The sequence below is a fragment of the Ranitomeya imitator genome, chromosome 1 (genome assembly GCF_032444005.1).
Source record: "Ranitomeya imitator isolate aRanImi1 chromosome 1, aRanImi1.pri, whole genome shotgun sequence".
NCBI lineage: Eukaryota > Metazoa > Chordata > Amphibia > Anura > Dendrobatidae > Ranitomeya > Ranitomeya imitator.
The window spans coordinates 266917298-266989386 of record NC_091282.1 but is presented as its reverse complement, the minus strand read 5'-3'; positions in this window follow the sequence as shown (position 1 = coordinate 266989386).

Below are 72089 nucleotides of genomic sequence, written 5' to 3'. Positions count from 1 at the left end.
CACAGTAAAAACACAGGCCATTCTGACATCTGAATTTCTGCCTTTCTGCTCTAGTCAAAATCCTATCACATTGCATAGGCTCAGGACTTTGCTCAGAGGACACTGCCATATGGTGCACCACCTTGCGCTCACGCAAGCGCCGATCAATCTGAATGGCTAGAGACATAGATTCGCTCAAACCGGTAGGCGTAGGAAAGCCCACCATAACATAGTAACATAGTAACATAGTAACATAGTAACATAGTTAGTAAGGCCGAAAAAAGACATTTGTCCATCCAGTTCAGCCTATATTCCATCATAATAATAAATACCCAGATCTACGTCCTTCTACAGAACCTAGTAATTGTATGATACAATATTGTTCTGCTCCAGGAAGACATCCAGGCCTCTCTTGAACCCCTCGACTGAGTTCGCCATCACCACCTCCTCAGGCAAGCAATTCCAGATTCTCACTGCCCTAACAGTAAAGAATCCTCTTCTATGTTGATGGAAAAACCATCTCTCCTCCAGACGCAAAGAATGCCCCCTTGTGCCCGTCACCTTCCTTGGTATAAACAGATCCTCAGCGAGATATTTGTATTGTCCCTTTATATACTTATACATGGTTATTAGATCGCCCCTCAGTCGTCTTTTTTCTAGACTAAATAATCCTAATTTCGCTAATCTATCTGGGTATTGTAGTTCTCCCATCCCCTTTATTAATTTTGTTGCCCTCCTTTGTACTCTCTCTAGTTCCATTATATCCTTCCTGAGCACCGGTGCCCAAAACTGGACACAGTACTCCATGTGCGGTCTAACTAGGGATTTGTACAGAGGCAGTATAATGCTCTCATCATGTGTATCCAGACCTCTTTTAATGCACCCCATGATCCTGTTTGCCTTGGCAGCTGCTGCCTGGCACTGGCTGCTCCAGGTAAGTTTATCATTAACTAGGATCCCCAAGTCCTTCTCCCTGTCAGATTTACCCAGTGGTTTCCCGTTCAGTGTGTAATGGTGATATTGATTCCCTCTTCCCATGTGTATAACCTTACATTTATCATTGTTAAACCTCATCTGCCACCTTTCAGCCCAAGTTTCCAACTTATCCAGATCCATCTGTAGCAGAATACTATCTTCTCTTGTATTAACTGCTTTACATAGTTTTGTATCATCTGCAAATATCGATATTTTACTGTGTAAACCTTCTACCAGATCATTAATGAATATGTTGAAGAGAATAGGTCCCAATACTGACCCCTGCGGTACCCCACTGGTCACAGCGACCCAGTTAGAGACTATACCATTTATAACCACCCTCTGCTTTCTATCACTAAGCCAGTTACTAACCCATTTACACACATTTTCCCCCAGACCAAGCATTCTCATTTTGTGTACCAACCTCTTGTGCGGCACGGTATCAAACGCTTTGGAAAAATCGAGATATACCACGTCCAATGACTCACCGTGGTCCAGCCTATAGCTTACCTCTTCATAAAAACTGATTAGATTGGTTTGACAGGAGCGATTTCTCATAAACCCATGCTGATATGGAGTTAAACAGTTATTCTCATTGAGATAATCCAGAATAACATCCCTCAGAAACCCTTCAAATATTTTACCAACAATAGAGGTTAAACTTACTGGCCTATAATTTCCAGGTTCACTTTTAGAGCCCTTTTTGAATATTGGCACCACATTTGCTATGCGCCAGTCCTGCGGAACAGACCCTGTCGCTATAGAGTCACTAAAAATAAGAAATAATGGTTTATCTATTACATTACTTAGTTCTCTTAGTACTCGTGGGTGTATGCCATCCGTGCCCGGAGATTTATCTATTTTAATCTTATTTAGCCGGTTTCGCACCTCTTCTTGGGTTAGATTGGTGACCCTTAATATAGGGTTTTCATTGTTTCTTGGGATTTCACCTAGCATTTCATTTTCCACCGTGAATACCGTGGAGAAGAAGGTGTTTAATATGTTAGCTTTTTCCTCGTCATCTACAACCATTCTTTCCTCACTATTTTTTAAGGGGCCTACATTTTCAGTTTTTATTCTTTTACTATTGATATAGTTGAAGAACAGTTTGGGATTAGTTTTACTCTCCTTAGCAATGTGCTTCTCTGTTTCCTTTTTGGCAGCTTTAATTAGTTTTTTAGATAAAGTATTTTTCTCCCTATAGTTTTTTAGAGCTTCAATGGTGCCATCCTGCTTTAGTAGTGCAAATGCTTTCTTTTTACTGTTAATTGCCTGTCTTACTTCTTTGTTTAGCCACATTGGGTTTTTCCTATTTCTAGTCCTTTTATTCCCACAAGGTATAAACCGCTTACACTGCCTATTTAGGATGTTCTTAAACATTTCCCATTTATTATCTGTATTCTTATTTCTGAGGATATTGTCCCAGTCTACCAGATTAAGGGCATCTCTAAGCTGTTCAAACTTTGCCTTCCTAAAGTTCAATGTTTTTGTGACTCCCTGACAAGTCCCCCTAGTGAAAGACAGGTGAAACTGCACAATATTGAGGTCGCTATTTCCTAAATGCCCGACCACCTGCAGATTTGTTATTCTGTCAGGTCTATTAGATAGTATTAGGTCTAAAAGTGCTGCTCCTCTGGTTGGATTCTGCACCAATTGTGAAAGATAATTTTTCTTGGTTATTAGCAGAAACCTGTTGCCTTTATGGGTTTCACAGGTTTCTGTTTCCCAGTTAATATCCGGGTAGTTAAAGTCCCCCATAACCAGGACCTCATTATGGGTTGCAGCTTCATCTATCTGCTTTAGAAGTAGACTTTCCATGCTTTCTGTTATATTTGGGGGTTTGTAACAGACCCCAATGAGAATTTTGTTACCATTTTTCCCTCCATGAATTTCAACCCATATGGACTCGACATCCTCATTCCCTTCGCTAATATCCTCCCTTAAAGTGGACTTTAGACAAGACTTTACATAGAGACAAACCCCTCCTCCTCTCCGATTTTTACGATCCTTTCTAAACAGACTGTAACCCTGTAAGTTAACTGCCCAGTCATAGCTTTCATCTAACCATGTCTCGGTTATTCCCACTATGTCAAAGTTACCTGTAGATATTTCTGCTTCTAGTTCTTCCATCTTGTTTGTCAAGCTTCTGGCGTTTGCGAGCATGCAGTTTAGAGGATTTTGTTTTGTTCCAATCTCCTCACTGTGGATTGTTTTAGAAATGTTCTTACCTCCCTTCAGAGTATGTTTTCCTGGGTCATCTTTGTTCGAGTCTAATGTTTTTATTCCCGTCCCCTCTTCTTCTAGTTTAACGCCCTCCTGATGAGTGTAGCGAGTCTTCTGGCGAATGTGTGTTTCCCAGGTTTGTTGAGGTGTAGTCCGTCTCTGGCGAGGAGTCCATCATACCAGTAATTCACACCGTGGTCCAGGAATCCAAATCCTTGTTGTCTGCACCATCGTCTTAGCCAGTTGTTTGCATCAAGGATCCTGTTCCATCTCCTGGTGCCATGCCCGTCTACTGGAAGGATAGAAGAAAAAACTACCTGTGCATCCAGTTCCTTTACTTTCTTCCCCAACTCTTCAAAGTCCTTGCAGATTGTCGGTAGGTCCTTCCTTGCCGTGTCATTGGTGCCAACATGTATCAGAAGAAATGGGTGGACGTCCTTGGAGCTGAAGAGCTTTGGTATCCTATCGGTCACATCCTTGATCATCGCACCTGGAAGGCAGCATACTTCTCTTGCAGTTATGTCCGGTCTGCAGATGGCTGCTTCTGTGCCTCTCAGTAGTGAGTCTCCCACCACCACCACTCTTCGTTGCTTCTTGGCTGTACTTTTTGCTGTCACTTGTTGCTGTGTGCCCTTTTCTTTTTTGCTTGCTGGTATTGCTTCATTCTTAGGTGTGCCATCTTCATCCTCTACAAAGATTTGATATCGGTTCTTCAGTTGTGTGGTTGGTGATTTCTCCATGGTCTTCTTGCTTCTTTTGGTCACATGCTTCCACTCATCTGCTTTTGGAGGTTCTCTGACACTTTTTTCACCTTCTGTGACCAGTAGAGATGCTTCTGTTCTGTCTAGAAAGTCTTCATTCTCTTTGATGAGTTTCAAATTTGCTATTCTTTCTTCCAGACCCCGCACCTTTTCTTCTAAAAGGGCCACTAGTCTACACTTCTGACAGGTGAAATTGGATTCTTCTTCTGGTCGATCTGTGAACATGTAGCACATGCTGCAGCTCACCATGTAGGTTGTCACATCTGCCATGTTGCTCCTAGATCCTGCTGACTTGCTGTGTGTTTTCCTTCTTGTGTAATCTACTCAGCCAAGCTCTCTTGCAATAATGTCCTACAGGCAAAAATTCGCGCGCCTTACGGCGCGCGGTTTGGTGATGCTTTCGAAGCAGCTGGTCCCGGCTGTACCCAACGATCTTCTAGCTTAGGGAGACTTCGCTTCTCCCAGAAGGCACCTGGAATATGCAAATTAGCCTCCTGAAGCTTGAATCCCTGGTTTGGTGATGCTTTCGAAGCAGCTGGTCCCGGCTGTACCCAACGATCTTCTAGCTTAGGGAGACTTCGCTTCTCCCAGAAGGCACCTGGAATATGCAAATTAGCCTCCTGAAGCTTGAATCCCTGGTTTGGTGATGCTTTCGAAGCAGCTGGTCCCGGCTGTACCCAACGATCTTCTAGCTTAGGGAGACTTCGCTTCTCCCAGAAGGCACCTGGAATATGCAAATTAGCCTCCTGAAGCTTGAATCCCTGGTTTGGTGATGCTTTCGAAGCAGCTGGTCCCGGCTGTACCCAACGATCTTCTAGCTTAGGGAGACTTCGCTTCTCCCAGAAGGCACCTGGAATATGCAAATTAGCCTCCTGAAGCTTGAATCCCTGGTTTGGTGATGCTTTCGAAGCAGCTGGTCCCGGCTGTACCCAACGATCTTCTAGCTTAGGGAGACTTCGCTTCTCCCAGAAGGCACCTGGAATATGCAAATTAGCCTCCTGAAGCTTGAATCCCTGGTTTGGTGATGCTTTCGAAGCAGCTGGTCCCGGCTGTACCCAACGATCTTCTAGCTTAGGGAGACTTCGCTTCTCCCAGAAGGCACCTGGAATATGCAAATTAGCCTCCTGAAGCTTGAATCCCTGGTTTGGTGATGCTTTCGAAGCAGCTGGTCCCGGCTGTACCCAACGATCTTCTAGCTTAGGGAGACTTCGCTTCTCCCAGAAGGCACCTGGAATATGCAAATTAGCCTCCTGAAGCTTGAATCCCTGGTTTGGTGATGCTTTCGAAGCAGCTGGTCCCGGCTGTACCCAACGATCTTCTAGCTTAGGGAGACTTCGCTTCTCCCAGAAGGCACCTGGAATATGCAAATTAGCCTCCTGAAGCTTGAATCCCTGGTTTGGTGATGCTTTCGAAGCAGCTGGTCCCGGCTGTACCCATCTTTAAGGGTTTCAGAAAGACCTTTTCTGAAAATAGTAGCCAGAGCCTCTTCATTCCATTTAGTGAGCACAGACCATTTTCTAAATTTCTGGCAGTATAACTCTGCCGCTTCTTGACCCTGACACAGGGCCAACAGTGTTTTCTCAGTATGCTCTACAGAGTTAGGTTCGTCATACAATAATCCGAGCGCTTGAAAAAATGCATCTACATTCAATAATGCCGGATCCCCTGTTTCAAGAGCAAAAGTCCAGTCTTGAGGATCACCACGCAGCAAGGATATGATGATTTTTACTTGTTGAATGGGATCACCAGAAGAACGGGGTTTCAAAGCAAAAAACAATTTGCAGCTATTTTTAAAGTTCAAAAACTTGGATCTGTCCCCAAAAAACAAATCAGGAGTAGGAATTCTAGGCTCTAGAGCCGGAGTCTGGACAATATAATCTTGGATACTCTGGACTCTTGCAGCAAGTTGATCCACACGAGAAAACAAACCCTGAACCTCGATGCCAGAGCATATATCCAGCACCACCCAGATATCAAGAGGAAAAAAAAGACAGAACAGAGCACAGAAAAAAAAATGGTTCAGAACTCTTTTTTTTTTCCTTCTTTTGAGATGCATTTAATTCATTTTCGGCCTGCTGTACTGTTATGACCTGGTGGTTAAGAGGCCACACTGATATGACCTGGTGGCTAAAACGCAACATGGGACGAGCTCTGAGAAGGTGGTATCTCTACTGACCGCAGTCCCTAATCCTAACAACAACACTAGAAATAGCCATGGGATGTTCCTGACTCTCCCTAGACACCTCTTCACAGCCTAAGAAATAACTACCCCTAAAGAAGGAAATAGAAAGCTATCTTGCCTCAGAGAAACCCCCAAAAGGAAAGACAGCCCCCCACAAATATTGGCTGTGAATGGAGAGGGAAATGACGGACACAGAAATGAAATAAGAATTCAGCAAAGGAGGCCAATACTAAACTTGATAGAGAGAAAAGGATACTGTGCGGTCAGTATTAAAAACTACAAAATCCACGCAGAGTTTACAAAAATGAACTCCACACCGACTCACGGTGTGGAGGGGCAAATCTGCTTTCCCAGAGCTTCCAGCTAGCCTGAATAAGACATAGTGACAAGCTGGACAAAAAGAGACAAATATGCAAAGCAATAGAGTCCAAACAAATGGACAAACAAAAACTGGCCATATGAGAAATCCAAGGAGAGAACCAAATCCAACCAAGAACATTGACAGCAGGCATGAACTAAAGCCCAGAGCAGGTTTAAATAACAAACCCAGGCAAGGCGATTAGTGAAGGCAGCTGCTACAGCTACCTAAAGGAGCAGCAGTTCCACTCGAAACCACCAGAGGGAGCCCAAGGGCAGAACTCACAAAAATACCATTAGCAACCACAGGAGGAAGCTCCAGAATGGAATTCACAACAGACCTCTTAGCTGGTAGACCTCACACCTCATGCATCACATCCATATTTCAAAAAAATTGTCACACAGCACAACAGTGGCATCAATTATTAAGTATTAAAGTAGAAATATTATAATAGGCCTTTGACACACCTTCCTCCATCCTCCTCTGACCCTTCCGCATCCTCCTCTGCTTCCAACTCTTCTTCTGGAATCATCACTTCCTCACGCAGACTATTCAAACTGTGCTCCAGCATGTAGAAGACTGGAATAGTGATGCTGATGCTGGCAACATCAGTGATATCCATCTTAGTAGCCATTTCAAAACTGTGCAGAAGGATGTAGAGGTACTTCACCTGTGCCCACTCAGCAAGTGTAATTTGCACCACGTCTGCTCTGCGTTGGAACAGGCTATGCAAAAAGACATACTTTACCAGGGCTCTTCGCTGCTGTCACCGCTGCTGCAACATGTGAAGAGTGGAATTCCACCATGTCAGAACATTGCTAACCGAAGGTTTAACCTGTAGACTGAAAGAGCTCTGTAGTGATGCAAATGGATGACCAGCGGGGTGCGATCGTGGGAAGTGAGCACACAACAACCGTGCTTTCTGCAGCAGCGCATCCAGGCCGGGATAGTGACAGAGAAATTGCTGTACCACCAGGTTGAGGATGTGAGGCATACAAGCCACGTGTGTGAGGTTGCCACGGCATCGGGCTGCCACCGGGTTTGCATCATTATCGCACACGGCCTTCCCTGGCTCCAGGTTTAGTGGAGACAGATATTCGTTTAACTCAGCCTGTATACTTGTCCAGAACTTTTGCTCTGTGTGACTGCGATCTCCAAGGCAGATTAATTTAAACAGTGCCTGATTGTGGTGAGCCATGGCTGCACAGTAAAGAGGTCAGGGAAATTCTGTCTGCACTGTTGGAATTCATGTCTGATTAAGGGAGAGGTTGAGGCCCTAGAGGAGGTTAAGGAGGCAGAAGCAGAGGAGGAACTGTTAGATACACAGGTTTGTCTCGCAAGCCTTGGGGATTCACAAATTTGTGGAGCAACCCCTTGACCGCCTGCCCCCACAGCTACCAAAGTCCCCCCAGTGCCCAGTCAGCAAGATGTAATGCTCCTGCCCATGTTTTCTAGTCCAGGTGTCAGTGGTGAAATGCACTCTGGCAGAAATAGATTTTTTCAGGGAGCAGGTGATGTTGTCGGCAACATGCTGGTGTAGTGCAGGCACAGCTTTCTTTGAAAAGTAATGGCGACTGGGCAACTGGTACTGGGGGACAGCGACGGCCATCAACTTTTGGAAACTGTCTGTATCCACCAGGTGTAAAGGTAACATTTCCTTGGCAAAATGTTTGGAGATAGTGGAGTTCAAGTTCTTAGCTTTGCCATGTGTTGGAGGAAACATTCTTTTACATGACCACAACTGCAGAAGCAAGAGCTGGCTGCTGTGCTGAGAGAGGTCAGAGTATGGAGAACAAGACAAACTGCTTGACTGTGAGATGCAGGATATTATGGTGGATTGAGAAAGATGTGTTCCATAACAGCTGACCGGCTGTCACTCACCCCGATTGTGGTGGGTAAACAATTGTAGTTTCTGCAGTCGGAGACTTGTGTGTGAACACTTGGAATGGTGATGGAAGAGGAAACAGCAAGAGATGGGGTTGATGAGATGGCCGGTGGTTGGCAAAGCCCATTAGTCCACATTTTCACGCAGTGAGATTCCCACATTAAGGCATGTTGATCGCTCATGTGCTGCTTCATGCATGTAGTTGTCAAATTATTGCAATTTTTGCCTCTACTATGTTTTTTTGGTAACTTTGACACATAACATGTGTTTGGTAATACTTTGCTGTCTCAAGAAATGCCCAGGCTAGGAAACCCTTGCCACTCCTGAGAACTGCACACTCACGACCAGTGCTGGCCACAGGCAGAGTTGTGGCTGAGGATGCACTGCTTGTCCAGGTTGCGTCACTTCATGTCTGTGTGGGAAGCTGCAATGTAACTTCCTCATCTTCCTCCTCCACTTCCTCTGCTGAGCTACTCAGCTGAGTACCTCTGGGTTCACACCAAGTGGGATCTACAACCTCATCATCATTCACTCTGTTCTCACACTTCTCACCCTGAGAATCACCCTCCTACTCTTCCTGCCCTGACACCACAGTACAGTCCACGTGCACCTCTGGTATCTAAGTCTTATCAGGATCACTGTTAAAATCTGTTTAGTTTGTGACTATCGCCATTTTCTTGTGGAGTTCTGGCTGCTGGTCTTTTTCCTCTGGTGCTGGGTTTGTCTTGATTCAGGTGTTTGTTTCACTCTTTAGTAACCAGCAGCTGCCTCCCAGTCCTTGCTGGACAACAGTGTTTATTTGCTTGAGCTCTAGCTTGGTGCTTTGCTTTGTCTTCTATGTGTATTATTTGTGCTGTGCTGGTACCTCTGGCTCTGCTAGCCTTAGTTTCTGTTTTCTATTAGTTTCTGCAGCCTTCTCTATGTGTTTTACATTAGAAGGTGACCCATTTTTGTACCCAGTCCTTAGTTCTTTTAAGGAACCCCTTCCTCTTATCTATTGGTCTTCGCTTGAGATTATCCTAGGATCGTCGGTGGGTCTATTCACAAGGAATGGGTCACCCACTCCATCGTAGGGTTTCAGCCTAGTTATTGTGCAGGGTAAGTTTTCCCTCTTCTACCTTAGTCCTGTGTTGCAGATCAGTAACAATCACCTCCAACCCCCCGTGATTAAAGTCTGCAGACAAGGGTGTTATGAACAGGTAATTCAGAACCACAATGGACCTTGAAGTTCAGAGCACACAAAGTGACCTGACAATTACCAAAAACATAGGACGAGCTCTGAGACGTGGGAACTCTGCTGACCGCAATCCCTAATCCTATCCAACCACACTAAAGGTAGCCGTGGAGCGCTCCTGACCAGTCCTATGCGCCTCGAGCACAGCCTGAGAAACTAGCTAGCCCTAAGAGAGAAAAATAAGCCTACCTTGCCTCAGAGAAATACCCCAAAGGAAAAGGAAGCCCCCCACATATAATGACTGTGAGTTGAGATGAAAATACAAACGCAGAGATGAAATAGATTTAGCAAAGTGAGGCCCAACTTACTGAACAGACCGAAGATAGGAAAGATTGCTTTGCGGTCAACACAAAACCCTACAAACAACCACGCAGAGGGGGCAAAAAGACCCTCCGCACCGACTAACGGTACGGAGGTGCTCCCTCTGCGTCCCAGAGCTTCCAGCAAGCAAGAAAAACCAATATAGCAAGCTGGACAGAAAAAATAGCAAACAAAAATAACACAAGCAAAACTTAGCTTATGCAGGATAGCCAGGCCACAGGAACGATCCGGGAGAAAGCAAGACCAATACTAGAACATTGACTGGAGGCCAGGATCAAAGCACTAGGTGGAGTTAAATAGAGCAGCACCTAACGACTTAACCTCATCACCTGAGGAAGGAAACTCAGAAGCCGCAGTACCACTCTCATCCACCAAAGGAAGCTCATAGACAGAACCAGCCGAAGTACCACTCACGACCACAGGAGGGAGCTTGGCCACAGAATTCACAACAGTACCCCTTCTTGAGGAGGGGTCACCGAACCCTCACCAGAGCCCCCAGGCCGACCAGGATGAGCCACATGAAAGGCACGAACCAGATCGGCAGCATGGACATCAGAGGCAAAGACCCAGGAATTATCTTCCTGAGCATAACCTTTCCACTTAACCAGATACTGGAGTTTAAGTCTCGAAACACGAGAATCCAAAATCTTCTCCACTATATGCTCCAACTCCCCTTCAACCAAAACCGGAGCAGGAGGATCAATAGATCGAACCACAGGTGCCACGTATCTCCGCAACTATGACCTATGGAACACGTTATGGATGGAAAAAGAAGCTGGAAGAGTCAAACGAAAAGACACAGGATTAAGAACCTCAGAAATCCTATATGGACCAATGAAACGAGGCTTAAACTTAGGAGAGGAAACCTTCATAGGAATATAGCGAGATGACAACCAAACCAAATCCCCAACACGAAGTCGGGGACCCACACAGCGCCTGCGGTTAGCGAAACGTTGAGCCTTCTCCTGGGACAAAGTCAAATTGTCCAATACACGAGTCCAAATCTGCTGCAACCTATCCACCACAGTATCCACACCAGGACAGTCCGAAGACTCAACCTGCCCTGAAGAGAAACGAGGGTGGAACCCAGAATTGCAGAAAAACGGCGAAACCAAAGTAGCCGAGCTGGCCCAATTATTAAGGGCGAACTCAGCCAAAGGCAAAAAGGACACCCAATCATCCTGATCAGCAGAAACAAAACATCTCAGATATGTTTCCAAGGTCTGATTGGTTCGTTCAGTCTGGCCATTTGTCTGAGGATGGAAAGCCGAGGAAAAAGACAAATCAATGCCCATCCTAGCACAAAAGGCTCGCCAAAACCTCGAAACAAACTGGGAACCTCTGTCAGAAACGATGTTCTCTGGAATGCCATGTAAACGAACCACATGCTGAAAAAACAATGGCACCAAATCAGAGGAGGAAGGCAATTTAGACAAGGGCACCAAATGGACCATCTTAGAGAAGCGATCACAAACCACCCAAATGACCGACATTCTTTGAGAGACGGGGAGATCCGAAATAAAATCCATAGAGATATGTGTCCAAGGCCTCTTCGGGACCAGCAAGGGCAAAAGCAACCCACTGGCACGAGAACAGCAGGGCTTAGCCCGAGCACAAATCCCACAGGACTGCACAAAAGAACGCACATCCCGCGACAGAGATGGCCACCAAAAGGATCTAGCCACCAAATCTCTGGTACCAAAGATTCCAGGATGACCAGCCAACACCGAACAATGAACCTCAGAGTTTCTCCTCTGGGCAACGGTCAGGTCTATTAACCTGAAATTTTTGCAGCACCCGCCGCAAATCAGGGGAGATGGCAGACAAAATTACCCCCTCATTGAGAATACCTGCCGGCTCAGGCAAACCCGGAGAATCGGGCACAAAACTCCTAGACAGGGCATCCGCCTTCACATTTTTAGAGCCCGGAAGGTACGAAACCACAAAGTCAAAATGGGAGAAAAACAGCGACCAACGAGCCTGTCTAGGATTCAACCGTTTGGCAGACTCGAGATAAGTCAAGTTCTTGTGATCAGTCAAGACCACCACACGATGCTTAGCTCCTTCAAGCCAATGACGCCACTCCTCGAAAGCCCACTTCATGGCTAGCAACTCTCGATTGCCAACATCATAATTTCGCTCAGCAGGCAAAAATTTCCTGGAAAAGAAGGCGCATGGTTTCATCACCGAGCAATCAGAACTTCTCTGCGACAAAACAGCCCCTGCTCCAATTTCAGAAGCATCAACCTCGACCTGGAACGGAAGCGAAACATCTGGTTGGCACAACACAGGGGCAGAAGAAAACTGATGCTTCAACTCCTGAAAAGCTTCCACAGCAGCAGAAGACCAATTGACCACATCAGCACCCTTCTTGGTTAAATCAGTCAACGGTTTAGCAATACTAGAAAAATTATTGATGAAGCGACGATAAAAATTAGCAAAGCCCAGGAACTTCTGCAGACTCTTCAGAGATGTTGGCTGAGTCCAATCATAAATGGCCTGAACTTTAACAGGGTCCATCTCGATAGTAGAAGGAGAAAAAATGAACCCCAAAAATGAAACCTTCTGAACACCAAAGAGACACTTTGACCCCTTCACAAACAAAGAATTAGCACGCAGGACCTGGAACACCATTCTGACCTGCTTCACATGAGACTCCCAATCATCCGAGAAGACCAAAATATCATCCAAGTATACAATCAGGAATTTATCCAGGTACTCTCGGAAGATGTCATGCATAAAGGACTGAAACACTGATGGAGCATTAGAAAGTCCGAATGGCATAACCAGGTACTCAAAATGGCCTTCGGGCGTATTAAATGCTGTTTTCCATTCATCGCCCCGTTTAATACGCACAAGATTATATGCACCACGAAGATCTATCTTGGTGAACCAACTAGCCCCCTTAATCCGAGCAAACAAATCAGACAGCAGCGGCAAGGAGTACTGAAATTTGACCGTAATTTTATTTAGAAGGCGGTAATCAATACAAGGTCTCAGCGAACCATCCTTCTTGGCCACAAAAAAGAACCCCGCTCCCAATGGCGACGATGACGGGCGAATATGACCCTTCTCCAAAGACTCCTTCACGTAACTCCGCATAGCGGCGTGCTCAGGTACAGATAAATTAAACAGTCGACCCTTAGGAAACTTACTACCAGGAATCAAATCGATAGCACAATCACAATCCCTATGCGGAGGTAGGGCATTGGACTTGGGCTCATCGAATACATCCAGGTAATCAGACAAGAACTCTGGGACCTCAGAAGGGGTGGATGATGAGATAGACAGAAATGGAACATCACCATGTACCCCCTGACAACCCCAGCTGGACACAGACATAGATTTCCAATCTAATACTGGGTTATGGACTTGTAGCCATGGCAACCCCAACACGACCACATCATGCAGATTATGCAACACCAAAAAGCGAATATCCTCCTGGTGCGCAGGAGCCATGCACATGGTCAGCTGGGTCCAATACTGAGGCTTATTCTTGGCCAAAGGCGTAGCATCAATTCCTCTCAATGGAATAGGACACTGCAAGGGCTCCAAGACAAACCCACAGCGCCTAGCAAACTCCAAGTCCATCAAATTCAGGGCAGCGCCTGAATCCACAAATGCCATGACAGAATAGGAAGACAAAGAGCAGATCAAAGTAACAGACAAAAGAAATTTCGACTGTACCGTACCAATGGTGGCAGACCTAGCGAACCGCTTAGTGCGCTTAGGACAATCGGAGATAGCATGAGTGGAATCACCACAGTAGAAACACAGCCCATTCTGACATCTGTGTTCTTGCCTTTCAGCTCTGGTCAAAGTCCTATCGCACTGCTTAGGCTCAGGTTTATGCTCAGATACTACCGCCAAATGGTGCACAGATTTACGCTCACGCAAGCGTCGACCGATCTGAATGGCCAAAGACATAGACTCATTCAAACCAGCAGGCATAGGAAATCCCACCATGACATCCTTAAGGGCTTCAGAGAGACCCTTTCTGAACATAGCTGCCAGCGCACATTCATTCCATTGAGTGAGCACGGACCACTTTCTAAACTTCTGACAATAAATCTCTATCTCATCCTGACCCTGACACAGAGCCAGCAAATTTTTCTCTGCCTGATCCACTGAATTAGGTTCATCGTACAGCAATCCGAGTGCCAGAAAAAATGCATCAATATTACATAATGCAGGATCTCCTGGCGCAAGGGAAAATGCCCAGTCTTGAGGGTCGCCACGTAATAAAGAAATAATGATCTTAACTTGTTGAACTGGGTCACCAGAGGAGCGGGGTTTCAGAGCCAGAAATAGTTTACAATTATTTTTAAAATTCAAAAACTTAGCTCTATCTCCAGAAAATAACTCAGGAATAGGAATTTTAGGTTCTAACATAGGATTCTGAACCACTAAATCTTGAATATTCTGTACATTTATAGCGAGATTATCCATCAAACAGAACAGACCCTGAATGTCCATGTCCACACCTGTGTTCTGAACCACCCTGATGTAAAGGGGAAAAGAAAGACAGAACACAGTGCAAAGAAAAAAAAATGGTCTCAGAACTTCTCTTTTCCCTCTATTGAGAAGCATTAGTACTTTGGGCCTCCAGTACTGTTATGAACAGGTAATTCAGAACCACAATGGACCTTGAAGTTCAGAGCACACAAAGTGACCTGACAATTACCAAAAACATAGGACGAGCTCTGAGACGTGGGAACTCTGCTGACCGCAATCCCTAATCCTATCCAACCACACTAAAGGTAGCCGTGGAGCGCTCCTGACCAGTCCTATGCGCCTCGAGCACAGCCTGAGAAACTAGCTAGCCCTAAGAAAGAAAAATAAGCCTACCTTGCCTCAGAGAAATACCCCAAAGGAAAAGGAAGCCCCCCACATATAATGACTGTGAGTTGAGATGAAAATACAAACGCAGAGATGAAATAGATTTAGCAAAGTGAGACCCAACTTACTGAACAGACCGAAGATAGGAAAGATTGCTTTGCGGTCAACACAAAACCCTACAAACAACCACGCAGAGGGGGCAAAATGACCCTCCGCACCGACTAACGGTACGGAGGTGCTCCCTCTGCGTCCCAGAGCTTCCAGCAAGCAAGAAAAACCAATATAGCAAGCTGGACAGACAAAATAGCAAACAATAATAACACAAGCAAAACTTAGCTTATGCAGGATAGCCAGGCCACAGGAACGATCCAGGAGAAAGCAAGACCAATACTAGAACATTGACTGGAGGCCAGGATCAAAGCACTAGGTGGAGTTAAATAGAGCAGCACCTAACGACTTAACCTCATCACCTGAGGAAGGAAACTCAGAAGCCGCAGTACCACTCTCATCCACCAAAGGAAGCTCATAGACAGAACCAGCCGAAGTACCACTCATGACCACAGGAGGGAGCTTGGCCACAGAATTCACAACACAAGGGTCTGGATTCTGCTCAGACCCTACTTCATCCGGCCCTTGATCCAACATGAAAACATGTTGGGCATCGGTGAAGATGCTTTCCTCCTCTGGATTCTGTGATTCTTCGGAGCAGATCTCTGAGGATTGTACTGTGTGTGATGTTAAGGTGGAAGAATAGGAGGAGAGGCCACTTGATGCAGTGCTTGCCATCGACTCGAGCACTTGCTCCTTCTGAGCCTCCCCTACAAGGCATACCTGTGTGCAACTTCCAAAGAAATGGAGTCGAGTAAGCCGGCCAGTAACAGATGTTGTCAGTGGTCTTTGGATAGGATGATGGGTGTTTTGTTCAGTTGAGCTTTCTTTCTCATTAATACCTAACCCATGTAGACATCAAACACCAAGCATATTCCCCTTTCCCCCACAACCTCATTTTTTCCCACTCATGTTGTATGTAGCCTTCTCCTCTTGTACCCTGCTGTTTCACAACCTTAGGCTCACAGCTGTCAGTCGCCTGTCACTAAATGAATAATCACTATTTATTTTCTTAGATAGTGTGCCTGAATAACACTGTTATGCCTAATGACTTTTAAGTGCAAAGATAGTCTTCTGATTTGCCACTGAAACATAGTTTTAGCACAAACTATTTGGAGTAGCTAATTGGACCTCATAGCTGCAACACTGTATTAGGCCTAACAATTTTTAAGTGGAAATCTGGCCTTCTGATTTGCCACTGAAACACAGTTTTAGAACAAATGATTAGGAGTAGCTAATTGGGTCTTGTGGATACAACACTGTAGTAGGCCAAATGATTGTTAAAAGGAATCTGTCACATCAATTTTGCCCTATAAACTGAGGCCACCGCCATCAGGGGCTTATCTACAGCATTCTGTAATGCTGCAGATAAGCCCCCGATGTAACCTGAAAGATAAGAAAAACATATTAGATTATACTCACCCAGGGGCGGTCTCGGTTCTGTTCGGATCCGATGGACGTCGCGGTCCGGGCCCGGCGCCTCCCATCTTCATACGATGACATCCTCTTCTTTGCTTCCTGCCGTGGCTCCTGCACAGGTGTACTTTATCTGCCCTGTTGAGGGCAGCATAAAGAACTGCTGTGCGCAGGCGCCAGGCCTCTCTGACCTTTCCCAGCACCTGCGCACTGCAGTACTTTGCTCTGGTCTCAACAGGGCAGAGGATTATGCCTGCGCAGGAGCCGCACCAGGAAGCAAAGAAAAGGACATCATTGTATAAAGATGGGAGGCGTGGAAATATGGCCTTCTGATTTGGCACTGAAACACAGTTTTAGCACAAATAATTTGGAGTAGCTAATTGGGCCTCGTGGCTGCACTAATATAGTAGGCCTAATGATTTTTATGTGGAAATCTGGCCTTCTGATTCGCCACTGAAACACAGTTTTAGCACAGACTATTTGGAGAAGCTAATGGGGACTCATTGCTGCAACACTATATTTGGCCTAACAATTTTTAAGTAGAAATGTGGCCTTCTGATTTGCCACAGAAGCAGAGTTTTAGCACAAACGATTAGGAATAACATATTGGGCCTCATTGATGTACCACTATAGAAGGCTTAACATTTTTTAAGTGGAAATCTGGCCTTCTGATTTTCCACTGAAACACAGTTTTAGCACAAATGATTAGGAGTAGCTAATTGGGCCTCGTGGCTGCACCACTATAGTAGGCCTAATAATTTTTACGTGGAAATCTGGCCTTCTGATTTGCCACTGAAACACAGTTTTCACACAAACTATTTGGAGTAGCTAATTGGGTCTCTTGGCTACAACATTATAGTAGGCCTAATGGTTTTTACGTGAAAGTCCGGCCTTCTGGTTTGCCACTGAAACACAGCTTTACCACAAACTATTTGGAAAAGCTAATTTGGCCTTGTGGCTGAACTACAATGTTAGGCCTAACAATTTTTAAGTGGAAATCTGTCCTTCTGATTTGCCACTGAAACACTGTTTTAACACAAATGATTAGGAGTAGCTAATTGGGCCTCGTGGCTGCAACACTATATTAGGCTTAACAATTTTTAAGTGGAAATCTGGCCTTCTGATTTGCCACTGAAAAACAGTTTTAGCACAAACTATTTGGAGAAGCTAATTTAGCCTTGTGGCTGCAGCACTATATTAGGCCTAGCAATTTTTAATTGGAAATCTGTCCTTCTGATTTGCCACTGAAACGTAGTTTTAGCACAAACGATTAGGAGTAGCTAAGTGGGTCTCGTGGCTGCACCACTGTAGTAGTGGTGCAGCCACTGTGGAAATCTGACCTTCTGGCCTCAATTTTCGCACAAACTATTTGGAGTAGCTAATTGGGCTTCCAGTGACTGTCACACATTATTTGCACAATCTACTTCAATGCTCAAAGATCGATTTTACACAGAACAAGTTCTTTTTCATCTGCAACAGCTCTAGCACAGGAGAGACCTCTCTGCAATGTGACACTGAGCAAATGGAGGCAGCAAAACAAGATGTCTGCTTTTTATATGACCAGGGACATGTGACTTTAGCAACCAATCACAGAAGATCTTGTGTCATGACGCTGTGGATAGTTTCTATGCCCTGATTTGTTGTCGGAATTAACACATATAAAGTTAAAAGGGAAGAAAAAGCATACGCCGCTCCCGTAATCTCTTCAGACCCCCCTCACACCCCTCCCCTTATCAAACACGTCCTCCCGTCGCCTCCTCAAGAGTTGTGGACAGCTGTCCATGCCAAGTTATAGCAATAGCTGTCTTCACTTTACATGTAGCCAGAGAAGGCCATGTGCCATAACAGTGCAAAACTGGTGATGGCCCTATATTGGGGCTACTTCACACACGTGCCTTGCATGGCTCACATCCTAAATCTGATGGTACAGCAATTTTTCTGTGGCTATCCCAGCCTGGATGCACTGCTGGACCCAAAGAAGGGCTGGGATAGAAGCAAAACGGCTGCTGTCCTCCTTCACTTCTCCATTCCCCCTGTATGTTAAAGGATTGTTCCGCCACATGGAATAAAGGACATTACCTTTTTTTAAGAAGCAATGGTGAGTGTTGATTCTTTTTTCAATATTGAACACAATTAAACACAAAGCTTTTCATGTGGACCAGGTAAAGCTGGAGGAAGACATGAGACATGGCAATAATACCCAGCCTCATATCATGTGCTTAGCCTGGATTGGATAACAATGAGGATGTGAAGGCTGAGGAAGAGAGAGGAACAGATGCTGGCTGGCAGCAGAGGCTAGTACCCACAGAAGCTTCATCCAATCCCTCATACGTGGAAGGGCTGAGGAGGGAAATGAGGAGGAAAAGATGGAGAATAAGGAAATGGAGAATAGTCATCATGGTAGAGACAGGGAAGTGTTGTTTGTAGGGACCTTGGCACATATGGCAGACTTTATGTACCATTGCCTTTCCTGAGACTCTCGAGCTATATTTATTTGGCCCAAAAAAGAGAATTCGCTGCTCACCCTGCTAGACCCATGCTACAAGAAGAACCTGACATCTCTTCTTTGTGAGGTGCATGGGTTTACTAAAATGGAGCTATAGCAGGAGGCCATTGTGTAAAATTTATTGCAAAAATTCTCATCAGGCATCGTTAGTGGAAGACGCCAAGCTTCCTTGCCAAACCAAGGCAGAGAGGTGAGGGAGAAATACAGCAGAGGCAGGGGTACTCTGTCAAAGCCTGGGTCAATTTCATGACACCCTCACAGCATATTTTTGATGAAAAGGGAAAAGTTTTTAAAGATGGTCAAGCAATACCTGGCCAGCAAAACCAGACTACTCCATAATTCCTTTACGACCTTCGGCTGTTGGGTCTCAAAGCTGGACACCTGGCATGAGCTGTCTCTCAATGCATGGGAGGTATTGTGCTGCCCTGCCACTAGTGACTTGTCTGAGCGCATTTTTAGTTCTGCTAGGAAGGTCAAAACAGACAGGTGCTTTCAACTGTCAACTGAAATACGGACCCTTTAAACCGCAGAGGGGGACTCGGGCCTACCCGAACTAGGGGAGGGCAGCGACTGGGGTTCTGTGGCAGCTGATCATTTGGACAAGGAAAGAAACACATAGGACATGATCACACCGATACTTCAAGTATAGAGAAAGTAAAGTTTACTAAAGTAAAGTCACACAGTACATACACAAAACATGACGATGTCAGGCTCCCAATTCCACACCTCAGAAGGGTACCACCCAGTGGACCCCAAGGCACCAACGGATCACCGAGGCACACATAGGTGAGACATCAGGACACAGACAGGACATCAGGATACACGAGGACATCAGGGCGCAGGCAAGACATCAGGATACAGACAGGACATCTGGACACAGGAAAGACCTCAGGACATCAGGACACAGGCAGGGCATCAGGACATCAGGGAACAGACAGGATATCAGGACATCAGGGTCCATGAGGTCATCAAGACACAGGCAGGACATCAGGGCACAGACAGGACATCAGGACATCTGGACCCAGGGTCACCGGCAGACATCAGGCAGGAGTTGTTCGGTTCCGGACATCTGACACAACCTACAGGCACCATGAGAGACATCAGGCTCCAAGCTCCAGACAGTGGTCATCAGGTTCCAGACTGCGGTCGTCAGGCTCCGGGCATCGGACCTAGGAAGGAACTCAAGCATGATGGTGCAAACACCGCCGTACTGGACATGAGCCAGACGGGGTTAACACCGTATGGTAGTCAGAGCACAGAATAGTAGATGCTCAGCAGAAATACCGGTTTCAAGAGACACAAAGTCACTGGGAGTGAGGCTCCAGATGCAAAGGGATTCCAGGAACATAATCACAGCAGACACAGTTCAGACAGGTTCAGGTACAGGACAGGTACAGGATCAAGGATTCGGGCCTGGATATACCGCCTCCAGGACAGGCGCCAGAACAGGACAAAACAGGAATCAAGGCAAGGACTTTGGTACCAAAACATAGACAGGAGACGCGCAGGAACAGAAACACACATAGCAAAGTTCAGGAGCTTTGTGAGTGTAGCTCAGGCCCCCACTTATAGGGCAGGGGAACTTTATGTATGAGCTGCCCCTCAGCAAATGGCTGGGGACAGCATTTGAAGTACACACCCAACCCTGATAAAAGCAGGGGAGGTGTGGCCACGCACGCCCTAAGCACACACAGAAACCATTACCGCACCAACAGTGCAGGTTCTGAGGATCAGGGCACCTGACTGAAACTGCATGCACTGAGCCACGTGGAAAGTCATGCACCAGCCGCAAATGACCTCACAACCCGCAGACAGCTTCACAGCAGCAACCAGGGACCGCACATGAGGAAGGTATGCAGCAGGGCAAATACCTAAATGCCCATGTACAACTGCGCAGCAGAGCAGGGAACTGATAAGGCTCCATTCAGGTAAAAGCCAACAGTATCCTAGCTCAAATTAGGGGGAAAAGAGTAAAGGGTTAAAGCAAACATATGCATTGTCGTGCCAAAAACCAGAAACAGACAGAATGGCATGACACTATGGAAGAGCTTGCTTATAATTTTTCCTGGTTTTGCACTGTGTGCAGAACTTTTATGAGTGTAGGAGGACCACAACTATACTTTGTTCATAGTAGTTGAATGAGGTACTACAGTTGGTTCCTTCAAGGGTGTATGGATGACCCTGTTTGTATTTTTTTGGTAGGCTTTGCACTGTGCAGAACTTTTGTGAGTGTAGGAGTGTAGCAATATGTTATATGTTCATGTGGCCTCTAGGGGTCTCACTACTTTTATGTGTGTTCTATTATCTTTGTTTGGAACTTGTTGGATGTTGTTGTACTCAAAATTCATGTAATGGAGGTTGAGACATGATGTGAATAAAGAGCCTGGAGATACTCACAGAGTGTGATTTATGACAGGATTCAACAAACAGAACATGGTGGCAGCCGGGCACAGAACCTGCAAATTCTTAGAGCTTATATGAGGCTGGAACTGCACAGATCACTGCAACTGTAAGTACAGATTCCCTGACAGTACAGAAAAATGGAGACTGGTCTGAAGCCCCCTCAGAGACTGAATGTCACTTCATGTAATCTGTCCCAGACTTGGAGACATTGGAAGGAAGAGTTTACACTGTATGTGGATCTGACTGTGGGCCCCACTGATGACAAACGGAAAGTAAAGCTGTTTTATTACCTAATTGGGGAAAATGGCAGAGAATTAGCCCACACCTTGCTCCCAGACACAGACAACCTCCTCCTAGCAGACATTGTGCAGGCATTTGATAAACACTGTGACCCAAAGAAGAATGAGACAGTGGAAAGATATAAGTTTTTCACAAGACATCAGGAGGATGGTGAAAATGTGGATAGATATCTGACAGAGCTGAGGAGACTTGCAGAAACATGTGGCTTTGGAGAGATCAGGGACAGTCTAATCAAGGACAGAATGGTGTGTGGCATAAAGGACAGTCATCTTAAAGAAAGATTACTGAGAGAGGAAGGCATGACTCTAGAGAAATGTATGCAAATCTGCAGGGCTGCTGAGCTCACAAAGCACAGCCTGAAGATGATGGCAGGCACCAGTGAGAATGATGATGACAAGGTACATGCAGTATCTATGAAAGGAAAGACAGGACCAGAGTACCCTATAAACACTGTCCACTGCAAGTATTGTGGGAAAAGACATGAGAGAGACAAAACCAAGTGTCCAGCATATGGGGAAACCTGCAGGTCATGTGGCAAGAAGAATCATTCCTCTGCTGTCTGCAGGCAAGGAAGAGGCAAACAGTACAGACAGCTCCACACTGTGACACCAGACACTGACAGTGCAGAGGACATTACATGGCTACAAATGCAGTCTACAACAGAGAAAGTCAATGTAGTCGGGCAGTCAGTAGTGAAGGATGCCAAGCAGCTTTATGCAACATTCTTGTTGGATGAGAAGCCCATTAGATTTCAGCTGGATTGTGGAGCAAGCTGCAATGTAATTTCATTTGATCTGCTAAACAAACAGGTTTCTATTGAGCCAACTGACAAGGTACTGGTGATGTACAACAAAAGTGTTCTGAAACCAATGGGGACATGTAAGCTAAAAATACGAAACCCATGTAACAGAAAGAGTTATAGAGTTGAATTTACCGTGTTACGGGGTGGTAACCATGTACCATTACTGGGAGTAAAAGCAGTTCAGGCAATGGACTTAATAAAAGTACAGTCTCAGAACATTATGTCTGTTGAAGTTGCCCAGGATATACAAAATCCAAAACTAAATGCAGAGCACAATTTGGACATGCAGAAAATAAAAGCAGAGTATGCTGATGTATTTGAAGGTGATGGATGCTTTGAAGGTAAATATAGGCTAGAAATTGACAACACAGTGCAGCCCACCAGATTACCTACAAGAAGAGTGCCTGTAGCATTAATGCAACCGCTGAAAGTAGAACTGCAAGACCTACAGAGAAGAGTCATGATAGCACCAATCCATAAGAGCACAGATTGGATCAGCAGTTTGGTCATAGTGCAGAAACCATCAGGCAAGTTAAGAATATGTATTGATCCTAAGCCACTCAACAAGGCGCTGAAACGAAATCATTACCCAATGCCAACATTAGATGATGTTCTACCAGATTTATCAAAGGCTAAAATATTTTCTGTATGTGATGTAAAAAATGGATTCTGGCATGTGGCCCTGACTGAAGATTCAAGTTTATTGACAACATTTTCTTCACCATTTGGACGCTTTAAATGGCTGAAAATGCCCATGGGACTAAAACCTATTCCAGAGATATTCCAGCAGAAATTGATGCAGGCTTTGGAAGGAATTACTGGAGTGAAGACAATAGCGGATGATATCCTAGTAGTGGGAGAAGGTGAAAATATGGAATCTGCAATCAAGGATCACGATCAGAAGATGATACAATTTTTGGACAGATGCAGAGAAAAAAACATAAAGCTGAATTTGGACAAATTCAAATTGAAAATGACAGAAGTGGCCTATATTGGTCATCGACTGACTTCAACTGGGGTCAAAGTGGATCCTGAAAAGGTGAGAGCAATACAAGATTTGCCTACCCCTACTGATGTTTCTGGAGTACAACGATTTTTGGGCATGGTGAATTATCTCTCAAAATTTTGCAGACATCTGTCAGACATGTGTGAGCCACTGAGACAGCTAACCCACAAAGATGTGCGCTGGGAATGGACAGAAAGCCAGGAGACTGCTTTCCGAGCAGTAAAGAATGCCATTGCAGATACAGCAACCCTAAAGTATTTCGATCCAGATCGAGAAGTGGTGGTACAATGTGATGCTTCGGAAAAAGGCCTTGGAGCCACATTAATGCAGAACAAACAGCCAATTACATTTGCAAGCAGAGCCCTTACAACAACAGAGCAGGGATATGCGCAGATTGAGAAGGAACTACTGGCTGTGGTATTTGGGATGGAGAAGTTTCACCAGTACACCTATGGTCGACGGGTAACAGTGCAGTCGGATCACAAACCATTGGAGAGCATTACAAAGAAACCATTACTAAATGCCCCAAAGAGACTACAGCGCATGCTGTTGCGACTTCAGAAATATGATGTTGACATCGGGTACTGTCCAGGAAGAGACTTACTGATTGCAGATACGCTAAGCAGAGCTTACCTTCCTATCACAAATGATGAGGAGGAAGGCATTGAAACCATCAATATGTGTAACTACCTTGCAGTGTCAAAAGAAAAGGTCAAGCAAATCCAGACTTTTACAGAGAAGGATAAAAGTCTCCAGAGTTTAAAGACTGTCATCTTGCAGGGCTGGCCAAAATACAAGCAGCATGCTCCGAGGGAAGTCTCACCATTCTTCCACATAAGAGATGAATTGTCAGTGCAGCAAGGAATCATCTTTAAAGGAGACAGGGCTGTTATACCTGAAGTTCTCAGAAGAGGCATATTGAAGACATTGCACTCTTCTCACTTAGGCATGGAAGGATGCCTACGTCGTGCACGAGAATCAGTATATTGGCCAGGAATGAATGACCACATAAAAAATTACATAGCACAATGTGAAATATGTGCATCCTGCAATGATAAGCAACCAAAGGAGACATTGCAACCTCATGAAATTCCACATAGGCCTTGGTCAAAAATAGGAACAGACTTGTTCACATGGAATGACAAAGAATACCTGATTACAGTGGACTATTTCTCTAACTTCTGGGAGGTTGATTTGGTGCAGGACACAAGGGCGAGAACAGTGATTAAAAAACTCAAGGCCCATTTTGCCAGGTATGGCATTCCAGATATCGTATTCTCTGACAATGCGGCACAGTTTACATCGGAAGAATTCAAAACCTTCAGTAAGAAATGGGAATTTGAACACCAGACGTCTTCTCCAAGATATCCTCAGAGTAATGGGAAAGCAGAGTCAGCAGTAAAAACGGCCAAAAGACTCATGCAGAAAGCAAACCAGGCGGGTGCTGATGTATATCTGTCTATACTGGATCATAGAAACACACCCACCCAAGGCCTAGACAGCAGTCCGGCACAGAGGCTCATGAGTAGGCGTACAAAGACACTAGTACCAACTGCGTGTCATCTGTTAGAGCCAAAGCTGCTGGGAAACATCGAAGCTAAATTACAGAAGAATCAAGCTAGGCAAGCTTTCTATTACAATAAATCTGCAAAGGATCTGCCTGAGCTCCAGAGAAATGACAACATTCGGCTGCAGCCAAGCACCACATTTGACAAACACTGGCAAAAGGCAAAGGTTGTCCAGAAACTGGGACCTCGGTCTTACGAAATTCTAACAGACGACGGAAGAAGACTAAGGAGGAATCGAAGATATTTGAGGAAAACGCAAGAAAGAGATGATTCATGGCCTTTTGAACAGTATCCAGACACCCAAGACAACGAGGCAGCAAGTACAAGTCAGGCACCAACAGTGACAGCTGACCATCAGGGTGAGGACTCTGGCCAGAGACAGACAATATCAGAAGAACTACCAGATGTACCAGATGTAGAAAGTGACACATCTTATATTACCAGAGCTGGCAGAATTAGCAAAAAGCCGGCGCACCTCAAAGATTATATCTAACTGGACGTACTAGGTTAATTTCTAACTTTGTCATAGTATACATTAGTTTAGTATCTTTTATTGTTCCTCTAGTTAAAAGAGAAAGGATGTAGCAATATGTTATATGTTCATGTGGCCTCTAGGGGTCTCACTACTTTTATGTGTGTTCTATATTCTTTGTTTGGAACTTGTTGGATGTTGTTGTACTCAGAATTCATGTAATGGAGGTTGAGACATGATGTGAATAAAGAGCCTGGAGATACTCACAGAGTGTGATTTATGACAGGATTCAACAAACAGAACAAGGAGGACCACAATATTTCAATGTACTACACTCTGTGCCTTCAAGATTGTGTGAATTAAACTGTTTGTAATTTTCTGCAGGCCTTGCACTTAGTGCATAGCCCTTATGACTCTAGAAGTACCAATTCATGACATTGTTGAACAAAATGTGTATGAGGCCCTCCTTTATGTCTAATACACGGTATCTGTCTTCCATCACTATTTTGGCAGTTCTTGCTTCCTTCAAAAATGTAACTGAAATTTCCAATTTTTTTTTAAATAAAAATTACACATTTGGTTTACTTAAATTATTTTTTTTTAAATCCTTTTTTCAGTTTTGCCTTATATACAAGTCATTATACAAGAAATAATGTTTCTTACCTTTTTTTCTGGTAAACTCCAATTTCTTGTCGATTTTGAATGTTTTATTGTCAGTACTTATAGTGGATTAAAAGTGTGACACTATTGTTTCAGCAGCAATCTGGGAGTTTTAGATACTTCCAGGGTTCTTCCCCATTCTATTATCCTTCCATTCAGCACTTTTCACTGCCCCCAGACCTTTTTGTAGGATTTGCTGGAAAAATGCTTGGATTTCCCATTGACTTCCATTTTCTCGTTACTCGAAACGAGCATCCGAGCTTTAGAAATTGTTTAGTTCGAGAATCAAGCATCTGAGCATTTTACTGCTCAAACATCTCTAATGGAAATGACTGAACAACACATTAAAAAGACATTATAACTGCTTGCTTCGAAATCTCTATTATAGTCTTGAATGAGAAATATATGAAATGAGAAATCTCTTTAGGGTTTACATTTCTATAATATACCTTATCTATTTAGCTGTAGAGATTGTATTGCATGTCAGCAGCCATCATAATTATCATCTCTGTTGTAAAGTAAGCAATATTTTTTCCTCTTGATAGTTTTCACTGTTGCTTGCTGGTATAAATCAGCTATATGGCTCTTTTTCCCGATGATCAGCTCTGCCACCGAATGGCAGATGACTTGTCAAACATGAGAGATTTCCCCTGTGTATGCAGATGTCCTTGGACTGGCTGCATTTTGAAGAAGAGAAGTGGGTAGTGGATTTGAACCCAACCATTATGTTGACAACATCCACGATTTTATGTCCTGTGCTGATTTCAGAGTCTACGTAGAAAGTCTGCAAATAAGTACCATGCAGTACAAAAAGCAAAAAAATTGACACCATGCCTTTATGTTGCAAGTCTGTTGTGCATTTTCTTGGTAAAGTTCACTCTTTGTGCAAATAAAGACCTCATTCTCACATTAATAATTTTTCATGAATACAAAAACGGTCGGAGTTTCATCAGTGTTTTGGATTTGAGTGTCATCATTGTTTGGTCAGTGTATGAGTTTTTACCATCAGTTTTTGTACAGTGATTTTCATGTATGATTGCAATGTTCATCACGGAGAGCACACTGACAGCATTGTGTGCTTTCGTTGATTTTTATGGACCCTTAGGTTTGTATAGGTTATTTTATTCTTTACTTGAGTCACTCAACCTTAATTCAAGGGTATGGCTTTTGGCCACCATTCTACCTGGCCATTTCTGCACAGACTTCTCGAAACAGTAAATGAGAGTAACCATCCACTGCATCCACAGTATTCAATGTTGCCCATTTCTTGGTGCTCATTGAAAAGAGTTTCAACAGCACATCTTGATGTGAACACTTTTCTGCCCAATGATGACAAAGGTATTCTAGGAGTGATACCTTTATTGGATAACCAGAAAATAATATGTTTGCAAGCTTTCAGAGCACAGTGGCTCCTTCTTCAGGGAGGATTACAAAAATGCACATCTTGAAACCCATGTCTGCTTTGAAAACTTTACCCATGATGTGGTATAACTACATTTTGTACTGTTGCTTTGCTCAGTCTTGCCATGGTGTATGACCTGTGACTTGAAGCTGTCTTCCATAACCTCACCCTTTGTAGCAGAATTTGACTGTGCCTCACCCAGATTTCAGTCTTCTACACGTCTGTTTCTGCTTCAGCTAATGACTGCATTTCAACCTACAAATGATAATGATGAACATTTCTCACCTATCTGATATAATTGGTTACTTGTATACCTGATTCGAATCCTACAAGATCCCTGACTTTGTTCAAGTGAGCCTAGACGAATTGATGCTGATATTGTTTTGATTTAGAATTATCTTTTGTTCATTAATTTTGTAGTTTATTCATAAAAAAGAAACTATTAATAATTCTATTTTTAAAAGAATTCTTACTTTGTAGGATTTTTCGATAACTCTCTAAGACTTTTGTATGTCTATTCTCTCTCTCTCTCTCTCTCTCCTTTTTTCCAGAAAGTCACTGTAAATTCCATGTTAAAAATAAAAACCGGATCCGGCAGAAAAACGGATCCATTGCATCAGTTTTTTCACTATTTGCAACGGATCCGTTTTTTTACAACATTAGCCGGATTGTGCCTGAAACAAAATAACCTGATGTGTGAAAGTAGCCTAATTGTGAAACTATCTGTGTGGTGCTGTGAAATATCTACAAGATCAAATTTAAGGTCCTTTTCTTATAAAAGCTGTTAATTTACATATGACATTATTTAATAAGCAGATAAATGTAAATAGCTTGGTTCTAAGTATTGTATTAAATCGCGTGATACATCATGTTCTTCATAAGTGGGGTAATATGAATAAATTGCTGATACAATATTCATGACCAAGTTTTCATACACAGACTACATTTTCAATGGCATTAAGCTGTCACTTATTATTTACAAGGGTGAGAAAGTTCAAAACTATCTTTCTCAGAGAAAAACAACTGCAAACTCGAGCTGTATTAAAATCTGCCTTTTGCCAAAGTGACATGAATAACTTGACATATGAATACGTGCATAAATTCAAAATTGGGGCAAGCCAGGCAGACAGACTTTTTATGTCAAGGGTTAAAAATGTGCAGGTCTGCCTATCATTTCTGGTCAGAATATTTATTTAAGAGAAGATCTGATTGCACAAATATAAATATTAATGATACACCATGGCATGTAATCGTAACCTTATCTGACTTCCAATGTAATCTGTTGCTGTCATCTGCATGATTTCTTTTTATAATTCTCTTCTACTTTCAAAAATACTTATTAGAAAAGATAGTGGAATAATTTTAATGCAAAAATATTCTAATGTGCACATTTTATCAGGGTTTCAATGTATTAAAATGTCTAGCCAGAAAAGCTTGACGGATTGCAGTTGGAGAATTCATTAGAAATAACAGAGAGAAGAAAAGTCTCTAAAAAGAAAATTTCAGCAATGTTTAAGTACAGTAAAACTATGCACTACAACTATCAGGCTTAATCAGCTAGTATATATTACAACTATTAGCCATCAAGTGATGTACGCGCATGGGAGAGACCTGTCAATCACCTGAAGCAGCACTGGGAAAAGCCAGATGAGGACTGTGCTGAACTAGTTTGGTCTCTGCTTATGGTCCCCAGGTGGATCTTCACATTATATTTTCTCTGAAATGTTGAAATGTTTCAGAGAAAAGTATAACCGGTTGCAATCACTTAGCCATGCTCCGATTCATGCTGCCCATGGCTTAACCAGCACTAATCATCTGCTCTTGAGCAAAATTAGTGCACTCATGTTCTAAGCCAGTGATCCCCAATCTTTATTACTTAGAGAGCCACATTCATCTCAGAGAGAGGGTCATGAGCCACATCCAGAGGTCCTCCTCTGGAAAGTGACATCCAGTTTCCTCCTTTCCCACAGTAGTGACACCCAGAGACCCCATTACTGATATAATGCCAGACAAAGCTTTTCCACCAAATTAGCAGCAAGGCAGTATACTTACATTTGGGAGTTCCTACCTTACCCCTACTGGGTATTCTTTCATCAAGAACTCCCACTACACTATCACATGCAGTCTCAATTACCTTTTATATCTGGCATCCAATCTCCAGCTTAGCACTTAATTTATCTCTCAAGGCCAGAACATGTCTATCCGTGTATGCTCTAGTGTGAGAGCTAGTCAAAAAATTCACTAACTAGAGAGCTGCTCTTCAAAGCAGTTTGCTATACCTTGTGCTAATTCACTAAGCTGGAAGAGAGTCGCGAGCTACACATTATAGGCTACCAAGTGAAAGATTCACAACCCTTATTCTAAACTGTAGTGTAAACATACCTAAAGATAGAATTATATGTATTGTAAGGGGTTGACCCAATTGGCTGCTTCCTAAGGTAGACACTGGAACCATTCTGGTAGCGAATCACCTGCTGGTTTATTGTGGATAGCATAAACCTTGGCAGGGTTCAGCAAAATACAGCCTTGCTGGCATAATGGTAAAACAAACAAAAACACAGTCCATTATCTGCAAGGTTCACCTGCAGTTATCCCGCACAGTCCTTTAGCTCCTCTGGGAGCAATGTGGGAGTTCCTGCTCTCCCAATACACAACAACCCACTGACTCTCATGGCCAGGTTTTTAACACCCATGTGATGGTCACATGAACTTGATCCTGGCAGGACCCTGCATGTGGAGATACGGTGGACCTCCACCCACCCACTCTATGAAGGTCCACTAAAAGTAGCCCATAACATATTTTCCTATTAACCATCTCAACACTCTGGTTTTACATCACTGACTGCAGAAGGCGCAGTGAAACGTATCTCCCTTCACATGCTAGGCCAGTGACTCTGTCACAATATATACAGCATACATATACAGTTGTGCTCAAAAGTTTACATACCCCGGCAGAATTTTTACTTTCTTTGCCTTTTTTTAAGAGAATATGAATGACAACACCAAAACTTTTTCTCCACTCATGGTTAGTGGTTGGGTGAAGCCATTTATTATCAAACTGACGTTTTTTCTCTTTTTAAATCATAATGACAACAATGACAACCCAAAACATCCAAATGACCCTGATAAAATGTTCATATACCCTTGTGATTTTTGCCTGATAACATGCACAGAAGTTGACACAAATGGATTTGAATGGCTACCAAAGGTAACATCCTCACCTGTGACCTGTTTGCTTGTAATCAGTGTCTGTGCATAAAAGCTGAGTGAGTTTCTTGAATCCAGACAGACTCTTGCATCTTTCATCAAGCCACTGATGTTTCTGGATTGTGAGTCATGGGGAAAGCAAAAGAATTGTCAACAGATCTACCTGAAAAGGTAGTTGAACTGTATAAAACTGGAAAGGGATACAAAAAGATATCCAATGAATTGATAATGCCAGTCAGCAGCATTCAAACTGTGATTAGCAAATGCAAAATCAGGGGCTGTGTAAAAACAAAACCACAGTCAGGTAGACCAACAAAAAGTTTGTCCACAACTGCCAGGAAAATTGTTCAGGATGCAAAGAAAAACCCACAAATAACATCAGCTGAAATACAGGATTCTCTGAAAGTGGTGTGGCTGTTTTAAGGTGCAAAAGAAAGAGACACTTGTAGAAAAATGGGATGCATGGTTTAGTCACCAGAAGAAAGCCATTACTGCGCTAATTCCACAAAGCATCTCGCCTACAATACGCAAAACAGCACAGAGACAAGCCTCAAAACTTGTGGAACAAGGTAATTTGGAGTGATGAGACCAAAATAGAACTTTTTGGCCGCAACTATAATCTTAGCATTTGGAGAGAGGTCAACAAGGCCTATGATGAAAGGAACACCATTCCTACTGTAAAGCACGAAGGTGGATCGCTGATATTTTGAGGATGTGTGAGCTACAAAGGCACAGGAAACTTGGTCAAAGTTGAAGGAAAGATGAATGCAGCACGTTGCCAGCAAATACTGGAGACAAATTTGCAATCATCAGCCCCGAAGCTGCGCATGGGACGTACTTGGATGTTCCAACATGACAACCATCCAAAACATAAGTCCAAGTCGACCTGTCATTGGCTACAGCAGAACAAAGTGAAGGTTCTGTAGTGGCCATATAAGTCTCCTGACCTCACTATCATTGAGCCACTCTTGGGAGATCTCAACAAGCACGCAGTTGATGTTAGACAGCCCAGGAATTTACAGGAACTGAAGGCTTTTTGCCAAGAAGAGAGGGCAGCTTTACCATCAGAGAAAATAAAGAACCTCATCCACAACTACCGCAAAAGACTTCAAGCTGTCATTGATGTTAGAGGGAGCAATATACAATATTAAGAAATGGGGTATGCAAACTTTTGTCAGGATCACTTGGATGTTTTGGGTTGTCATTATGATTTAAACAGAGAAAGCACAGTAGTTTGACAATAAATGGCTTCAACCAACCACTAAACATGAGTGTAGAAAAAGTTTTGGTGTTATCATTCATATTCTCTGACAAACGGCCAAGAAAGGAAAAATTCTGCCAGGGTATATAAATTTTTGAGCACAACTGTATATATGTATATATATATAAACTGTGTATATGTATTTAAATATATATACACACAGTGTTCAATATAAGTGAATACACCCCTTTTGAAAAGTGAGATTTTAATCAATAATTAACGGAATGCAGAAACAATGTTTGACTAGACCAATCTTCATACAGGGCCGGTATCACCATCAGGCACACCTGAGCAAGTACCGGGGCCTTGGACAAATAGGGGGCCCATTTACCCAGCAGGTAAGCTGCTCGCTGACACCATAAAATACTTCAGCTGGATGTGCATCCTACAGCTGTGGTGTCCGGCAGCTCAATGACCCATCAGGAGCACATGGCAGTGACGCTATATGCTCCCATCACTTGCACGCTGAAGTAAGCTGCCGGTTTCAGAACAGGAAGTTATGCCGTGGGGAAGCAGGTTGGAGGTATTTTTTAAAATCAGTAAGTATATGGTGGCCATACTATTACATGAATAACTAATGACTATGCCTTACATTATATGGATGACTATGGACTGTGCATTATACTACAGTATATGAATGACTATGGGCTGTGCATTATACTACATGGATGCCTATGGGCTATGCATATGCTAGATGGATGATTATGGGCTGTGCATTATACTACAAGGATGACTATGAGTTCTGCATTATATATGAAGGTGAATTATACTATATGGAGGAATATGGGCTGTGCATTATACTATATGAATGACTATGGGCCATGCATTATATTATATAAAGGATATGGGCTGTGTATTATACTAATATGGAGTACAATGGGCTTTGCGTTATATATGGAGGTGCATTATACTATATGAAGGAATATGGAGAACTATGGGGGTTGTATTATACTATATGAAGGACAGTGAGCTGTGCATTATATATAGATGACTATGGCTTGTACATTATACTACATAAATGACTATGGGCTTTGCATTATACTACAAGTATGGCTATAGGTTGTGTATTATACTATTTGGATGACAATGGACTGTGCATTATACTACATGGATGACTATGGGCTATATATTATACTAAATGGAAGACAATGGGATGCGTTATACTATATGTACGGTATTGCAGAATTCATAATAGATATCACTCATGTAATGTAAGAGGTAAGTGAAATCTTTGGCAACGTACATACAGTATATTTTCCTGCCATATCTGTACATCATAAATCGTGGTATGTGTTAAATGGGCCACCTTTTAGATCGCCTTTACGACACATGCCGACAGCAGATTAAAGGGAACCTGTCACCCCCAAAATCGATGGTGAGGTAAGTTCACCATCATCAGGGGCTTATCTACAGCATTCTGTAATGCTGTAGATAAGCCCCCGATGTAACCTGAAAGAGGAGAAAAAGACATTATATTATACTCACCCAGGGGCGGTCCCGCTGCGGTCCGGTCAAATGGGTGTCTCAGGTCCGCTCCGGCGCCTCCTATCTTCATTCCATGACATCCTCTTCTGGTCTTCACACCGTGGCTCCGGCGCAGGCGTACTTTGTCTGCCCTGTTGAGGGCAGAGCAAAGTACTGCAGTGCGCAGGGCCTCTCTGACCTTTCCGACATGAAGACCAGAAGAGGATGTCATGGAATGAAGATGGGAAGCGCTGTTCCGGACCTGAGACACCCATCGGAGATGGACCGCCCCTGGGTGAGTATAATCTAACCTCTTTTTCTCCTCTTTGATGTTACATCGAGGGCTTATCTACAGCATTATAGAATGCTGTAGATAAGCCCCTGATGACGGTGAGCTTACCTCACCATCGATTTTGGTGGTGACAGGTTCCCTTTAAGGAAAATTATTGCCACTGGTAAATTGTGACGTTTCGTATCTCTGCAGGGTATGCGCCAGTGACACAACTGCTAGAAAAAGATGCGCCACTTATTTAACCAATAGAATTTTTTTTTTATATCACCTTTATGAGACACACCAACAGCAGACTCAGGGAAATTACTGGTAAACTGTGATGTTTCAGTGGCTCAGCAGGTTTTGCGGCAGTCACACAACTGCTAGATAAATATTAGCTATTTCAAGAATAAGAGAGGAATATTATTTAGCAATTAGCTTTTAAAAAGGATGTTATTATATGCTGGCACTGTTAAAAATTATGTAGCTGTAAAAAATACAGGCTGGTACGCAGGAATATTATGTAGCTCCAAAATAATGGTTTAATATATGCTGGTACTAACTAATATTATTTGGCTCTAAAAAGAGCTGCTTTGTATATTATGGTAGTGGATGAAACCCTACCTATCTCTCCCTAATCCCACAGTCTGTTCCTAGACTATACAACACAATGCAAACTAACAGAAATCTCCAGCATGTACTTGCAATGATGATAACACCCAGATGCCTGCCTTTCACTCTCCCTCATATTAAATCTCTCCCTACGCTATCTCCACCTAACAAAGAACTAATTCTCACCCTCAGTAGCTCTTAAGGGTATGTGCACTAAAAACGCTATAAAAACTCATTAAAAACGCATACATTATGCATTCTATCATTTAGAATGCATTCTGCATGTTTTGTGCACATGGATGCGTTTTTTTCCGCGAAAAAAACGCATCGCGGTAAAAAAAATGAGCATGTTCATTATTTTTGCGGATTTTCTGCGTTTTTCCCGCAATTCTATGCATTTGGGAAAAAACGCACAAAAAACGCACCGAAAGCGCGTCAAAAACGCGTCAAAATCGCGGTAAAATCGCGGTAAAACGCATGCGGATTTCTGGCAGAAATGTCCGGTTTTTGTCAGGAAAATTTCTGCAAGAAATCCTGACGTGTGCACATACCCTTAAAGAGCTTTTTGGAATCACAATCTCTTCCTATACACTGCTTTCACTCTTCCTGCTCTCACCCTGCTCTCTCTCTACGCTATTTCCAGCTGCAATGTGCGCAAGATGGCACCAGCATGGATTAAATATCTTCTTTGATGCTGAAAGGCCAGCCAATCACAGTAATGTCACACCAAAGATGGCACCAGCATTACTATGATTGGCAATCAAGCCCAGCATGTTCATTGACTGCAAATAAAGCACCAGACATGCTGGGCGGATCACTGGAATATGCTGAGGTGAATAGCTAATTACTCGCCAAGTAATGAATAGCCTGAATATCGTACTACTCATGCGAGTAACAAATAGTGCCAAATGTATTTGCTCATAACTATTAATAATAGAACTTTCACTACAAAATATTCAGTTTTACTTGAATTAATAGATGTAAAAATGAATATACCCCAAATAAAAAACCTACAACATCTATTATTTTGTTTGATCTCCATGATTTTTATGGACAGCACCAAGTCTTCTAGACATATAATGAACAAGTTGGTGATATATCTTTTTTCCATTCTTCAAGACAGCCTGGATTCTGAATGGAGATTGATAATCAACTTGTCTCTTCGGAATTCCCCATAGGTGTTTTAGATGATTTCAGATCAGGAAACATATTTGTCCACTCAATCACTTTCACCCTGTTCTTATTCAGAAATGCAACATATGTGTGTTATGGATCATTGTCATGTTGGAAAAGTGCATATTTACCAATGGGCACAGAGGGGCGGTAGCAACTTCTCTTTCAATATAGAGAAGTGCATCTATAAATTCATGATACCATCAATGAAATATAGCTCCTCGGCACCAGGAGCATTTATGCAGCCCCACATGTTTCAATGTGCACCTATACACCCCATCAATTTTCATACTTAGCAGTTCCTTGATTTTGACAGCACACTTGGCCAGAGCGACAGGAAGAGCATTTTACTGATCCTCTCTTACAGTTTGAAGATGATCATTACACTTCTGGGTGCAGTGTGTGTCAGCTGCTGTCAAGAGGTAATGATGAACAGAAGTCCCAGAAAATTGGAGAAGTAACATAGTAACATAGTTAGTAAGGCCGAAAAAAGACATTTGTCCATCCAGTTCAGCCTATATTCCATCATAATAAATCCCCAGATCTACGTCCTTCTACAGAACCTAATTGTATGATACAATATTGTTCTGCTCCAGGAAGACATCCAGGCCTCTCTTGAACCCCTCGACTGAGTTCGCCATCACCACCTCCTCAGGCAAGCAATTCCAGATTCTCACTGCAAATGTTGTCCCGATCTTCAAAAAAGCAAATAAGACGGAGCCAAGAAATTACAGGCAAGTGAGCCTTACTTATATACCAGGAAAGATATTTGAACAAATTATTAAACAGTATGTATGTAATGTGGTATGGCGAGTGGCCATGTGGTAAATGGGCGGTATGTATCACAGAGATGGATGGCCCTGTGATGGAAGCCTGGGCTTGTTTGTTCAGCAGATCTACTGCTGAGGGTTACTATACATTAGAAAGGCTTCCAGGTGACTTGGAGAGATGAGTGGGTCCAGTTACCTACATACCCGACCCAAGGGGGTGTATCGGAGGACCCAAAATGGAGTCTGTGTGTTTGTGCATGGGCAGTGCTGGCTAAGCTGGGCCAGAGAGAGGAGGCCTGTGGTATACCTCCAGAGAGGATGCCTCTGAAGATGGTATCTGGGAACCTGTGGGGTCGTCACAGACAGTTAAAGGACACTAATCCGTGTTAGGCACACCAAGGCTCAGCAAGGCCTGTGGGTACTGTAGAGCTGAACAGTTGCCAGACAGTGCATGGGGTGCTGCATGTTACCAAGTACCTGGATTCAGTTTATGCTGTGTATTAATAAACTGAATGGACTTTTGTTTTAACCCTGAGTGTCCCAGCATATGCCTCAATGACCGGCCAAGTAAGTACTCCCCGTCTACAGATAGTGGAGAATCGTCACAGTAAGTACTTGGATAATAATACAGTAACTAAAACAAAGCCAGCATGGGTTTGTAGCAAACAAGTCATGCTAGACTAATCTAATACCTTCTATAATGGAATAACTGACTGGGTGGCTCAGGGAAATGTGGTAGATAGGTAGATATATCTTGACTTCAGCAAAGCATTTGATAATGTATCTCATATTATCCTTATTGAAAAAATGACCAAATAGGTGGATTCATAACTGGCTCAGTGATCATACTCAAAACGTGGTAATAAATGGTTGCACATCCAATTGGGAAAGTGTTTCAAGTTGGGCACCAAAAGGGTCTGTCCTGGCCCCAGTGTTGTTCAACATTTTTATAAATGATCTAGTTAAGGTAACTGAAGGTAAACTAATCGAATTTGGAGATGACACAAAGCTAGGAGGGATAGCTAACACTAGAGAAGACAGAGAAAGGATTCAGAAGGATCTAGATAAGGTTTAACAATTGGCAGCGACTAATAGAATTTTATTTAACACGGAGAGATGCAAGATTCTATATCTGGGTAAGGAAAAACTAAAATTACATCTATAGAAGGGGAGAAATAGAACTAAGTAACAGCACGTTTCAAAAAGACTTGGGTATACCAATAGATCACAGGCTTCACATGAGTCAACAGTGTGATGCAGCAGCAAAAAATGCAAACACAGTTCTAGGATGTATTAAGAGACATAGAGTCTAGATCACATGAAGTAATTATCCCTCTTTACTCCTCCTTGGCTAGGCCTCATCTGGAATGTCCAGTTGTGGGCACCACATTTTAAAAAAGACATTGAAATACTGGAACAAGTTCAGAGAAGAGCTACCAGGATGGTAAGCGGACTGCAAATTATGTCCTACAAGGAACGATTAAAGGATCTGGGAATGTTTACCTTGTAAAAGAAAGAATGTGCTAGGAGGAGACTTAATAGCTGTCTACAAATCTCTGAACGGATGTCACAGTGTAGAGGGATCATCATTATTGTCATGTGCACATGGAAACATGAGAAGCAATGGAATGAAGCTGAAAGGGAGACAATACAGATTAGATATTAGAAAAAACAGTAATGGTGAACAATGAGTGGAACAGGCTGCCTTGAGAGGTGGTGAGTTCTCCTTCAATGGAAGTCTTCAGAGACTGGAAAGACATTGGCCTGAGATGGTTTAGTGAATCCTGCATTGAGCAAGGGGTTGGACACGATGACCCTTGAGTAGAGTTGAGCGACCTTGACCTTTTTAGAGTCGAGCCGGGTTTTGCGAAACCCGACTATGTCCAAAGTCGGGTCGAGTGAAATCGGCCGATTATGATGTAAAGTCGGGATCGACCGAAACACGAAACCCAATGCAAGTCAATGGGGCAGCATAGTCGGCAGTGAGTGGGGGCCAGGAAAACACCTAGAGTGCCCATTTTAATGTCAAAACCATCCATTCTTCTTAATGAAGCTTGTCAAGCGTAATTTACCTTATAATAATTGGAAGGCATTTGAAATTGGGGGTCATTTGGCTAAAGTTGTGGGGGGTAGGGCTGGTTCAAGTAATTAGTGGGCCCAGGAAATCTGGACCACGTCACGGCAGTGGAGCAGGGAGAGGTAAGTATTTCAACTTTGCAAGTGCTGTGAACCTGAGCAAGCAGGGGGGGCCCACTCGTTGGCATTGGCACTGGCACAGGGCCCCTCAAAGTACAGCGGTGTGTTTGCACGGCGGGGGCGCCTCCCACCGGCAGCAACACTTTTGCGTACTATGAGAGGCCCTGTGCCAGTGACGTCGCCAACTAGTATTCCTCCCCCCACCTGATGAAGGAACCTGCACTTTCATCTGCACCTTCCTCTTTGTCCCCGTGTAAGGTGGTATGGTATGCGGGAAGAGCAACCTGACTTTCAGCAGGGTCACAATGTTGTTGTGTAGCGTGCACGGGGAATGTTGCGTTATGGGTCAATGTACCAGCAGACTCATCTATCACTGGCTGGGCAATGGGCACGATGAAGTGGAAACACAGATATAGGCCCAAAGAAGAAAGTGGGCTAAATGCAGTTCAAAATTGGTAACACAGGAATAACCAGGGGGCATTGCAGTGGAGGACAACTGGAATGAGAGGCTGACACAGAGAGTAGGGCCAAATCAGTAAGTAGTCGAAATGCAGTTCAAAATTGACAACCGTAGTAAACAGGCGGCACAGCTTTGTTCAGTGGAGGAGAACAGCAAGGAGTGGCAGACACCGATAGTAGGCCCCAACCCAACTAGTAGGCCAAATGCAGTCTAACATTAACAACTACTTAACGAGAGGCTGAAAATGGAATTTCAGGACAGGAAACCAGGAGAACAGCAAGGAGTGGCAGACACCGATAGTAGGCCCCAAACCAACTAGTACGCCAAATGCAGTTGTTCCATTTAACCACAATTTAATGAGAGCCTGAAGATAGAAGCTCAGGAAAGGCAACCTGGTGAAAACCTTGGAGTGTAACACAACCTGTCTCTACACCCCATACCAAATTTGTAGGCCTAATGCAGCGTAGTTTCCACCAACTACTAAACGAGAGCCGGAAGATCGAAGCTCATGAAAGGCAACCCGGGGAACACCTTGGAGTGTAACACAACCTCTCTCTACACCACGGAAGGGCTGATTCTTAGGAAGGAAGGCTGTTGTAAATAAGCATTGCGCGTCCGAGGGTGATTATATTCTTATTCGGTATCTACTCACCCTCGGACGCGCCATGCTTCTTGATTTGTAATTAATGTTTATTTGCAATGTGCTTTTGACTTACTCAATTATTTTTTTAATTATTGATTTTATTAAATTAATAGTTTAACATCTTATTGGAAATAATTTAAAGGAGACGCGACAGGACAACACTCGGTGGATGCCATATCTGTGTTAACAACTCCAAAAAACTTTCAGTTAACTTCTTGCAGGAGAAAGAAATTGTAGCTGTTGGACCTTTGTAGTACAGTTCCAGATATTTGTTGTGTGTTTGTTTTGATTGTTAAAATGTCTGCATTTGAGATCTCAACACGATCTTATTTTTTATAATCAAATTAATTTTTTAAATATTTTATTAGGTTGGTTCAAGGGGTACACGGGCCGCAGTAGACAGGTCAGTGGAGGCCTAGTGGAAGGAGGGACCGCAGATGCGCCACTGTTTCACCCATACACAATTAGTAGGCCTAATGCAGTGTAGTTTCCAACAGCTACTAAACGAGAGCCGGAAGATCGAAGCTCAGGAAAGGCAACCTGGGGAACACCTTGGAGTGTAACACAACCTCTCTCTACACCACGGAAGGGCTGATTCTTAGGAAGGAAGGCTGTTGTAAATAAGCATTGCGCGTCCGAGGGTGATTATATTCTTATTCGGTATCTACTCACCCTCGGACGCGCCATGCTTCTTGATTTGTAATTAATGTTTATTTGCAATGTGCTTTTGACTTACTCAATTATTTTTTTAATTATTGATTTTATTAAATTAATAGTTTAACATCTTATTGGAAATAATTTAAAGGAGACGCGACAGGACAACACTCGGTGGATGCCATATCTGTGTTAACAACTCCAAAAAACTTTCAGTTAACTTCTTGCAGGAGAAAGAAATTGTAGCTGTTGGACCTTTGTAGTACAGTTCCAGATATTTGTTGTGTGTTTGTTTTGATTGTTAAAATGTCTGCATTTGAGATCTCAACACGATCTTATTTTTTATAATCAAATTAATTTTTTAAATATTTTATTAGGTTGGTTCAAGGGGTACACGGGCCGCAGTAGACAGGTCAGTGGAGGCCTAGTGGAAGGAGGGACCGCAGATGCGCCACTGTTTCACCCATACACAATTAGAATGCCTAATGCAGCGTAGTTTCCAACAGCTACTAAACGAGAGCCGGAAGATCGAAGCTCAGGAAAGGCAACCTGGGGAACACCTTGGAGTGTAACACAACCTCTCTCTACACCACGGAAGGGCTGATTCTTAGGAAGGAAGGCTGTTGTAAATAAGCATTGCGCGTCCGAGGGTGATTATATTCTTATTCGGTATCTACTCACCCTCGGACGCGCCATGCTTCTTGATTTGTAATTAATGTTTATTTGCAATGTGCTTTTGACTTACTCAATTATTTTTTTAATTATTGATTTTATTAAATTAATAGTTTAACATCTTATTGGAAATAATTTAAAGGAGACGCGACAGGACAACACTCGGTGGATGCCATATCTGTGTTAACAACTCCAAAAAACTTTCAGTTAACTTCTTGCAGGAGAAAGAAATTGTAGCTGTTGGACCTTTGTAGTACAGTTCCAGATATTTGTTGTGTGTTTGTTTTGATTGTTAAAATGTCTGCATTTGAGATCTCAACACGATCTTATTTTTTATAATCAAATTAATTTTTTAAATATTTTATTAGGTTGGTTCAAGGGGTACACGGGCAGCAATAGACAGGTCAGTGGAGGCCTAGTGGAAGGAGTGACGGCAGACAGGCATCAAAGGCCTAACATTGGGCTGGCTGTAGGCAAGTTAAAATTGGTTCCAGGGGAACACGGCCATCAGTGGCCTGGTCAGTGTAGTTGTAGTTGAAAGAACGGGACGCAGACAGGCTTCGAAGGCCTAACATAATAACATAGGGCTGGCTGTAGGCAAGTTAAAATTGGTTCCAGGGGAACACGGCCATCAGTGGCCTGGTCAGTGTAGTTGTAGTTGAAAGAACGGGCCGCAGACAGGCTTCGAAGGCCTAACATAACAAACTTGGGCTGGCTGTAGGCACTTTTAAATTGGTTCCAGGGGTACACGGGCAGCAGTGGTCTGGTCAGTGGAAGTCTAGTGGAAGGAGTGACCGCAGACAGGCTTCCAAGGCCTAACATAACAAACTTGGGCTGGCTGTAGGCACTTTTAAATTGGTTCCAGGGGTACACGGGCAGCAGTGGTCTGGTCTGTGGAAGTCTAGTGGAAGGAGTGACCGCAGACAGGCTTCCAAGGCCTAACATAACAAACTTGGGCTGGCTGTAGGCACTTTTAAATTGGTTCCAGGGGTACACGGGCAGCAGTGGTCTGGTCTGTGGAAGTCTAGTGGAAGGAGTGACCGCAGACAGGCTTCGAAGGCCTAACATAACAAACTTGGGCTGGCTGGAGGCACTTTTAAATTGGTTCCAGGGGTACACGGGCAGCAGTGGTCTGGTTAGTGGAAGTCTAGTGGAAGGAGTGACCGCAGACAGGCTTCCAAGGCCTAACATAACAAACTTGGGCTGGCTGTAGGCACTTTTAAATTGGTTCCAGGGGTACACGGGCAGCAGTGGTCTGGTCAGTGGAAGTCTAGTGGAAGGAGTGACCGCAGACAGGCTTCGAAGGCCTAACATAACAAACTTGGGCTGGCTGTAGGCACTTTTAAATTGGTTCCAGGGGTACACGGGCAGCGGTGGTCTGGTCAGTGGAAGTCTAGTGGAAGGAGTGACCGCAGACAGGCTTCCAAGGCCTAACATAACAAACTTGGGCTGGCTGTAGGCACTTTTAAATTGGTTCCAGGGGTACACGGGCAGCGGTGGTCTGGTCAGTGGAAGTCTAGTGGAAGGAGTGACCGCAGACAGGCTTCGAAGGCCTAACATAACAAACTTGGGCTGGCTGTAGGCACTTTTAAATTGGTTCCAGGGGTACACGGGCAGCGGTGGTCTGGTCAGTGGAAGTCTAGTGGAAGGAGTGACCGCAGACAGGCTTCCAAGGCCTAACATAACAAACTTGGGCTGGCTGTAGGCACTTTTAAATTGGTTCCAGGGGTACACGGGCAGCAGTGGTCTGGTCTGTGGAAGTCTAGTGGAAGGAGTGACCGCAGACAGGCTTCGAAGGCCTAACATAACAAACTTGGGCTGGCTGGAGGCACTTTTAAATTGGTTCCAGGGGTACACGGGCAGCAGTGGTCTGGTTAGTGGAAGTCTAGTGGAAGGAGTGACCGCAGACAGGCTTCCAAGGCCTAACATAACAAACTTGGGCTGGCTGTAGGCACTTTTAAATTGGTTCCAGGGGTACACGGGCAGCAGTGGTCTGGTCAGTGGAAGTCTAGTGGAAGGAGTGACCGCAGACAGGCTTCGAAGGCCTAACATAACAAACTTGGGCTGGCTGTAGGCACTTTTAAATTGGTTCCAGGGGTACACGGGCAGCGGTGGTCTGGTCAGTGGAAGTCTAGTGGAAGGAGTGACCGCAGACAGGCTTCCAAGGCCTAACATAACAAACTTGGGCTGGCTGTAGGCACTTTTAAATTGGTTCCAGGGGTACACGGGCAGCAGTGGTCTGGTCTGTGGAAGTCTAGTGGAAGGAGTGACCGCAGACAGGCTTCGAAGGCCTAACATAACAAACTTGGGCTGGCTGGAGGCACTTTTAAATTGGTTCCAGGGGTACACGGGCAGCGGTGGTCTGGTCAGTGGAAGTCTAGTGGAAGGAGTGACCGCAGACAGGCTTCCAAGGCCTAACATAACAAACTTGGGCTGGCTGTAGGCACTTTTAAATTGGTTCCAGGGGTACACGGGCAGCAGTGGTCTGGTCTGTGGAAGTCTAGTGGAAGGAGTGACCGCAGACAGGCTTCGAAGGCCTAACATAACAAACTTGGGCTGGCTGTAGGCACTTTTAAATTGGTTCCAGGGGTACACGGGCAGCGGTGGTCTGGTCAGTGGAAGTCTAGTGGAAGGAGTGACCGCAGACAGGCTTCCAAGGCCTAACATAACAAACTTGGGCTGGCTGTAGGCACTTTTAAATTGGTTCCAGGGGTACACGGGCAGCAGTGGTCTGGTCTGTGGAAGTCTAGTGGAAGGAGTGACCGCAGACAGGCTTCGAAGGCCTAACATAACAAACTTGGGCTGGCTGGAGGCACTTTTAAATTGGTTCCAGGGGTACACGGGCAGCAGTGGTCTGGTCAGTGGAAGTCTAGTGGAAGGAGTGACCGCAGACAGGCTTCCAAGGCCTAACATAACAAACTTGGGCTGGCTGTAGGCACTTTTAAATTGGTTCCAGGGGTACACGGGCAGCAGTGGTCTGGTCAGTGGAAGTCTAGTGGAAGGAGTGACCGCAGACAGGCTTCGAAGGCCTAACATAACAAACTTGGGCTGGCTGTAGGCACTTTTAAATTGGTTCCAGGGGTACACGGGCAGCAGTGGTCTGGTCAGTGGAAGTCTAGTGGAAGGAGTGACCGCAGACAGGCTTCCAAGGCCTAACATAACAAAATTGGGCTGGCTGTAGGCACTTTTAAATTGGTTCCAGGGGTACATGGGCAGCAGTGTATGGTCAGTGGAAGTCTAGTGGAAGGAGTGACGGCAGACAGTCTTCGAAGGCCTAACATAACAAAATTGGGCTGACTGTAGGCACTTTTAAATTGGTTCCAGGGTAACACGGCCAGCAGTGGCCTGGTCAGTGTAGTAGTTGTAGAAAGAAGGGACCGCAGACAGGCTTCGAAGGCCTAACATAACAAAAATGTCAAAACAATGGTATTGTCAGTGCCAGGCATTGAAGGATGTCAGCGCCTAGACTACACATTGGTGAAGCTGTGAGAGATAATTTTGCTAGTGGTAGAGCACTGTTTGAGCTGGGGGGGGGAACTGTCTTGTGGCCGGCGGTACAGGCACAGGGCCCCTCATATTACAACGGTGTGTCTGACGTTGGGTGCGCACCACCACCGCCAGAGACACTTTATTGTACTATGAGGGACCCAGTGGCAGTGCCGTCGACCAAAAGCGGCCACACCCACCTCTTCAGACAAACAGCACTCTCAAGGGTCCAAGCGCAAAGTGGCGATAGCACGGCCCCGTGTGGGGAGTTTGGCCATTTCGTGAGGTGGAAACATGTCATATGCTGGACAATCAGGTGAAGAAAATTACGAGATTGGAAAAGTCATTCAGAATAGTCCACAGGCAAGACCTTTTCATAGGAAAGCTAGGTGTCAGCCGGGCAGGGTGGGGCAAAAGATTTTGAAATCCAGTTGTAGTTCATTTTAATGAAGGTTAGATCATCTACATTTTGGGTAGCCAGACGAGTCCTTTTTTCTGTTAGTATTGAACCTGCAGCACTGAATACTCTTTCTGATAGGACACTAGCTGCCGGGCAAGCAAGCTCCTGCAATGCATATTCTGCCAATTCTGGCCAGGTGTCTAATTTGGATGCCCAGTAATCAAATGGGAATGACGGTTGAGGGAGAACGTCGATAAGGGATGAAAAATAGTTTGTAACCATACTGGACAAATGTTGTCTCCTGTCACTTTGAATTGATGCTGCAGTACCTGTCCTGTCTGCGGTCATAGAAAAATCACTCCACAACCTGGTCAGAAAACCCCTCTGGCCAACGCCACTTCTGATTTCTGCCCCTCTAACACCTCTGGTCTGCTGGCCCCTGGAGCTCGTGTGAGAATGATCACGGGCGCTGTGTGCAGGGAATGCCAGAAGCAAACGGTCAACAAGAGTTGATTGTTTTGTTGCTAATATTAGTTCCAAGTTCTCATGTGGCATAATATTTTGCAATTTGCCTTTATAGTGAGGATCAAGGAGGCAGGCCAACCAGTAATCGTCATCGTTCATCATTTTTGTAATGCGTGTGTCCCTTTTGAGGATACGCAAGGCATAATCCGCCATGTGGGCCAAAGTTCCCGTTGTCAAATCTGCGGTTGTGCTTGGTTGAGGGGCAGTTGCAGGCAAATCTACGTCACTTGTGTCCCTCAAAAAACCAGAACCCGGCCTTGCCACGCCACCAATTTCCCGTGCCCCCGGGAAAGCTTCCTCATTAAAAATATACTCATCCCCATCATCCTCCTCATCCTCCACCTCCTCTTCGCCCGGTACCTCGTCATGTACACTGCCCTGATCAGACAATCGCTGACTGTCATCAAGGCTTTCCTCTTCCTCTGGTGCAGACGCCTGATCCTTTATGTGCGTCAAACTTTGCATCAGCAGACGCATTAGGGGGATGCTCATGCTTATTATGGCGTTGTCTGCACTAACCAGCCGTGTGCATTCCTCAAAACACTGAAGGACTTGACACATGTCTTGAATCTTCGACCACTGCACACCTGACAACTCCATTTCTGCCATCCTACTGCCTGCCCGTGTATGTGTATCCTCCCACAAAAACATAACAGCCCGCCTCTGTTCGCACAGTCTCTGAAGCATGTGCAGTGTTGAGTTCCACCTTGTTGCAACGTCTATGATTAGGCGATGCTGGGGAAGGTTCAAAGAACGCTGATAGGTCTGCATACGGCTGGAGTGTACAGGCGAACGGCGGATATGTGCGCAAAGTCCACGCACTTTGAGGAGCAGGTCGGATAACCCCGGATAACTTTTCAGGAAGCACTGCACCACCAGGTTTAAGGTGTGAGCCAGGCAAGGAATGTGTTTCAGTTGGGAAAGGGAGATGGCAGCCATGAAATTCCTTCCGTTATCACTCACTACCTTGCCTGCCTCAAGATCTACAGTGCCCAGCCACGACTGCGTTTCTTGCTGCAAGAACTCGGACAGAACTTCCGCGGTGTGTCTATTGTCGCCCAAACACTTCATAGCCAATACAGCCTGCTGACGTTTGCCAGTAGCTGCCCCATAATGGGAGACCTGGTGTGCAACAGTGGCAGGTGCGGATGGAGTGTTTGTGCGACTGCGGTCTGTGGACGAGCTCTTGCTTCTGCAGGAGGACGAGGAGGAGGAGGAGGAGGAGGGGGTGCGAACGGCTACAGACAACTGTTTACTAGACCGTGGCCTAGACAGAACTGTCCCAAACTTGCTGTCCCCTGTGGACCCTGAATCCACCACATTTACCCAGTGTGCCGTGATGGACACGTAACGTCCCTGGCCATGCCTACTGGTCCATGCATCGGTTGTCAGGTGCACCTTTGTGCTCACAGATTGCCTCAGTGCATGGACGATGCGCTCTTTAACATGCTGGTGGAGGGCTGGGATGGCTTTTCTGGAAAAAAAGTGTCGACTGGGTAGCTCGTAGCGTGGTACAGCGTAGTCCATCAGGTCTTTGAAAGCTTCGCTTTCAACTAACCGGTAGGGCATCATCTCTAACGAGATTAGTCTAGCTATGTGGGCGTTCAAACCCTGTGTACGCGGATGCGAGGCTAAGTATTTCCTTTTTCTAACCATAGTCTCATGTAGGGTGAGCTGGACTGGAGAGCTGAAGATCGTGGAACTAGCGGGGGTGCCGGTGGACATGGCAGACTGAGAGACGGTGGGAGATGGTATTGTTGCCGCCGGTGCCCTAGATGCAGTGTTTCCTACTACGAAACTGGTGATTCCCTGACCCTGACTGCTTTGGCCTGGCAAAGATACCTGCACAGATACAGCAGGTGGTGCGCTAAATGGTGGTCCTACACTGCCGGAAGGGATGTTGCGTTGATGACTAGCTTCATTGGCCGAGGGTGCAACAACCTTAAGGGACGTTTGGTAGTTAGTCCAAGCTTTCAAATGCATGGTGGTTAAATGTCTATGCATGCAACTAGTATTGAGACTTTTCAGATTCTGACCTCTGCTTAAGGAAGTAGAACATTTTTGACAGATGACTTTGCGCTGATCAATTGGATGTTGTTTAAAAAAATGCCAGACTGCACTCTTTCTAGCATCGGATACCTTTTCAGGCATTGCAGACTGAGCTTTAACCGGATGGGCACGCTGTCCTCCACCAGGTTTTGGCTTTGCCACGCGTTTTGGGCAAGATACGGGCCCGGCAGATGGAACCTGTGGCGATGTTGATGCCTGCTGCGGCCCCTCCTCCTCCTCTGCTTCAGAACTGCTGCCGCCTGCACCCTGTTCCCCCAATGGCTGCCAATCGGGGTCAAGAACTGGGTCATCTAATAACTCTTCTTGTACCTCCTGCGCAACTTCGTCTGTGTCACCGTGTCGTTCGGTGGTATAGCGTTCGTGATGGGGCAACATAGTCTCATCAGGGTCTGATTCTTGATCAGCACCCTGCGAGGGCAATGTTGTGGTCTGAGTCAAAGGACCAGCATAGTAGTCTGGCTGTGGCTGTGCATCAGTGCACTCCATGTCAGATTCAACTTGTAATGGGCATGGACTGTTAACTGCTTCACTTTCTAAGCCAGGGACGGTATGTGTAAAGAGCTCCATGGAGTAACCCGTTGTGTCGCCTGCTGCATTCTTCTCTGTTGTTGTTTTTGCTGAAGAGGACAAGGAAGTGACTTGTCCCTGACCGTGAACATCCACTAACGACGCGCTGCTTTTACTTTTACCAGTTTCACGAGAGGAGGCAAAAGAGCTAGAGGCTGAGTCAGCAAGATAAGCCAAAACTTGCTCTTGCTGCTCCGGCTTTAAAAGCGGTTTTCCTAATCCCAGAAAAGGGAGCGTTCGAGGCCTTGTGTAGCCGGACGACGAACCTGGCTCCACAGCTCCAGACTTAGGTGCAATATTTTTTTCCCCACGACCACCTGATGCTCCACCACTACCACTACCCTCATTACCAGCTGACAATGAACGCCCCCGGCCACGACCTCTTCCACTAGACTTCCTCATTGTTTTAAAAACGTAACCAAACTAACGTTATTTGTTGCAGTCACACAACTTACACGGTGAGCTATAACTTCAGTATGATTTAGCTACCCCTTTACAGGTTGGTAAGACCACAGCGAAAATCAGGCCCAATGTTACACACTCTGTTTTTGGTGGCTGCAAATTAGAGAGATGCCCCACACGCAGGACTGTCACTGAAGCACAAATGTTAATATTAATGTCACACTATTATTTTTTTTTTATTTTTAATTTTTTCAGGAACACTTTAGAAACCCCCCCAAAAAAAAAAAATAGATTTTTGCAGGGAGAATTTAGAAAACAAATGTAACAAACTATATGCTTTCTATGGGCCACTGAGTGAGAGATGACGCACACAGGAATCAGGAGTGGCACACAAGCCCAGAGGCCAATATTTTTCTACCAATGATTGATGGAGTTATTTTCTCTGGTAGATTTTGGAACCCAAATCAAGGAAAAAAAACATATAGGCTTTCTATGGACCACAATTGGAGAGAGAGAGAGAGAGAGAGAGAGAGAGAGAGAGAGATGGCACACCCAGGAGTCAAGACTGGCACACAAGCAGAAAGGCCAATATTAATCTCCCACTGTTTTTTTTGGTTGTTTTTTTTTTTTTTTTTTCAGGGAGACTTTAGAAAAAAAAATAATAAAAAAAATATGATTTTATCAGGAAGAATTTAGAAACCAAATAAAATAAAATGATTTTTTCAGGGAGAATTTATAAAACAAATAAAAACAAAAATAGGCGTTCTATGGCCCACTGACTGAGAGATGACGCACACAGGAGTCAGGAGTGGCACACAAGCCCAGAGGCCAATATTTTTCTACCAATGATTGATGTAGTTATTTTCTCTGGTAGATTTTGGAACCCAAATCAAGGAAAAAAAATATAGGCTTTCTATGGACCACAATTGGAGAGAGAGAGAGAGAGAGAGAGAGAGAGATGGCACACCCAGGAGTCAAGACTGGCACACAAGCAGAAAGGCCAATATTAATCTCCCACTGTTTTTTTTTGGTTGTTTTTTTTTTTTTTTTTTCAGGGAGACTTTAGAAAAAAAAATAATAAAAAAAATATGATTTTATCAGGAAGAATTTAGAAACCAAATAAAATAAAATGATTTTTTCAGGGAGAATTTATAAAACAAATAAAAACAAAAATAGGCGTTCTATGGCCCACTGACTGAGAGATGACGCACACAGGAGTCAGGAGTGGCACACAAGCCCAGAGGCCAATATTTTTCTACCAATGATTGATGTAGTTATTTTCTCTGGTAGATTTTGGAACCCAAATCAAGGAAAAAAAATATAGGCTTTCTATGGACCACAATTGGAGAGAGAGAGAGAGAGAGAGAGAGAGAGAGAGAGAGATGGCACACCCAGGAGTCAAGACTGGCACACAAGCAGAAAGGCCAATATTAATCTCCCACTGTTTTTTTTGGTTGTTTTTTTTTTTCTTTTTTTCAGGAAGCCTTTGAAAAAAAAATAATAAAAAAAATATGATTTTATCAGGAAGAATTTAGAAACCAAATAAAATAAAATGATTTTTTCAGGGAGAATTTATAAAACAAATAAAAACAAAAATAGGCGTTCTATGGCCCACTGACTGAGAGATGACGCACAGAGGAGTCAGGAGTGGCACACAAGCCCAGAGGCCAATATTTTTCTACCAATGATTGATGTAGTTATTTTCTCTGGTAGATTTTGGAACCCAAATCAAGGAAAAAAAATATAGGCTTTCTATGGACCACAATTGGAGAGAGAGAGAGAGAGAGAGAGAGATAGCACACCCAGGAGTCAAGACTGGCACACAAGCAGAAAGGCCAATATTAATCTCCCACTGTTTTTTTTGGTTGTTTTTTTTTTTTTTTTTCAGGGAGACTTTAGAAAAAAAAATAATAAAAAAAATATGATTTTATCAGGAAGAATTTAGAAACCAAATAAAATAAAATGATTTTTTCAGGGAGAATTTATAAAACAAATAAAACCAAAAATAGGCGTTCTATGGCCCACTGACTGAGAGATGACGCACACAGGAGTCAAGACTGGCACACAAGCAGAAAGGCCAATATTAATCCCCCACTGTTTTTTTTGTTTGTTTTTTTTTTGTTTTGTTTTTTTCAGGGAGACTTTAGAAAAAAAAATAATAAAAAAAATATGATTTTATCAGGAAGAATTTAGAAACCAAATAAAATAAAATGATTTTTTCAGGGAGAATTTAGAAAACAAATAAAACCAAAAATAGGCGTTCTATGGCCCACTGACTGAGAGAGAGAGAGAGATGGCACGCTTAGTACTGGCACACAAGCCCAAAGGGCAATATTAATCTCCCTTTTTTTTTCAGGGAGAATTTCTAAAACCCAAAAAAAAAAAAAAATAGGCTTTCTATGGCCCACTATTTGTGAGAGAGATGGGACGCTCAGGACTGGCACAGATGGCACGCTCAGGACTGGCACAGAAGCCCAGAGGCCAATATTAATCTCCCTTTTTTTCTGGGAGAATTTATAAAACCAAAAAAATATTTAAATAGGCTTTCTATGGCCCACTATTTGTGAGAGAGATGGCACGCTCAGGACTGGCACAGATGGCACGCTCACAACTGGCACACAAGCCCAGAGGCCAATATTAATCTCCCTTTTTTCAGGGAAAATTTATAAAACCAAAAAAAAAATTAAATAGGCTTTCTATGGCCCACTATTTGTGAGAGAGATGGCACGCTCAGGACTGGCACAGATGGCACGCTCACAACTGGCACACAAGCCCAGAGGCCAATATTAATCTCCCTTTTTTTCAGGGAGAATTTATAAAACCAAAAAAAAAATTAAATAGGCTTTCTATGGCCCACTATTTGTGAGAGAGATGGCACACTCAGGGCTGGCACAGATGGCACGCTCAGGACTGGCACACAAGCCCAGAGGCCAATATTAATCTCCCTTTTTTTCAGGGAGAATTTATAAAACCCAAAAAAAAATTAAATAGGCTTTCTATGGCCCACTATTTGTGAGAGAGATGGCACACTCAGGACTGGCACACAAGCCCAAAGGCCAATATTAATCTCCCACTGTATTTTTATCAGGGAGAATTTATACACCCCACAAAAAAAAATACAGAAAAATGAAAAGGCTTTCTATGGCCCACTATGTGAGAGAGATGGCACACACAGGGATGGCACTCTAGCAGAAATGCCAAATTGCCAATCTTAATCTCCCACCAAAAAAAAAAAAAAAAAAAAAAACAGGGAATGTCCTACAATTACTATCTCCCTGCCTGCAGTAATCTCAGCCAGGTATGGCAGGCAGCTACTATCTCCCTGCCTGCAGTAATCTCAGCCAGGTATGGCAGGCAGCAATAAGGAGTGGACTGATGCACAAATCAAATAAAAAGTGTGGACAAACAAAAAAGATAGCTGTGCAGAAAGGAAGGAACAAGAGGATTTGTGCTTTGAAAAAAGCAGTTGGTTTGCACAGCGGCGTACACACAGCAATGCAGCTATCAGGGAGCCTTCTAGGGCAGCCCAATGAGCTACAGCGCTGAGGGGGGAAAAAAAAAAAAAAACTTCCACTGTCCCTGCACACCGAGGGTGGTGTTGGACAGTGCAAATCGCTGCAGCACAAGCGGTTTTGTGGTTAATGGACCCTGCCTAACGCTTTCCCTGCTTCTGACAAAGCGGCAGCAACCTCTCCCTAAGCTCAGATCAGCAGCAGTAAGATGGCGGTCGGCGGGAACGCCTCTTTATAGCCCCTGTGACGTCGCAGACAGCAAGCCAATCACTGCAATGCCCTTCTCTAAGATGGTGGGGACCAGGACCTATGTCATCACGCTGCCCACACTCTGCGTTTACCTTCATTGGCTGAGAAATGGCGCTTTTCGCGTCATTGAAACGCGACTTTGGCGCGAAAGTCGCGTACCGCATGGCCGACCCCGCACAGGGGTCGGATCGGGTTTCATGAAACCCCGACTTAGCCAAAAGTCGGCGACTTTTGAAAATGTTCGACCCGTTTCGCTCAACCCTACCCTTGAGGTCCCTTTCAACTCTACCATTCGATGAGTCTATGAAAGGAGGACCTGCCCCATACTGTATGCACTCCGCTGACTCCTTAATAGCGTAAAAGTGTACAAAGCTCTTGGCCACGGCAAGGGTGCACCATGCCATCTCATTTGCATATGGAACAAAATAAGTTTTAAAAGTAATTACAGTAATGCAAATTATACTGCTTATATGATTTTTTTTGTAGGGGATAAGTCCCCTTTATAACTGTTTTATTAGTATGATTTGTATTTTGGGGGTGACAGATTCTCGATAAGCCTTGTGGTGATATGAAACAGCAAAAAAGACTGTGTAATGTACCCATATTTTGCTCTGGAATGCTTTACCGCCTACTGCTGTAATCTGCCTCAGTAAGTAATATGACTGTCCTTAGTGCGATAAGCTGCAAGTTGTTCCACATTAATTAGCCTAAAACCAAAACTGTTGTACTGTGTCCATTGTCTACCATAACCAGCTGCTCTTTTTGCTAAAAGAGCTTGTTCCTTTGTGGTGTTTTGTTCCATACAACAGTGCTGGTATATATTCTCCAAGCTTCATGCCTGAGTATTGAAGTGTAACCTACAAGTTCTGTTTCAATCCTGTTCTGCAGCCTTCAAGCTTTGGGCTTCTGTCCACAGATACCATACTGAGACACTGTAACTTCTACACTTCCATCTCTTCAATTGAGTAAATTTGAGTTCCACCCCATTGTGCCTGTAACCATCAAAATGGGAGTCTGCTGCACTCACCTATAACTAGAGTTCCCACTGAGAGTGGACAGAGTGGTAGTGCATATGTTCGGATTCTTCAGAACCTCAAACAGCCTCCAAACAGAGCTAATTCTTACGATCAATTGGGGTCCCAGCCATAAGACCCCCAGTAATCAGGAAGTTATCCACAATCCTTAGAATAGGAGATAGCTACTAGAGGTAAGCAAATATGTTTGGATTTGATCTGTGAATATGAATTTACCATATTTGTGCCATATTGCATCCCTATTTGTGCCGAATTTATGTTTGTTGATCGGTTCCGAACATATTCGGTAATTTGTACTCCCATTAACGCCAATGACGTTCGGCTATGTTCGGCAAATATTGCAAAACAAATATTCACAGACGGTCGGAATCGGAACCGAATTTTGAAAAATTCACTCAACTCTATTAGCTGCCAATCATGGTACAAACCTCTTAAATTAGATTTTAAACATTAATGTAAGAGAATCCAGCTATTTCTGCACTTCCTTTATGAACATGGTTAAAAGCTCCGTTTGTTTCAATGGATATTTTATGCTGCCAATGACTAACAGATTAAATATTTCCCACTATAATGCAAAGGCTGCATTCATAGCATCACACCAATGTCTTTTGTAGCACACAATAAAGTTTCAAATAAAAATCATGGTTTTTAATCAATTGCTTGCAAAATAAACAACCACAAGCACCTTTTCTAATAAAGGTAGTAAACAAACTTTAAGCTCTCGATGGAAGCTGAACTCTGCTCCGTCTACCGTGAAGTGTTCATTACCAGAAAATAAACACTAAGCTTTCGCTAGTAAGAAATGATGATGATAATTTTAAAATCACATTTGCAGTTCCTGGCTGCATAAATGTAGCACACTCATGATATACCCTGGTCTCTACCAGGTTTAGGATGTCAAGACGCATTAAGAGAGCGATGGGCAGTAAGGTTGTCATGAAGCACACATTATTTTGTGACAAAGAGTGCAATTACTTGTCTATGGCCAAATTCCCCTTACAAAAACATCACGATGTGTCCTATTTATATAACACCAATATATTCTGCAGGGATGTACACAGATTGTCATCACTCACATGGTTTCCTGTGGGGCTCACAGTCTAAATTCCAAAATACGTAATTTTTTTTGTGGATGAAAACCAGAGAACCTGAATATAACCCATACTAGCAAAGGGACAACATACAGGCTCCATAGAGATGCTGCCCTGGTTTCACACATGCTCAGAGTCATAAAGTTAGAAGGCAACATTGCTAGCCATGAGTAGACTGTGCTATATTCCTTTGTGTACTTACTGTAACTTTTTTTATTAGTCATTAAACAAAATGAAGGTAAAGCTAACTAAATCATGGTGATGAAGCTACCCAAATTATTTACCCTGCATGAAACTGGGAGGCCAAATGCCTCAACATATCCAACCTCCTGATGATCCACAATGGTGAAATGCGTTGAGGTTTCTGAAAACATCTAAACCATAAGTACCTCTCCTGTTTGCTGTTATCATGACAATAGTTATGTTTTTCATGTGCCATTGAACATTCATCTGTTCTTGGGCATATATGTTTTACGACTTTATATAGACTTTATATAGAAATATAAGAAGCGGCGCTGGTGGTATAGGGTATAGAAATACCTGCAGCAGATTTAAACAATCTCCACAAAATTGTAAAGAAAGGGCATAAAATACAAAAGAAAATCGCGCTGGTAAAACCCAAGAAACGTCTTTGAGCCAAAAGATCTGTGCCTTCCCCCTAACTCAGATCTTTTGGCTCAAAGACGTTTCTTGGGTTTTACCAGCGCGATTTTCTTTTGTATTTTATGTTTTACGACTTGCCTATATACAATGCTGTGAAGCTACCCTGTGGGCTAGTTTGTTTATCATAAGGGACTATGCAGGGTTAACCATCATTGAGTGGGGATGCCATTTCCGCTGACAAGTAGGGTGCCAGGACTTTTATTAGCAGGGACCAGCATAGTGAGGTACTTTCTTTTATGCGCATGTCACTTTATCAGTGTGATAGTGTTCACCTTTCTCAGCACATACAGTACAGACCAAATGTTTGGACACACCGTCTCATTTAAAGATTTTTCTGTATTTTCATGACTATGAAAATTGTACATTCACACTGAAGGAAAACTATGAATTAACACATGTGGAATTATATACTTAACAAAAAAGTGTGAAACAACTGAAATTATGACTTATATTCTAGGTTCTTCAAAGTAGCCACCTTTTGCGACTGCTTTGCAAACTCTTGGCATTCTCTTGATGAGCTTCAAGAGGTAGTCACCTGGAATGGTCTTCCAACAATCTTGAAGGAGTTCCCAGAGATGCTTAGCACTTGTTGGCCCTTTTGCCTTCACTCTGTGGTCCAGCTCACCCAAAACCATCTCGATTGGGTTCAGGTCTGGTGACTGTGGAGGCCAGATCATCTGGCGTAGCACCCCATCACTCTCCTTCTTGGTCAAATAGCCCTTACAGAGGCTGGAGGTGTATTTGGGGTCATTGTCCTGTTGAAAAATAAATGATGGTCCAACTAAACGCAAACCAGATGGAATAGCATGCCGCTACAAGATGTTGTGGTAGCCATGCTGGTTCAGTATGCCTTTAATTTTGAATAAATCCCCAACAGTGTCACCAGCAAAGCACCCCCGCACCATCACACCTCTTCCTCCATTCCTCATGGTGGGAACCAGAGTGTAGAGTCCATCCGCTCACTTTTTCTGTGTCGCACAAAGACACGGTGGTTGGAACCAAAGATCTCAAATTTGGACTCATCAGACCAAATCACAGATTTACACTGGTCTAATGTCCATTCCTTGTGTTCTTCAGCCGCCCAAGCAAGTCTCTTCTGCTTGTTGCCTGTCCTTAGCAGTGGTTTCCTAGCAGCTATTTTACCATGAAGGCGTGCTGAACAAAGTCTCCTCTTAACAGTTGTTGTAGAGATGTGTCTGCTGCTAGAACTCTGTGTGGCATTGACCTGGTCTCTAATCTGAGCTGCTGTTAACCTGCGATTTCTGAAGCTGGTGACTCGGATAAAGTTATCCTCAGAAGCAGAGGTGACTCTTTGTCTCCCTTTCCTGGGGCTGCCCTCATGTGAGCCAGTTTCTTTGTATCGCTTGATGGTTTTTGCAACTGCACTTGGGGACACTTTCAAAGTTTTCCCAATTTTTCAGACTGACTGACCTTCATTTCATAAATTAATTATGGCCACTCGTATTTCTTTACCTAGCTGCTTTTTTCTTTCCATAATACAAATTCTAACAAACTATTCAGTAGGACTATCAGCTGTGTATCCACCAGACTTCTGCACAACACAACTGATGGTCCCAACCCCATTTATAAGGCAAGAAATCCCACTTATTAAACCTGACAGGGCACACCTGTGAAGTGAAAACCATTTCTGGTGAATACCTCTTGAAGCTCCTCAAGAGAATGCCAAGAGTGTGCAAAGCAGTCATCAACGCAAAAGGTGACTACTTTGAAGAACCTAGAATATAAGACATAATTTCAGTTGTTTCACACTTTTTTGTTAAGTATATAATTCCACATGTGTTAGTTCATACTTTTGATGCGTTCAGTGTGAATGTACAATTTTCATAGTCATGAAAATACAGAAAAATCTTTAAATGAGAAGGTGTGTCCAAACTTTTGGTCTGTACTGTACCTTTTTAGGTTATCTGCCTTTGTTATCAGTCCTCATACAGCATTCCCTATTCTCATTCCCTCCGTGCTTGAATATTTGGGTGGTTGCTTGAATTACCAGGATAGGGTCATTTAGGAGTTTTAGGGACAGCCGCCAAGGAGCTAGGGTGCAAAACTTGTTTATTTGTTTAGGGTGCCAATCTCTGCTCTTAGGCAGAGATTGAGTCCAGGATATTTTGTGCAGGGTGAACTTAGCTAGCACGGTTGCTTGTATGGTGATTGTTGTTTGTCTTTTTTAAGAGTATACATTAAAGGTCATGTTTTATATATCTGAGTTATGTAGGGTTATTCTTTGGTAGTCTAGTTGAATTCTAATCCCTACCAGTCCATTTTTCTTGATTTTTCGAGGCCAAATGCCTTCTAACAAATTGTGTTTGTGGAGTAATTAAGAAGTCCTAAGTTTGAAGCTCCTGGATCCCATTGCAAAATATATAACGGGACCCCCCCACCTACCATGTGTCATTTCTAATAAGACTTATCAACTTTTCCACAAGGTGTGTTGAAAAAAGTGGAGATCTCCTAGATGAGTTCCCAACCCCGGTGAAGCATCAAGAAGCCCACTTGACACTGGTACTTCCAAAATCATTTCCAGGGTTTGTGATACACTATCATTAAGCGAATTCCTACATCCTATCGCACAGTTAAAGGGTGGTAAATGCATAATTTAAGGCTTTTGAGAACCAATGGTCTTTAAAAAAAGGGCATTGTTATGGGTAAAAAGTCTCCACTCGGTATCCTTTTGGACACCAAGATTCATGTACACTCCTTGGCTAAACTACTGATTCAATATACCTTAAAAATAATTGTAAGAAACCGATTAATGACCCATTATGTATAAGACAACTCTTCATAGTGATAGGGGTTGTAGGAAGCAGAGCAAAAGATCTAATAATATTTTAAACTTTACCGCTGATAGCAACAATTCTTCTGTAGAAAATGAGCTTAGCGCGATCATCTAATGAACGTGAGCAGCTCTCTTGTTTTTCATTAGTATGCTTAGATTATACTCTGCTTTATCTTGGGACTTGTGTTTGGCTGATGAATATATGTAAGGAAATGGTTTGTACTCTAAGCAGATGTTTCATTTCTACTTTGGATGGAAGTGTAATAGATGCTATACTTATTATGATGGATTGAAATGACAGCACGGTGTGTTCTGTGTAAGAGCTTTGCCAAGATCAAACTCCTACTGGCAATAGCGATGTCAACTTCTTTATACACACTATATTTTCTACAAGCCTATTCATAGGCCTTTTGCATACATTTAGTATTTAATAAGGTAGAACCTACAATTAGCTGTATGTACGTTCTCCCATAAATGCATCCAGAGGGAACTTGAAGCGCTAATAATATGCTTCCCGTACTGTACAGAAAAACACAGAAGAAAAATTATTTTCACATAAATACACATGTAGCAGACGCCTTTTACAAGTGATAATGGTACATTACGGCATATGCTTCTATTACTTACTATAAAAGATCACTAATACATTGCATTACCTTCTAATAGTTATCTTTCATTCATATAAAACAATTAAAACATGTAGCACCATATACTGAATTTAATAAATGACATTGAAACATTTTTGATGATTCTAACTACAGAGGTATTATTATTATCTGGCATCGAAAATGAATCAAGGTTTTTAAAAATAAATTTGCACTGTTTTATGGCCGTTTTAATTCTTTTTTTTGCCAATAATGAAGGTCACATTTCATGTTGGAAGTTACTGAATGTACTATTTTAGTACGCTCCTAAACATACAAAATGGTGCCGAGTACATTTAGGCTGCCGTCACACGATCAGTATTTGGTCAGTATTTTACATCAGTATTTGTAAGCCAAAACCAGGAGTGGGTGATAAATACAGAAGTGGGGCATATGTTTCTATTATACTTTTCCTCTAATTGTTCCACTCCTGGTTTTGGCAGCAAATACTAATGTAAAATACTGACCAAATACGGATAGTGTGATGGCAGCCTAAAAAGGTAAAGAGGTTGCCAGAAAGTTTTCAATACATGCAATCCACACACAACACACAAACCACACATACATAGACTTTTGACCAAAAATATTTGTGCGCCAGGTTGCTATCACAACTATTTTTAACCCCTTCATGACCTTGGGATTTTCCGTTTTTCCGTGTTCGTTTTTCGCTCCCCTCCTTCCCAGAGCCATAACTTTTTTATTATTTCATCAATATTGCCATGTTAGGCCTTTTGTTTTTGCGGGACGAGTTGTACTTTTGAATGACATAATTGGTTTTACCATGTCGTGTACTAGAAAATGGGAAAAAAATTCCATGTGCGGTGAAATTGCAAAAAAAGTGCAATCTCATGCGTGTTTTGTGTTTGGCTTTTTTGCTAGGTTTGCTAAAACTGACCTGCCATTATGATTCTCCAGGTCATTACGAGTTCATAGACATCAAACATGTCTAGGTTATTTTTTATCTAAGTGGTGAAAAAAAATTCCAAACTTTGCTAAAAATTTTTTTTTAAATTGCGCTATTTTCCGATACCCGTAGCGTCTCCATTTTTCTTGATCTGAGGTCGGGTGAGGGCTTATTTCCTGCCGGTCGAGCTGACATTTTTAGTAGGGTGGCGCTCACAGCACCCCGGCATCAGCAACCATAGAGGACTCAAGGAGACCTCTGGTTACTATGCCGACGCATCGCTGACCCCCGATCATGTGACAGGGTCGGCAATGTGCGCATTTCGGTCCGGATGGCCATAAGCAGTAGTTAAATGCCGCTGTCAGCTTTTGAGAGCAGCATTTAACTAGTTAATAGCGGCAGGTGTATCGCGATTCCACTCGCCGCTATTGCGCGTACATGTCAGCTGTACAAAACAGCTGACATGTCCCGGCTTTGATGCGGGCTCACCGCCGGAGCCCACATCAAAGCAGAGGATCTGACCTCGGATGTACTATCCTTGCAGTTGGCTCTCTTTGCACTATGGTAACCTGGCAAGAATCTCAGATATCACGATATTAAGACTCTGATTCTAATGGCTGCACATGCCTGAGTATTCAGAGTTAGCGCACATTGCTACCACATGCCTGCATGCCAGTGCATACTGCTACCACGCAATTAGCCCACTCTACAATTGCTCTATTATAAGAAAGTAGCACACTATACAAGCAATGTAAAAAACATAACCTTGAGGTGAACATGATATATATCACCAAGCTTGATAAGGGGTAACTATAAGAATGGCAGACCATTCGGCAAAACTGGAGCAAAAAAGAAACGGACAAACCGAACAAAAAAAGTCCAAAAGCAAAAAGATAAACACACAATAATCTATGGAAGCATCAAAATGTAAATTTTAGTTATGGTACATGGGGACAAAAGAAGAAAGAAAAACCTGGTAATGCGGTACCAAAACACAATGTGTATCAGTCCACACAGAACACACCTAATAGATATATCACAAATATAAATGGACCAAATGTAAGAAAACATCTGTCACTAATATAGCCCATAGAAACTATGAAAACAAACATGTATACAGAGTACAAAGGGCATATACATGTATATACAAATGTCCATGTAATATGAAAATAAATGAACAGGCAACCAATCAACAGCAAATAAAGGGCAGGATAGTATCTGCTAGTTCACATACGTGCATATGTACTAACGATAGAATGCATATAAATATAGAAATGTCTACAAGCGGTACCAAATGCACAATGTGCGTGCCAAAAATAAGATAGTCAGTAGACATTAAAGAGTATGAGAGAAAGTACCCACTGCACTATGTGAGACACAGTAGCAGCATGACCCACAGCTAAAAGGTAACAATCCCAGCCCGTGGGTTGTATGCAAAAAAGTGCCCACTGCACTATGTGAGACTCAGTAGCAGCATGACCCACAGCTGAAAAATAACAGTCACAGCATGTGGATCGTAGAGGAATGGTTTACCTGAAAGGTGTGGTGAGTGTGGACAGATGCGCCCCGACGCGCGTTTCGGATCAGAAGTCCTTCGTCAGGGGGAGTGGCGTCCATGTGTAATATCCGGGGTATAAATAGAAGGATGTGGCCAATGAAAGCGGGTTGCTCGCAAAACGACGCATGCGCCGTCAGGAGGAAACCGGCGCTGTAAGCTCCAACGTCACGTCCGCCAAGGTGATGAAACACAACCATGTGATCAGTCACCACGGCAATGTAAAGACGCCGGGGCCCGCCAGCAGCCAGGAAACACAGATGACGCATGCGTACTGAGCAAGACGGCAGCCATGTACAGTGGGGCAAAAAAGTATTTAGTCAGTCAGCAATAGTGCAAGTTCCACCACTTAAAAAGATGAGAGGCGTCTGTAATTTACATCATAGGTAGACCTCAACTATGGGAGACAAACTGAGAAAAAAAAATCCAGAAAATCACATTGTCTGTTTTTTTAACATTTTATTTGCATATTATGGTGGAAAATAAGTATTTGGTCAGAAACAAACAATCAAGATTTCTGGCTCTCACAGACCTGTAACTTCTTCTTTAAGAGTCTCCTCTTTCCTCCACTCATTACCTGTAGTAATGGCACCTGTTTAAACTTGTTATCAGTATAAAAAGACACCTGTGCACACCCTCAAACAGTCTGACTCCAAACTCCACTATGGTGAAGACCAAAGAGCTGTCAAAGGACACCAGAAACAAAATTGTAGCCCTGCACCAGGCTGGGAAGACTGAATCTGCAATAGCCAACCAGCTTGGAGTGAAGAAATCAACAGTGGGAGCAATAATTAGAAAATGGAAGACATACAAGACCACTGATAATCTCCCTCGATCTGGGGCTCCATGCAAAATCCCACCCCGTGGGGTCAGAATGATCACAAGAACGGTGAGCAAAAATCCCAGAACCACGCGGGGGGACCTAGTGAATGAACTGCAGAGAGCTGGGACCAATGTAACAAGGCCTACCATAAGTAACACACTACGCCACCATGGACTCAGATCCTGCAGTGCCAGATATGTCCCACTGCTTAAGCCAGTACATGTCCGGGCCCGTCTGAAGTTTGCTAGAGAGCATTTGGATGATCCAGAGGAGTTTTGGGAGAATGTCCTATGGTCTGATGAAACCCAACTGGAACTGTTTGGTAGAAACACAACTTGTCGTGTTTGGAGGAAAAAGAATACTGAGTTGCATCCATCAAACACCATACCTACTGTAAAGCATGGTGGTGGAAACATCATGCTTTGGGGCTGTTTCTCTGCAAAGGGGCCAGGACGACTGATCCGGGTACATGAAAGAATGAATGGGGCCATGTATCGTGAGATTTTGAGTGCAAACCTCCTTCCATCAGCAAGGGCTTTGAAGATGAAACGTGGCTGGGTCTTTCAATATGACAATGATCCAAAGCACACCGCCAGGGCAACGAAGGAGTGGCTTCGTAAGAAGCATTTCAAGGTCCTGGAGTGGCCTAGCCAGTCTCCAGATCTCAACCCTATAGAAAACCTTTGGAGGGAGTTGAAAGTCCGTGTTGCCAAGCGAAAAGCCAAAAACATCACTGCTCTAGAGGAGATCTGCATGGAGGAATGGGCCAACATACCAACAACAGTGTGTGGCAACCTTGTGAAGACTTACAGAAAACGTTTGACCTCTGTTATTGCCAACAAAGGATATATTACAAAGTATTGAGATGAAATTTTGTTTCTGACCAAATACTTATTTTCCACCATAATATGCAAATAAAATGTTAAAAAAACAGACAATGTGATTTTCTGGATTTTTTTTTCTCAGTTTGTCTCTCATAGTTGAGGTCTACCTATGATGTAAATTACAGATGCCTCTCATCTTTTTAAGTGGTGGAACTTGCACTATTGCTGACTGACTAAATACTTTTTTGCCCCACTGTATGTAGAACGGGGATAAGTGAACCAAAAAGTGACCAGTGCATATGGTATAAAAGGTGCATGTCAGTGTCAACAGCAACGACTCAAGTTGCATAAAGTGACAAGTGCAATAATATTATAAACATAGGTAATTCATCTAAGGTGCAAATAAAAATATGTTACTCATAAAAATATGACAAATATATATAAGAATATACACATGAATATATATATTTTACACAAAAAGAATAGAACGTGCGTGCAGAATAAACCACACTGTTTTACACATACATATATATATATGAACACACATAGATACATACATGCATAAAAATAAAATGGAAAAATACACCAAATAAATATAAATACAAAAATAAAAATAAATATGAACATGCCAAAAGAACATCCGTCAAACTCCAGATATGCTGCCGTGATGATGAGTCCGCAATGACCAACTGAATGGAAGTTGAAGAAGAACTTCCATTCAGTTGGTCATTGCGGACTCAGGTGCCGCGTTTTCAGCCCAAAAGGAATTGGGACATTTGCGCGACAATCAACAGCGCATCATGTCTTTCTTAAAAAATATGGAGTCCCGTTTGACCTCATTACAGGCCGCCGACCCAGTCAGTGCTTCTCATCTAGCGAGCCTTCAGCAAGAGCTCTCCCAGCAGCGTGATACGCAGGCACGCATGCTGACCTACATGGCCTCCATTGATGACCGCTTATTCAACCTGCAGTCTGTCTCTACGCCTCCCATTCAGGTGGTGTCACAGGACCCAAGTTCTTCCCCCACACCTCACCCGCCACCTCGCCTAGGCAAACCTCCCAGGTATAGCGGTGATCCTAAACTTTGTAGGGGGTTCTTAAATCAGTGCCGACTCCACTTCGAACTTCTTCCCCAGCAATACCTGACTAAAGTGGCTTTTATTTTGTCCCATTTAGAGGGAGAAGCCTTAGCTTGGATCAATCCCCTCTGGGAGCGGGACGACCCCATAGTCTCTCAGTTAGCTTTCTTCCTGGAGACCTTTCGCAAAGTTTTTGACGAGCCCGGACGATTAGCCTCCACTACGGAGTCTCTTTTTAGTCTTCAGCAGGGTTCCCTAACGGTAGGCCAATATGCTATTCGCTTCCGTACTTTAGCCTCGGAACTGGGGTGGAACAACGAGGCATTAGTCGGGGCTTTCTGGCGTGGTCTGTCCAGTCGGATAAAAGATGAATTGGCTGGAAGAGATACTCCTACCTCTTTGGAGGACCTCATAGCTCTCTCTACACGCATAGATCTACGCTTCCAAGAGCGAACTCGTGAGACCGCCAAGGAGAAGAGGCCTGTTCGCTCCCTACCCCCGGTCCGAAGGCCGGGGAGTCCACGTCCAGTGACGTCCTCTGCTGCATCTGTTCCTGAGGCTATGCAAGTAGATCGCGTCAAGATGGTAGAACAACGTTGTCGGGAGAGACGTTCCCAAGGGCTCTGCTTTTATTGTGGTAGCGCTGCTCACTTGTTGCGATCCTGCCCCGATCGTCCGGAAAACTCCTCCGCCTAGGTCAGGTAAGAGAGGCCTCCCTAGGTGTTTCTGATTCCTCTCTACCTCTGTTCTTGTCTGTTTTACTTGTTCTAAACCTTAAACGTTTTTCCGAGGTCGCGTATGTGGATTCGGGTGCGGCGGGCAACTTTATCAGCCTTGAGGCAGTTCGAAGACTTCGCATTCCAGTTATCTCTCTGGACTCTCCTCGTCTGATCGCTTCCGTGGATGGGAGACCCTTGCAAGATGCCATTACCCTAATTACGGAGGAGGTCGAACTTCAGATTGGGGCTCTACATCGGGAGAAGATCACCTTTTACGTCTTGCCTCATCTTGCCCATGCTTTGTTACTTGGGTTGCCGTGGCTCCGTACTCATGAACCAACTCTGGACTGGCGTTCGGGGGATGTGCTCCATTGGGGATCTATTTGTCAAAAGCAATGCCTACTGCCCGTTAGGCCTGTAGTTCCTCCTCAGGCAGTTTCCATTCCCTCCGGATTACCCTCTCCATACTGGACTTTTGCGGATGTTTTTGATAAAAAAGAGGCTGAGACTCTTCCGCCACATCGATCCTATGATTGCCCGATCGAACTTCTTCCCGGTTCCGTCCCGCCTAGAGGAAGAATTTACCCACTTTCCTCAACGGAGACCAGAGCGATGTCAGAATACATTCAAGAGAACTTGACTAAAGGATTCATTCGTAAATCTTCTTCTCCTGCAGGTGCGGGATTTTTCTTTGTCAAGAAGAAGGACGGTTCGCTTCGACCCTGCATAGACTATAGAGGTTTTAACAACATCACGGTCAAGAACAAGTATCCTCTACCTCTCATCCCTGAGCTCTTCGATCGACTTAGAGGAGCGCAAATTTTTACTAAGTTGGATCTCCGGGGAGCATACAACCTAGTTCGTATTTGTGCCGGCGATGAATGGAAGACCGCTTTCAACACCCGAGATGGCCATTATGAATACCTGGTCATGCCGTTCGGCCTCTGCAATGCTCCAGCGGTCTTCCAGGAGTTCGTTAACGATATTTTCCGTGATCTTCTCTACTCCTGTGTTGTGGTGTATTTGGACGACATCCTGGTTTTTTCAGTGGATTTGCCATCCCACAGAAGAAGTGTTCGTTTGGTTTTGCAACGATTGAGGGAGAATCGTCTTTATGCGAAGTATGAGAAGTGTATCTTCGAACAAACCTCGCTACCCTTTCTTGGTTACATTATCTCGGATTCCGGTCTCAAGATGGACCCTGAGAAAGTGAATGCCATTCTCAATTGGCCACGTCCCTATGGAATAAAGGCTATCCAACGGTTCCTGGGATTCGCCAATTACTATAGGCAGTTCATATCCCATTTCTCTTCAGTAATTCAGCCTCTTTCTGCTCTCACCCACAAGGGTTCCAACCCGAAGACTTGGACTCCGGAGGCCGAGAATGCCTTTGTGCTCCTGAAGCAGTCTTTTTCGTCCGCTCCTGTATTGCACCATCCTGAGGTCAACAAGCCATTCGTTCTCGAGGTGGATGCCTCCTCCACGGGAGCAGGAGCGGTGCTCTCCCAAAGATCCTCTACCGGTCGACTGGTTCCTTGCGGATTCTTCTCTAAAACGTTTTCTGCCTCGGAACGCAATTATACCATCGGAGACCGTGAACTGTTGGCCATCAAGTTGGCTCTGGAGGAGTGGAGGCATCTTCTTGAAGGAGCAGTTCATCCTTTCGTAATTTTCTCTGACCACAAGAATTTGGCCTATCTTCAAACTGCACAAAGACTTAATCCACGACAGGCTCGATGGTCTTTGTTCTTTGCTCGCTTCGATTTCGAGCTTCGCTTTCGGCCAGGTGACAAAAATATCAAGGCTGACGCACTTTCTAGGCTTTCACAGCCCGAGGAGGTCGACGAAGAACCAGCTCACATTCTGGATCCCTGCAAAGTTGTCACGGTGGCTCCAGTTAGCATGATCCATCCTCCTCCGGGTAAGACCTTTGTGGCCGAGGGGGACAGAGAGAGAGTGCTTCACTGGGGACATTCCTCGAAGTTAGCAGGCCATGCTGGGATAAAGAAGACCCACCTTCTCATAACCCGCTACTACTGGTGGCCTGCATTACGTCAAGACATCGAAGAGTTTGTTGCCTCTTGTTCTTCCTGTGCTAAAAATAAAGTGCCTAGACGATCTCCTTGCGGAGGACTGCTTCCTCTTCCCGTCCCTTCTAGTCCGTGGCAGCATATAGCCATGGACTTCATCACCGATTTACCGAACTCCTCTGGTTGTACGGTTATCCTTACGGTGGCTCATTTTATTCCTCTGCCTGGTCTACCTTCGGCTCCAGAGTTGGCGAAGATCTTTATTTCGAAAATCTTCAAACTTCATGGTTTTCCTCAAAACATCGTGTCCGACAGAGGAGTTCAATTTACGTCTCATTTTTGGAGGGCATTATGCAAACTTTTAAAGGTGACTTTAGACTTTTCTTCGGCCTACCATCCTCAAACTAACTGGACAAGCAGAGCGAATGAATCAGATTGTGGCTGCCTATCTACGACACTTTTCTAACATCCACCAAGATGATTGGGTTAGTCTTCTGCCCTGGGCTGAGTTTGCATATAATAATCACTCCCATGAATCCTCTGCAAAGTCTCCTTTCTTCATCGTGTTTGGTCGACATCCGAATATGCCTCTCCCAGTTTCCGCAACGTCTGCAGTGCCTGCTGCCGATACTGTAATTTCGGACTTTTCTTCTATATGGGGAGAGGTTAAAGAAGCACTTGATATGGCATCTTTGAGGATGAAGAAACATGCGGACAAGAGACGTTTAGATTCTTCTCCGTTTTCTCCCGGTGACAAGGTCTGGCTTTCTTCACGGTACATTAGACTTAAGATTCCTTCCTGTAAACTTGGTCCTCGCTACATCGGTCCTTTTGAGATTCTGAGTCGAGTCAACGATGTCGCCTACAAGCTGAAGCTGCCCGCCTCGCTCCGTATTCCCAATACCTTTCACGTGTCTTTGCTCAAACCTGTTATTTTTAACCGCTTCCATCCATCTTCCTGTATCTCTCCTCAACCTGCTCCTGCCGATGGTGTTTTTGAGGTGAGGGATATTTTGGCTATGAAGAGGGTTCGAGGGAAAAAGTTTTTTTTGGTGGATTGGAAGGGTTTCAGTCCCGAGGAGAGATCTTGGGAGCCGCTGGAAAATATTAATGCACCCCGTCTTCTAAACAAATTTCTATCCAGTGTTGGGAGAGGGGATTTTAAAGAGGGGGGTACTGTTACGTCCGCCGCCGCTACTTACCATCGTCGTGCCGCTTCGGGCCGCCGGCGCGCTGTCCTGGCTTCCTTCGGTCGCTCCTCGCTTGGGTCCCGGCGCGTCGCTCCTCCGGACTCTTCTGCGGCGCCGACTTCTTCCACCGCTGTTCGTCCCCGCCGCACTGCTTCCGGGGGACGGCGCGCTCATCGTCCGCAGGCTCCGCCTCCTTCACATCCTGCTGAGGATGTTCGGCATCTGCGCCGGCGCGCAGGCTTCTATGGAGAGTGCCTGCGCTCCAGTCTGACCTCTCCTGCCTCCGGGATCCGGTAGTTTCAACCAATCCCGGTAAGACCTTCAGTATTTCAGGCCACCTCCCCTGCATGGAGGTGCCTGAGTGTCATTAGCTTCTTGCCTTTGACTCTGGCCCCTTCTGGTCTTGTGTCCTTGCTAGTTCAGTATCTTTCGCCTGCCTTTCGCCTGTGTTCCTTTACTTTACCCGTCATCTCTCCCGTTTCTCTTTTCAGTTTCGCCTCCGTCTCCTGTTTATTCCCAGTACAGCTTGTCTTCCGGTATCCGTGTCGTCCATTGTGCTCCAGTCCTCCTGCCTCCGTGGTTCCCGCTCCTGAGCTCCGTTTTTTGTTTTCCTTTTTTGTTTCTTCCTGAGCCGTCCCTTCTGGTATCTGCTACTGTGGTTGGGTCTTCCTCGGGCCTGCTCCAGCCAGTCCCTGTATAGGGGTTGGTTAACACCTGGTCAGCTCGCCCGGAGATAGTACCTTGCCACGTTCCAGAGGGTCCACTCTCGCTTCCTGCTCTGACAGCATAACAATCAGTAGATCTGAATCGATAGACGTACTCCTTGATACTCCAGAGCTTTATGGATTGCACCCTAGAATAAAAGTGTTGTATAGCCAGACAGGCTGCAGCAGAACGGACATTATCTTGGAACAATAGAGTTGGGATGACAGAAAGCAACTTTGTTGCAGCATAGCTGTGTGAATAGCATCCTGAAACAGGAGAGGTGTGAAAAAAGACAGGTACTGTGATGTAGCAGAGATGAGTATGCGGACAGTTACTTTGATGCAACAGGTGGCTAGTAAGTAATACAATAATGAAGCTTAAAATCAATTCACATGGAAGATATGATTCTGGTTATTGGATATAATATATTAGATATTGAATGCTGTGCGGAACTGATATTTGCACAGATGTTTACACAGATACACTTTGACAGAATAAACATTTAGCATCTTAATTCTTTAGGAATTAAACAAATATTTTAAGGTAATATTAGGCTGTGGTTAATGTGTAGAAAGCAGCATGAGCAGTCTTTTCATGCCTAAGCATCTCGGGTATCTCCTGTAGAGATGAACACATTGATCCGTGGACGATCAAGTTCAAGTCGAATTTCCTAAAATGCACAGTTTTATGCAAATTCGAAGATCTTGAGATTCGATTAGCATTTCGCAAAAAAATCTTGCAGGGCGCCATTTTCCACACTCTTGAAGCACCAGAGAGTGGACTAACATCATTTAGTGTTGCTGCACAACTACCCTGCAGCTGCAGCTATTACATCTTATGGCCTATCACACATTATACCTTACAGCAGTGTTCCCCAACTCCGATCCTCAAGAGCCACCAACAGGTCATGTTTTCAGGATTTCCTTAGTATTGCCCAGGTGATCATTGCATTACCTGGAAAGGAAGAATTCCATCACCTGTGCAATACTAAGGAAATCCTGAAAACATGACCTGTTGGCGGCTCTTGAGGACCGGAGTTGGGGAGCACTGCCTTACACAGTGATAGTAAGTACCTGGGCCATCACAAATCATCAGTTCCCAGGGGATCACAGATTGTACGGCAGTATTTTTCCATCTCAAGAGTCACTGGGTAAGTTTCTCTCTACTGCAAAGTGTAAGCTTTTATGGTCAGCAAGGTTCTCTGCTTTGCCTGTAAAGTGTAAGCTTTTACTGTCATCAGATTCCGCTGTCTCTGTTGCATATAGAGTGCATACTCATATAGTCAGCAGGGTCCTCACTCTCTCTCCATTAGAGTGTAAGCATTCATTGCCAGAAATGTTCTCTAACTCTCTCCTTTCCCCATGGGTATTTTCCATGCAATTACTAGCCTTCTAGTATTGAGATTCACAAAAATTCAATTGTTACAAATGAAATGTTGGGGGGAAAATTTGGTGAAGTGAATTAATTTGAACTTCAAACTCATGTCCAATCTCCAGTGTTAGGTCAGAAACACAGGATTGACAGCTGTGTGAGCAGTCTCTTCTTACCTCAGCTCCCCTGATATCTCCAATATTAGATAAAAATATAGGGTGGACATCCTTGTGAGCATCCTCTTTTTACCTCAACATGCCTTATATCGATTAAATCATATAGACAGGGAGGATAACAGTGTGAGCCGTCTCTTTTTACCTCAGCACCCTGGGTATCTCCAGTTTAGATAAGAAAGGTTGAGCAGCCTCTTCTTACCTCAACATGCTTTATATCTCTAGTACTAAATCAGATAGACAGGGTGGACACCAGTGTCAGCAGCCTCTTATTCTCTTTGCACCACCGATATCTCCAGTTTTAGATAAGAAATACAGGGTGGACAGCATTGTAAGCATCCGGCTCTTATCTCAACACCATATTATGTCCAGTGTTACATTAGAATCCAAATCATCCTCCAAATGAAGGGAGGTAGAGCTTCATCAGCCCATACTATAGTGATTACCTCACCGACTATACAATGGTGTTCTGTTAATTTAATTTTTTTGTTTTTAATTCTTGTTTATAATGACATTTCCTTTGGATATTTAATGTTTTCTATTCCCTTAGAACCTCCTTAAGTTAATGCATTTTATACACTTCGAGGTCTTTAAATGATGAGAGTGAATGGAAATTAGATTGCTAACTACTGCCGTAATTGGATAGCTATGTATCACAGTTTACTCATTCATAAACTGAGAAAATGGAAGACTTCCAGATGCCCACAGTCTTAGATTCTTCATCATAGTGTAAGAAAAACAGAAAAATGAAATGTCTGAAGAACTGACTGTGTACAATGAGCTTCATCCTCTGTGCTCAAGTCCTGAAGGTACAAGGAAAATATACACCATATGCTTCCTAACCATCCAAAAAACCTTTTGGGATGATGTTTCCAGTCATCTTCTATGAGGTCTCATTATCATATCACCTCCTTAATTTAATTAAATCAGAAAATGAACTTTTTGTGTTTTGTGCCTAAAGTTACACATCATGTCAGGAAGAATCTTCATCTCTTTCTGCTGTAATTTGCTCAGATGAGAACGCCATTACAATGATGTAAAGTACACATAGATGACAGCCATTTAACCTCTTTTACCCTTTTTACAGGAATTGAATTAATTCTGCTCTTGCATAAAGCTAAAAGGCGTCATTAAATCAAATCTTGAGCTATCCGGTGTTAAAGGGCTTAAAAAGAAAATGCACCCTAAATAATTTCAAGGTAACTTTGATATATGTGTACATTTGTGTTTTATTATCTACATGTTATTACACCGAGACATCACATTTGGTATCAGACTCTTTTAGATACAAGAAGACTGAAAAGGAAACACTTCCCAACTAATATAAAGGATATCAATATTTCAGCCAAAATGTTTACATAGTGAATTTGTGCTTTGTGCCGGGAACGCTAATGAAGGAAGTGGAGGTGGCGTCCGGCGCGCGGAGGGCCTGAGTGATGGCTGGGAGGCGTTTGTGTCCGGGGGGGGGGGGAAGACATGCCCCACGGACAGACTACAGGTATGAGGGGCAAATTATAAAAACTAATAGTTCAGCGTTGGAAGGGACCCCAACTAAAAGAGCCACCTTGTCAGAATGTAGTATTAGTGCTGCACAAGGTGGCTCTTTTAGTTAAAAACGCCGGGGGGGGGGGGGGGTGTGTGTGACAGGTTTCCTTTAAATCCTTCCATCAAAGAAAAAATGGTGGTACACAATACATGACTTTAAGACATTGTTTCTAATATTACTTTTTTATACTCAGTTAGGACAGGGCTAAATTAATTTAGTCATTTCTAACTTCTAGTTATTTTTTTTTGTCAATATCTATAAAAGGTCTTATTTTTAGGTCCCTTTAAAATGTTACTCCTAGTGTAGACTAAATGGATCGTAATGTTTAAAAATGAATTGTACTTTTAATCATATTATTATGGTAAGGAGTGACACAATATTTATCCCCTCTATTATTTAGAGCAACAATTGACTGCTGTCATTACATATACCCATTCATTTGAATGGACACTGTGTAATCTTCCAAATGTGCATTTATTGCTCCCAGAATAACAGGTGATTGTAGATCACTAACAACAGGAACCCAGATCAGGTTTCCCATGTTTTACAAAGAAGTGCACCAGTCTCATATGTTTTCATTAAGGAAATAGAATAATCTATATATATAATTGTCTAAGGGGTATTTCCGTCTTTCTGTCGGCAACTTCCGTAACGGAAATCCCGCATCGCTGATTGGTCTCGCCAGCTGCCTGTCATGGCTGCCGCGACCAATCAGCGATGGGCACAGTCCGATTAGTCCCTCCCCTACTCCCCTGCAGTCAGTGCCCAGAGCCTGCTCCGTAATCCCCTCCAGTCACCGCTCACATAGGGTTAATGCCAGCGGTAACGGGCCATGGGTACCGCACTCCGTTACCGTTGCTATTAACCCTGTGCGTCCCCAACTTTTTTTCTATTGATGCTGCCTATGCAGCATAAATAGTAAAAAGATGTAATGTTAAAAATAATAAAAA